The following is a 72,089-nucleotide window of genomic DNA, read 5'->3' on the forward strand; positions in this document are numbered from 1 at the left end:
ACTCCGTGTTCTTTCTTCAAGGGCTTTATATTTGGGCTTTTCTAAATCAGATATATATTTGTACCTGAAGACTCATTTGCAGGGTAGCGGCTTCCTTCCAATTGGTAGTTCGACCAACTCTCATGTATTGTTTTGATGAATCAAGTTCATCTCGGATTGCATGGCTTGTAGCAATGTGTCGGCATGTGACGCGGCAATGGCTTCTTCGTAGGAGCTTGGTTCGCCAACGTCCATGTAGTTTATGTAGTCGAGGCCCGGTGAATAGAATTCTATCGGCCTTCTGACTCATGCGGATCTCCTGGGTAATGATTTTGTCACTTCAATTGCTTCAGTCGGCTCAGTTGGTCGATCTATATTTCTTGAAGCACTTCAGGAATCCTTCGGGATGACTCGCCCTTGTAATGGGATTTTGGCGATGTCGAATCATCCTCCCCTGTTTTGGGATTGATTGACAGGGTAGCCTTTCCCTTGGTCATTTTGACTTTGGCATTGTTGGCTCCTATCAATCTCGTAGTCGAATCAATTTTGATTAGTGGACCACTTGTCGATACGGAGTTGACAGGTGTGTTGTCGGCTCAATCAATTTCGACTGTTTGTCGAATCTCTGATTCGGTCCTGTGGGTCGGTCTTTCTATGATGTCTCTATCGACTTTGAAGGATACCTTTTTACCAACTATTTTCTACTGGTTCCTCTCAGAGAGCATAGAGTGTTCATTGAAGACTACGTTACTACTCCGGATCAATTTCCGATTCTCTGGGTCCCGTAGTCGGTAGCCAAAGTCCCCATCGGTTCCATAAGCGAGAAATATGCATTTAGTTGCATGGGGCACCAACTCGATCCTTTTTTCCCTAGGGACCAAAGCATAGACATCACATCCGAATATACAAACCCTATCATAGGCTAGTTGTTTGCCTGACCATAGTGCTTGTGGCACTTCGAGTCTGATTGCTTTCGACGGTGATAGATTTATTAAATAAACTGATGTCTACAATGCCTCGGCCCAAAACTCCAGCTTCAGTCCGGCTTGTTGGAGCATTGTCGTCACCCCATTCTACATGGGTTTGTATGGAACGGTCTTTTGATGCCTGATCCATGTGTCGGACAAGTACTGTTTGAAGGCTCGTGAGGTGTATTCACCTCTATTGTCGCATTGGAGTGTCTTTACTTTGTATCCTGATCGTTTCTCCAATTCAGTTGTCCACCGAGTGAAGACCTCGAGCACTTCGTCTTTTGACCTAATAGGAAAGGCCCAGACCTTCCGTGCATAATCATCTACAAATGTGATGCAGTACCGGGAGTCACCTAGTGATCGCTCAAGCATAGGCCCACATATATATGTGTGAAGAGCTCTAGGGGTTGTCATACCGTCTCATAGTGGAGAGAGTGCAAACTACAGGTCTGTTTCCCGTATTGACAATGCTCGCAATTTTGGAATGTAGCCAACCTCCATCAATTGATCGAGTCTGTCTTGAGACATATGGCCGAGTCGGCCATGCCATAGGTTTGGGTTGGTCTTTTTGGCTACGTTCATGGCCCCTTCTATATTAATCACCATTATTGGATACAAGTTATTGTACTTGTGTCCGTTTCCGGTCTTTAGATTTCCTCGGCTGATCATCCATGTCGACTCACTCAGAGTCGTTCAATTGATCAAGTCTGTCTTGAGACATATGGCCGAGTCGGCCATGCCATAGGTTTGGGTTGGTCTTTTTGGCTACGTTCATGGCCCCTTCTATATTAATCACCATTATTGGATACAGGTTATTGTACTTGTGTCCGTTTCCGGTCTTTAGATTTCCTTGGCTGATCATCCATGTCGACTCACTTAGAGTCGTTCTTTACCCATCTTCGGCTAGCATGCCGATGGCGACCAGACCCATTTTTAGTGCGGGTACATGCCGAACTTGGTGCAGGGTTATCATATTGCCATTTGACAATTAGATTAGTACTTCGCCAATTCCTACAATTCTGCACTCCTGCCCATTTCCTAGTAGTACTGTGCCACTGACTTCGGCCGAATAGTTCGAAAACCATTCGATGTTCGGGGTCACGTGGAATTTGGCACCGGAATACAACAACCATGTATGTGCATCTTGCGCACTATAGAGGATTTCTCCGATCATCGAGTCTACTAAAGAAAGGATTTCTCCCAATCGGGTGTCGACAACATTGATTTGGTTGTCGACTGGAGAGTGGTTTGAGTTGGATCATCCTCGATTCCGCTTGCATCGCAGAACACTCTCTTTCCTCTTGATCGACCAGTATTCGGAAATGTTGTGACCGGCTTTTTTGCAATGAGTGTAAAATTTTCCTGATAACCTCGTTCTCGACTTCGACCACTGTTAGTCTCCCCTCGTTCTCGATCGACTATGATTTTGACCGGTTCTATCAAATTATTCTCTCGATTGACTATGTCTATCGGTCGACTCGGTCGAGTGATGGGCGATGGTAATTCCCATCAATGTTTGCCAAATGTCCTCTGTGAGGACTTGGCCGACTATTTCCTCTAGATTCAAATTTGGTCGGCTATTGGCAAATGTCGTGCAGAATACCACCCAACTCGCCGACAAGCTCGATAGGTGGGCCAGGGCTTTTACTTCTTCTTCGAAGTTAATCCCTTGGGAGGATAGTTCAGACAACACTCGACTGAAGGTGTTGATGTGGGAGGTGGTTGGCTCGGTTTCTCTCATCTTCATGTTGTACAATTGTTTGATCAATATCAATTTTGAAGATGAGTACTTCATTTCGTACACAACTTGAAGCTTCTCCCATAATGAGAATGTTGTCGTCTCCTTGGCCATTCTGAAGTAGACGTTTTTGGCTAGATGCATTCGGATGGTGGAGCACGTGATTTCGTCTATGGATCTCCACTCTACTGCTATCATAGAAGCAGGTTTTTCACTATGTTGAATGGCTTCGACCTATCTTCTTATGGTCAACACATCCTACATCATCTCCTTCCACAGGGCAACGGTTTTTCCATAGAACTTTCGGATTTCAACTCCTATACCGAATTTGAAGCCATGTTCTTTTTCAAAGTGAGATTTTTATTGACCTTGTCTTTTCTTTCAACTTGCTCTGTTGTTTTGTTCCCGTTGAACAAGTCACTCTGATACCAGTTTTATGGCGTCCAATATGTATGCGGAAGTATGTGAGGACCTGTCGATTATGTATACAACAAACAACACAGAGAGTATGACAGAAGAAAGAATGGAAAGGTAGACACACTTCAAGCTCTAATGGAGGCTCTCGTTATTCTGTAACTCTTACACTCTCAGAAACTCAAGATACAAGAAAGGATTAACGTTACAGTGTTAGGATAGAGCTTATATACTAAGCCCTAACTATTTGGGTGTGTTCACACTAAGATACAAGGTGGAAGGAGTCGGCCTTTTATGCCAATAAGCAACATGCCGATCAGTCGGAAAACAAACAAGTTCAATTTCACTGGAATGGACTTGGTTGCAGACAAAATGATAGTGCATCTTAATATGCTTGGTCCAGGCGTGGAAGATGGGGTTCTTCGCAAGTTCGATGTTGCAGATCCTTCAATAGTTTTTTCAGCCATACAGCTTCGCACGTCACAATAGCTGCTCCTCGATGCTCAACCTTTGTGCTCGACTGTCGGTTGTTTCTTGCTGCTCCAAGCGATTGCGGCACTTCCAAGTGAAAATGCGAAGCCTGATGTAGACCTGCGATTGCTGGCATTTCTGGGCCAATCGGCATTCGTGTAGTCGACCAACTGTTCGGCAATACTGGTCCGATATAGCAAACCCTTGTCCTTAGTCCCGCTAACATACCTAAGTATTCGTTGCACACATTGAAGTATTCATAGACATATGCCACACCATGGTGGAATGTAGGGATTGAACCCAAGACCTCCTGGTCTCCATTGGGCAACCCTACCAATTAAGCTACATCAATCTATGCATCCTTGCATTAAAATCCAACTTCAATGGTAAATTGAACATTTGAAGTTCCTAGCTTTCTTACATGCATTCTCTTTTCCTAGCTTGGATACATGCATTCTCTATTCCTAGCTTGCATACATGCATTCTCTATTCCTAGCTAGCATACATACCTCTACCTTCTTGTATAAATACTCAAGTGCACCTTGATTCTAATCAAGGTGAACAACATAGTGTGGTCGATTCTGGAGAAGATACGCCCGGTTCGGAGTTGATCGAGGAGCGCTGGAATTAAGGGCAAGGGATAACAATTACGCACCATAAACAAAATCCACACATAGGCGTATTGAGCCATCCTTGTTCTTGACAAATAAAATTGGGGCCCTGGCCAGTGCTTTGGAGGGTTGAATGAAGCCCTTCGCGAGGTTGTCAGCCAGATATGTGCGGAGAGCCTCAAGTTTGGGTTCCGATAGCCCAAAGATCGGGCCAAATGGTGGATGCTCGTCAAATCGGACTTCAATTGGGCAATCATAGAGGCGATGTGTCGGTAACCGATCTGCATTTCGCTTCTCGAATATATCCAAAAAGTTGCTATATCGTGCAGTCAAACTGTTCACAGGAATGGAGATGTCCCACGACAAAATGGCTAGTGTTGCGACCAAGCCAAAATTGGCTGCAATGGAATCAAGAGAATTTAGTGACCCAGCCGGAATCGGCCGCACCAGAAAAGTGATGGAGTGATTGCACCAATCCACTATCGGATTGTGGGTCTCCAACCAAGATAGCCCCAAAACAATCGAATGTCCGGGGGGTTGCAATGAGGTAGAAGGTTAGTACCTCATGGTGGGGCCCGACTTGAAGTACCAACGATGGGGGTTCCGAAAGGTTCAAGAGAGGAGTCTTGACATCGTTTCGGAGACCGCCATGAAAATGGTCACATAAGTCTTGGTCATCCCAACTAACATTGCAGGCAATCTGGTGGAACTCTAAAGCGTAGACAAAGGCTGGACGTGAGCCTTGTTTGAAGGAATAGAGCTTCGTGAGTATTGTTCGTCATCGGTATGTCTCGCTGAACGTAGCTTCAAGCTCAGCAAGGAAAATGGTGAAGTTTTCTAAGAGAGGGGATGAGGTCTCGACCAAGGGTGCAAACCACGTTTGCGCCGGCCCGAAGAAAAGGGTGCCGACGAGGCCGACCCAACAAAAGTCATTAGCATACCGTTGGGGCTGTAAACAGTAGATAAGCCGAATTTGATTGATGAAGCTATGAAGATACGCCCTCGTGTCGTTGAATTTGTCGAGTAGGCTAATGGTTGGTTCAAGTACATATGGATGGGAAGAGGAAGTGGTTTGGGCTAGGTGCCGACGGCGGTTGTGGCTCGGAGGGTGGTGGGTTTCTTAATGTGACAGACCCGTAATGATTACCGAAGGATTTCATTTTCGAGTTGAAGTTGTTGCAAAGCTGCCATTACTTGGTTTAGGTTGTCGACGGAGTCGCACATGGTAGTAAGAAGAGAAAGGTGAACAAATTGTCACAGACGAGTATAATAGAGTAGAACCAAGATGAAACTAAGAACTAGGAGAGAGGAAAAGAACAAGAACTTGACTTATGATTCCATAACTGATGTTGTTCACCTTTATTAGAATCAAGGTGCACCTCAGTATTTATACAAGAAGGTAGAGGTATGTATGCAAGCTAGGAATAGAGAATGCATGTAAGCAAGATAGGAATAGAAAATGCATGCAAGCTAGGAACTTCCAATGTTCAATCTACCATACATGAAGTTGTATTTTAATGCATGGATGCATAGATGGATGTAGCTTAGTTGGTAGGGTTGCCCAATGGAGACTACGAGGTCTTGGGTTAAATCCCTACCTTCCACCATGGTGTGGCATCTATGATAAGTAAAGTACTCTCAAGTCACAAGCTAAATCTTGACTGAAGCATCTTGGAGGAAATCGTTTGCAAACGATTCGGTCAGTGACGCCTACATAGTACAAAGTTTGACCGACTGATCTAACAGCCGAGGGAGAAGTTCTTCGCGACCGCCGACAAATCAGTGAAGCCGGAGCAAGTCCCTGGATAATCGAACCGGCAACTATTGCAAGAAACCCGGACATATCAAGACCGATTGTTGCACCCCCTCAAAGACAAAAAAAATGACAAGGCTCAGAGAGCTTATCACAAGGGCAACTGACAAGAGGAGGTTAACTATGTTGGCTCATCAGTCGACGGACGACCTAAACATTTTGTTCATAGAACACTCAGTCGAATCAGAAGTTCTCCTTACAACTGAAGAATCAAGCACATGGCTCCTAGATTTGGGTGCGTCCTACCATGTGACCTTACACAAATCCCATTTCGGCAATATTCGGCCTAACATTCCGACTCAATCCAAGTCGGAAACTCACAACACTACGCCATAATTGGAATCAGCACTACATAGCTCAACCTTCTAGGTGGTTCTACATTAGTACTACACAATGTCTGACATGTACCTGAGCTCTCAAGACCATTGATTTCAGTCGGAAAACTTGACGAAGATAGCATCTGTGCCAGCTTCTCATCAAGAGGGTGGACACTGCATAGGGGGAACCTCCTACTTGCTCGAGGTCCAAAAGTACACCTTGTACCTACTATATGTCAAACTCAAAGAAGGTGAATTGTTTCTGGTCAATATTTCCGGATCATCCCTATGGCACGGCCGACTTGGACATCTCAGCAAGGCTGGCATCACGCATTTTTCCAAAGCCGGATACATCCCCAAACTCTCCTTCTCGAATCACCAATTTTGTGAGCATTGCCAGTAAGGCAAACAAGTCATTGCCTTACAGTCAACTAGAGGGCCGAGAGAGACAAGTTTTCTTGAGTTGGTTCATTCAGGCATCTGGGGCTCAATTCCACCTTAGTCTCTCGGGGGCACCTCCTACTTCATCACATTTATTGACTATTTGACTCGGAAGGTGTGGGCCTATTTGGCCATAACCAAAGATCGAGCATGGTCGAAAATCAAACAGGTCCAAACCTGAAATGTCTTCGAACTGATAACGGGGGAGAATTCACCAAATTTTTCTGATAGTGCGGTGTCGAGGTTTTCCTCGCGGATGCGCGGAATGAGGCGGGGCCTCGGGGGTCTTGTACCGAAGAGCAGGAGAGAAAAGAGAAGGGAGGGGACCCACTACGTGCAAGCGTAGATTCACAGGGACACGGCCCTTCGACACAAAGACGCGAGTGGGACACCGACGCAGAGAGACACGAATGTACGTATATATATATTAACAAAGACAAACAACAAGAAACACGAGTTCGGTTACAATCGAACAGGCCGGCGAACAGATGCCGATGCCTGTTCGTAAACGCTCAGAAAGAAAGGAGCAAGTTGGAGGTGCTGCCGGAAGCACTCGGGCATTCCTCAGAGCAGCGCGAGCCTCCCGAAACCTACATAGAAAGAAGCTACGGAGCTTTGGAAGAGAGAGAAGTCTTCGGCCGACAATCCGACAGCAGTTCGTCCTCTCTATCCGCGATCCGCTCTCTCCTCCTCGTCTACCTCCTTTTATAGGCAAGAAAGGAGCCGTTTCCCATTAACTTCCTACCTACCGAATCTACCTACCTAGGATCTTCTATGTACCTAAACCTCTCTTATGTACAACATAAGGCGTATGTGCATGAAGAGCCGGTTCCTACGCTCCAGTGCACCGATTCTGCTCGTGGACGGTTTTCTCCACGACATCCGCCCCCACCTAACCACGCATCCACCGGCATGCGCCAAATTAAGTTGGGACGGAGAAAACCGATCCAGTCTTCATTCCCCGCCCGTCAGTTCTTCCTCGGTTTCGGATCGTTCGTTGTCGCGGTCCAGGTTAACCGGATCCGGCTCGTCGTCGTGACGCTTTTTGAACGATTTGATCCGCTTCCCAGCTACCGGTATCGCCATTCTCGTGCCGTCGAGTTCCGCCAGATGGTACGTCCCGTTGTCGTTGGCGCTTTGTACCACGTAAGGCCCGAACCACCTTCTTGCGAACTTCCGTGTTGCTCGGTGATGGTTGTCGAGGTTGCTGTCATAGACTAGCACCCAGTCGCCTTCCTCGATCTTCTTTGGTCGTAGCCAGTGCGTTCGGTCGAACTGGGCTTTGTTCCTCGTCCTTGCCACCCGAAGCTTTTCCGTAGCCTGCTCTACGTCCTCTGGTCTTCGCTCGAGCTGCCGTATGCGCGCCGCCAACAGTTCCTCCCAACTCATCTCGTCTCTCCAGTCCACGGTTGCCCATGAGGAGATCATACGTTCCATCGGCATGATCGGCTTCTGCCCAAACATGAGCTCTGCCAGCATGAATCCGATTACCGAACTGTGCGTAGTTCGGTCTGCCCACAACGCGTAAGGCAGCAGTCGCGGCCAGTTCCCGACCTGACCTCCGCATGCCCGAACTAACGCCTTGATGATCGGTCCGTGTCCGCGTTCCACCTTCCCATTCACCTCCGGATTGTACACAGTGGTAAGCGAGATCTTGACTCCTAGCCGGTTGAACAGCTCCTCGGCCTCTTCGGCGTCCAACTCCCCGCGATCAGCCACGATCTTCCCGACGCACCCGTACCGGCATATCACGTCCTCGATCAGGAACCGAAATACGGCCGCGGTCGTTTTGTTCTGAAGGGCTCGGTCTTCCACCTGGTTCGTCAGATCTTCCCGAGCCAGGACCAGATACCGCATCTGTCCTATTCCCATCGGCATCGTCACCAGATCTACCATCCATTTGAAGTGGATGGTCGAAGGGTACGTAGGGTGAAGCTCGTCCCGATGTCGGACTATGGAGTGCATCTGACAGCTCTCGCAAGTTGTCACGAACCGATGCACGTCCCGGTACAGTCCCGGCCACCAGTACTTCCCCTTTATCTTCTCGAACGTGGCCCACGTTCCACGGTGTCCAGCCCAAGGGTTGTCGTGGTAGGCCGTCAGCAGCTCCTCCTGTTCTTCCTTCATCGCCACCACCCGGAGCGGGACGCCGTTCCTCTTCTTCGGGTGCTTCCATAAGTATCCGTCCCGGAGAAAGAATCGGTATGCTTTCTTCCGGATCCGGTTGGTCTCATCCCTCGTCCATGACGCATCTGGTGTCATTGTCCTCAAGAAACCACCGATCTGTAGCCACTCGCCGTCGTACTTGCTCTCGTCGAAGCCGTTAAGTGCCAGAGGGCTCGTCCCATCGGTCGTTACATACGATGCCTCGAAGAAGTCCACGCCGACTTCTTCGTCCTCCGAAACCATGCCGCCCTCGTCATCAAACCTTGCCCTCGAAAGCATGTCGGCCATGGCGTTGTCCTTTCCGGAAATGTGTCGTATTTCCGGGTCCAGGGACTTGATGTACGCTATCCACCTGAGCATCGCCAGGTCCGGTGTCGCGCATCCGGAAACCATGCCAAGAATTGGCAGGCAATCCGTCTCGATAATCACTTCTGTCCCGATCAGGTAGTCTTTGTCGGCCTTTACTGCCGAAACGATACCCCAGAGTTCGCGTTTAACCTGGGCGTACCCTCATTGTCGCTCACTGAGGACCTTCGCGCCGAATTGGATCGGGAACCGGGAGCCGTCCTCGTCTTCTTGGTTGACGACCCATCCGATCCCGGTCTGGCTCGTATCCACCGTTATGTATACCGGGGTACCCTTCTCGTAGACAGCCTTCCGGAGCGCCGGTGCTGCCGCAAGAGCTTCCTTCAGCTTCCGGACCGACTCTGTGTGCTCGTCTCGCCACTCGAATTTTCGCCCCTTTTTCAGCAACCCGTATAGCGGCTCCGCAACGTGGGCGTAATGCGGAATCCATATGTGGTAGAATGCGCATGCCCCCAAGAACCTCCGAACTTCTGTAACCGAGCTACAGTCGGTCTTCATCGCGGAGATGGCTTCTACTTTTGCCGGAGACGGCTTCCGGCCATATGGTCCACATAGGTGTCCGACCACCAAGATTTCTGATTGCCCGAAGGCCGATTTCTCCCCGGAGAAGGTGAGCCTCACATCCTCTAGTCTTTGTAGCACCTTCTCGCAGTCGTCGATGTGTGTTGCCACGAATCGCCGGCATCCGTCCGGCCCGAGTGTCTCGTCCTTCTCTTCCACCGGGCACCCCTTGATCGGGATGTCGTCCAGAAATGGCATGGTGATGTCCGGGATGCAATCCCTCAGTACCTTGTTCATTGCATTCACCATGTGGGCCACCGAGTTGGTCCCTCCTTGTGGCAGGGTACACATTCGCACTAGGCCGAGGGGAGTTCGCATCGTCGTAATGTCTCTGCTCTCCACGGCTAGCTGGAACTGGTCGTACCCCGAGTACAAATCACCGACCGAGTAAATCGACCTTCCGGCGAAGGCCTCCGCGAACTCGTCTATGGTCGGTCCGATTCCTGCGTTCCGAATGGTCACTCTGTTGACCGGCTGCAGGTCTTGAATGAAGCGTAATGTTCCGTTTTTCTTTGGTACGGTAAACCATCGGTTCGAGTATGGGGCACTCGACGGTTCGAGAATGCCCATATCGACTTTCTGCCTCAATAGCTCCATCAACTTCGGGATGTGAGCTCTCGGTACTGGAATCGGCTTGAGATTCCACGGCACATGCGGTACCGTGAATATCACCATCGGCTCCACGATTGTCGGGTCTACGCACCCAATCTCTTCCGGTGAGAATGCGAAGGCTTTCCCGTGCCTTCCGAGCATTCTCCGAAACCAGTCTTCCTCCGTCGGCAGTAGGAACCCGCCCCCACCGATTTTGAGCTCCCGGAGCGTCCCGTCAGTGAAGGTGTGTCCTATGCAGACCGGATCTCGTAAACTGGGGTTCGACGCAACCCCTCTGATTCGGGACTCGCTGCCCTCCGGTAAGGGTGCCGCGACTGGCCTTACCTTCCGGTCCACAGTCTTGTACTTCGTGCTAACTCGGGCCGTCCGATCCGACCCGAACCCCTGACTGAAGTTCGCAATGACTTCGTACATTTCTTCGGAACATACCGGTATCGTCCGGTCTTCGTTAAGGTCTTCTCCGGCTAACTTCCTCAGCATCCCCAAGGTGTCGTCGAAGGAGACCGCCTCCACGGCTCTGCTGATTTCCTCGTCCGGGCCGAGAACTCCACACACTCGAAGTCGCTCTTCCGCCCTTGCCTTCTCTCGGCCAACGATGCCGACTATCATACACCCTCCGTCGTTGGAGAAGCAAAATTTTCTACCTATCGTACAAGGTTTCTTCGGTTTCGGTTCTATCGTACAGCTGTGGGGTCTTTCCTGAGTGTCCGGACTGTCTCGACCCCACGCCTTGGCAGCCCTCTCTAAAAATCCTCCCGGTTCTCGCCACCGAGGGATTCGCGGTTTCGCTCGTGGTTCGGCCGCACCGTCAGAAATTGGACCGAATGGTGACCGTCCTGGCTTTTGACCCTCGCGTAGGCCGAACCGTTGTCCAACACCTTGGTCTCCATTCGCGCCGCTATGATGTATGGTTCCCCTAATATGACCAGGTGCGAGGACGTCTCCTGCACGAAGAAGTGCTGGTCAATCTCGACGTCGCCGATCTTGACTCGCACATTCAGGCAGGCCCCGTGCAGTTCCTCGGTGGCGCGCGTCGCCGCCCGTATCTTCCACCCGTGCTTGGTGTTGATCGGCCATTTTCCCTTCTTATAGAAGTCCATGGACATCAGGTTTATTTCCGAACCGTGGTCCACCAGTGCCACCACCGGTTCCTGAACATCTCCGATCTTTACCGGGGTCTCCGTGGTCGCTCGGGCCCAGTGTGGCCTCGAATAGTGGCTCTCCGCCCACTCATCTTCCAGTGCCAAGTCGTCGATGTGCGTCGTCCGCACCTCCACCGGTCTTTCCGGTTCCGTCTCCGTCGACAGCCTCTTCCGTTTCACCAAGTCCACAATGGAGTCGTGGAACTCCTTCTTGGCGATCCCTAGCACCTCCCGTAATGACAACTCCACTTTGCTGTCGAGGATCCGTTCTTCTAGGACCTTTCGTAGGTCCGTGGTCCTTTCTATTTCCGTCCCCAGTCGGTATCCGCCCTTCCTGGGGTTATGTTGCGCGCTGGACACACCGGCTTCATTCCGTCGTTGCCCGAATCGGGTCTCGTATCGTTGTGAGGGCCCGGCCGCTCCGGCTTTCCCCACTCGTTTGTCTCCTACCAGAGCCTCGTAGTTCCGACAGGCGACTTCTACGAAGCCCATCTTCTCCTCGACCGGATCGCTCCACCCGGTTATTTCCCAGACCCGTCTCTCAGCGCGGTCAGTTTCATCTTTCCTTAGCCGTGCGCCGGCGAGGCCTTCCAGCATTGCCGACCAGAATCTGTCTTTGCTCTCCTTTCGGGCCTCGCTGCCCCCGACCCGAATGCCAGCCGACGCCGAGTAGTGGATGGCCTCCACGTATCGGGCCGCCGCCTCTTCCATCAGTCTCTTCATACCTCCTCGCCCGTCGTTTCGGTTTAGGGCCCTTCTGGTGTCACCGGCGTGCACCCGGCCTTCCCACAGGTACACCAACCGGTTCCTCAACGCTTCTACGAAATCGCCGCAGTCCTTCCGAATGTGGCCGACCTCGTCGCACCACATGCACCTGTTCCCTGCTGCCGGCCATCGGTCACGAGCCGGTTCGCCGCCTTCCCTTTGAGTCTGGGCGATCTGGAGATCCTTTATCGCCTGCGTCAACTCCTCCAGCGTTGCTCCTCCGGACGAGCTGTTGACCATGCCGGTCGAAGCCAAACCGGTTTCGAGCCACTCCCGGGTCTCTTCCCTTCGCCCTTGCGGTGCCGGTTCAAGCCTCCTTGCTGTGACAGAGCCCGCACCGGCCGCCCCGTTGTCAGCCTATTCTTGCCGTTTGTCGAAACGGCCACAGACTCTCTTAACCGCAGCCCAGTTGGTCGTCAGCCCGTCTTCGGTTTCCAGCAAGGAGCCGACTTGATCCCGGTCCCGCTCGTCCACCGACTTGACGAACAGTAGGACCCGGCTCGTATCCAGAATGGTTCGGTCAAGCGCCGAGAGGCGCGCAAAGCGTTCTTCAAACTCCCGGAGGAGTGCCGACACGTTTCTTCCCTTGCCGGGGGACTCCACCCATTCCATGAAGTCCCGTTTCGAAAGCCGGAGCACGTCGTCCAGCCCGTATTTTTCTAGGAGTCGGCCTTCGAACTCCTCCCAGGTACGGCTCTCCGCCCGCACCTCGAGCACCTCCGCATGGATGCTCGGCATCGCCACTCGAGGAAACCCGGCAAGACGCCTCTCTTCCGGAATGTCCCGCATCAGCATTTCTGCCCCGTAGGACGCCAAATACTTCGTGGCATCCTTTCTGCTGAACCGGCCAATCATACCGACGACCACCTCAATGGCTCTGTCGAGGGCGCCGGTGCCCTCGCGTGTGCTCAATATCCGATCCACGGCCGAAGCCATGGCCTCCGCAAGATCCGACCCCTTCATCTTCTGCTCTTCTGCCACCTCCTTCACGTCGGGTTCACCAAGATGTCGAGGTTTTCCTCGCGGATGTGCGGAATGAGGCGGGGCCTCGGGGGTCTTGTACCGAAGAGCAGGAGAGAAAAGAGAAGGGAGGGGACCCACTACGTGCGAGCGTAGATTCACAGGGACACGGCCCTTCGACACAAAGACGCGAGTGGGACACCGACGCAGAGAGACACGAATGTACGTATATATATATTAACAAAGACAAACAACAAGAAACACGAGTTCGGTTACAATCGAACAGGCCGGCGAACAGATGCCGATGCCTGTTCGTAAACGCTCAGAAAGAAAGGAGCAAGTTGGAGGTGCTGCCGGAAGCACTCGGGCATTCCTCAGAGCAGCGCGAGCCTCCCGAAACCTGCACAGAAAGAAGCTACGGAGCTTTGGAAGAGAGAGAAGCCTTCGGTCGACAATCCGACAACACTTCGTCCTCTCTATCCGTGATCCGCTCTCTCCTCCTCGTCTCCCTCCTTTTATAGGCAAGAAAGGAGCCGTTGCCCATTAACTTCCTACCTACCGAATCTACCTACCTAGGATCTTCTATGTACCTAATCCTCTCTTATGTACAACATAAGGCGTACGTGCATGAAGAGCCGATTCCTACGCTCCGGTGCACCGATTCCGCTCATGGACGGTTTTCTCCACGACAGCGGGATCAGGTGTGAATATATGGCACCTCATAGTCTGTAGCAAAATGGATTTGCCTAACAGAACAATCAGACAATTCAGAACCAAATAGTGTTTATGTTCCAACACTCTGGACTAGCGGATGGCTTCTACGCAGAGGCCCTACTTATGACAGTACACATAATCAATATGTCTCTAAGTCAACCTCTAGGACTTCGAATACCTTAGGAATTATGGATTGGCAATAAGCCGAATCACAACAAGCTGAGGATTTTTGGATGTGAGGTAGACGCCCTCATATCGAAAGACAATTGTCAGAACCTCGAATCGAGGTCTAAGAAATGCATTGTTCTTAGCTATGGACTACACAGCGAAATCCAATACCGACTCTGAGGCCCCAAGCACAGACAAATCATCCAAAGTTCGGACGTAATGTTGAATGAGTCAGCCATGCATAAGATGGCCAAAAGGCCTATTAAATTTTGAAGGGTAACTTTCTCAGAAGTGTCATTCCTTCATGACGGCCCAGCCCATAACATGAGTTTGGTTTCACGGGTAGTTGAATCCTCTAGTACCGAATGGGCTCTAGCCGATTTGACATAGCTGAACGTTTCGGCTCCGGACTATCTGACCCAGACGCCCAATTAGGCTAGCCTAGTCATACCAAAGACTATCATAGAGACTGTTGTAACCTCCGCAACGGTACTCTCCTGGAATCTTCTTCACAGACGCAGGCAAGCCAACATCATACAAAGAACCACCGGCATCAGCTAATTCGACCACATGGCATCTGGCGATGGAGTCAGAAATGAACTCCATTCGGCAAAACAAGGCTTGGGACCTAGTCGAATTGCCGAAAACTCGATGTGCTCTTCCGTGCAAGTGGGTCTACAAATTAAAAGAGACGTATGATTCAACCAACCCAAAATGCAAGTCCAGATTAGTAGCGAAAGGGTTTTGACAAGAATATGGCATTGACTTCGACGAAATGTTTTCATATAAAAAACAACCCTACGCTCTATGTGGTGGGAATTTGGTCCCTCTGGATGGGATCCGGATGAGAACCGAATGAGCCAGGTCAGACGAGCCGAAGGAAGGAACCGGACTAGGGATGTTCATGGCACCCCAGACGTCGGATGATCAATACATCCTGCATCATCTCCTTCCATGGAGCAATGTTCTTGCCATAGAACTTTTGAATTTCCACTCCCATGCCGAATGTTGAAGCCATGTTCTATAGGAAGTGAGATTTGCTAACCTAGTCCTTTCCTTCAGTCAGTTTTTCTCTTCTCATATTGATGTTGTTGTTATTGCCAGATTGCATGTCGCCCTGATACCAAATGTTGAATATAGAAGTTGATGTTGTGGAAAGTTGAAGACATGTCAATGAGTCTAGCAAACAACATAGATAGCAAGCAAGATAGAGTTATGCACTATGACAAGATTCACAAAGATGAAAACAAACTATTGCACAGAGGAAGAGAAATGTTTAAGCTGAGAAAGATTGTGTTACATTAGCCATCGATTTATCTTTACAAGGTCAGTTACCCACTTATATAGTTAGGTTAACTGTGTGTTCACACTAGAGATACAAGGTAAGCGAAGTGGGACTTTTATCCCAAGAAGTTCTAGGGGTTGTCGTACCATCTCATAATGAAGAGAGTGCAAACTTCAGTTTTGTTTCTCGTAATGACAATGCTCGTAGAAGTCCGTCTTCGACTGGAATTTCAAGATATAGCCAATCGTCATTAGCCTGCAAAGTCCGTCTTGGGACATATGGCTGAGTCTGCCATGCCATAAGTTCAATTCTGACGAATTGGCTACACTCACGGCCCCTTCCAGATTGATCTCCATCAACAAGTACAAGTTGTTGTACTTGTATCCGCAACCTATTTTCATATTCCCTCGTGTAATTGTCCATGACGACTCGCTTAGAGTCGTCTTATACTCAACTTCCGCTAGCATGCGATGGAGACCATACCCCTCTTGAGCTCGGGTATGTGTCAGACTCGATGCAAGGTGATCGAATTGTCATTCGGCAATTGAATGGGAACCTCTCCGATCCCTGCAGTTACACACTCCTACCCATTGTCCAATCGGACTGTGTCGTTGGCTCCCTCTAAATTGTTCGAAAACCATTCGATATTGGGGGTTACATGAAAGGTGTCGCCGGAGTCCAACAACCACGTTCATTTATCATGCACACTATATAGGACTTCTCCGATCGTAGAGTCCTCCAGAGAGAGGATTTCTCCCGATCAGGACTCAGTTTCTAGAGGTAGAACGGTTCGAATCGAAGTGTATTGTGTTTGATTGAATCGCCGACCATTCTCCTTTCTTTTTATTGACCAGCTATCGGAAACATTGTAATCAGTTTTTCTGTGATGGGTGCACAAAACAGTTGATAAACTATTCCTTGACTTCGACCGTTGTCAATTTTCCCTCCGTCTTGGCCGGTTAGGACTTCAGCCAGCTCTCGCAGTTGACTCGGTCGAGTGATGGGCTTTTGCCAAATCGTCAATAGTGAGACCCATTGATTTCGCCAAATATCCTCAATGAGAACTTGTCTGATCGTTGCTTCCAGATTCGATTTTGGACAACTATTGGCGAATGTCATGCATAATACCTCCCAACTCGTCGATAGGCTCAAAATAAGGGCAAGGAATTTAAATTCTTCTTCAAACTTAATCCCTTGGGAAGAGAGCTCAAACAACACCCAACTGAAGGTGTTGATGTGGGAGGTCGCCCAATCTGTCTCTCTCATCTTCATATTGAACAACTTTCGAATCAATATGAGCTTCAAAAAGGACTTCTTCTCATAAACGGCCTAAAGTTTCTCCTACAAAGAGAATGTTGTTGTCTCCTTTGCCATGTTGAAATAGACATTTTCGTCCAGATGCATTCGAATGGTTGACCTAGTTATCTCGTCCAGGGAGTGTCATTCGTCTGTTGTCATCGAAGCCAACTTGTTGTTGTGTCGTTTCGCATCGATTTGATGCCGGATGATTAGTACATCTTCCATCATCTCCTTCCATAGTGCAAAGTTCTTTCCATCAAACTTCTGGATTTCCACGTTTCTGTTGGATGTAGAAGCCATCTTCTAGAAGTGAGGTTTTGCTAACCTGGTCTTTCCTTTCACTCGGTTCTTACTTCTTTTTCAATTTTCTGCAGTTCATTGCCACCAGACAGCAAGGTCACTCTGATACCAAATGTAGACTATATACGCGGAAGAAAATATGAGGACCTGCAAGGTGATGTCAAGCAAACAACATGTACTAGACAGAGAAGTAGAATAACCACAATGTGAAGGGAAGTAAGAAGCAAGAGAACTCAGATGACACTCTAATGGAAACTTGTTATTCTCTTATATAACTCTTTCTCACTCTTTACAATGTTACGTTTAGGCTTATATATGTAGAAGCCCTAACTTGAGAACGTGTCCACACTTAAGGATACAATTTGGAAGGAGTCGGCCTTTTATGCCAACATAGATTTGCCTAAGGTAAAAAAGAGAATTGTTTTTGGATACCACGATGCACCATTAGTAGGGCATCCTAGAATACATTGCACAATTGTTCTCATCTCAATTCAATTCTATTGGCCTAAGATGTGTCTTGACATACCTAACTATGTGACCAAATATCATCAATGTCAGGATAACAAAGTCGCGCGATTTAAAGCCGCTGGACTTTTACATCCTTTGGACATTCCCAACAATAAATGGGAAACTATATCCATGGATTTTATTGTTAGCCTTCCTCGCATCCAAAAAGGTCATGATGCCATTAGGGTTGTAGTTGATAAACTAACTAAAATGGTTAGATTTATTGCTATTACAACCATGGTAATAGCTCCTGAATTGGCTTACCGATTCGTTGATGAGTTATTATGTTTTTATGGGTTACTCGATGGATATTGTGCATGATTGAGATCCAAAGTTTACTTGCTTTGGACGCAAGTATTTAAGAAGTTAGAAACTACATTGAGCATGAGCTCCACAGATCATCCTTAATCCGATGGAAAAGAAAAACAAGTAAAGCAAATCGTTGAGGACATGCTCTGAGCATACGTTCTTGCAAAGTGAACAAAATGGGAACATTATCTCTCAAATTTGGAGTTTTCTTATAACAGCTCCAAAAGCATACATCAGCGGGATACAGTCCTTTTGTGTTTATGTATGGCATTTAGCCATGTGTCATGATTGATGTTAATATACATCATGATGAGTTGCAAAGTACACCAAATTTTCTAAGGGATATGCAAGATATGTTGCATATTGCATGCGATAATGTAAAAACGGCTCAAGATAGAGTGTGTTTTTATGCTAACCATAATAGGCAACCTCATGTATTCCACCCTGAATAGAAGGTATTCCTGCGTGTACCTCACAATTCTAAGACATTGTGTACGGGTAAGTGTGCTAAGTCAACCCCATGGTTTTGTGGACCTTTCTCAATCCTCAAACGCATTGGTTCAACAACATATGGTCTTGCTCTTCCCGATGGTGTCGAAATCCATCCAGTTTTTCATGTAAGTCTTCTAAAAGAACTTCTTGGTTCTAGCGATAATATAGTTACAACTAAAACTTTGGTTACTTCTAAATCACATGTACTAGAGAAAATTCTCAATGTTAAAACAAAACATTTGCGTTCTAAAACAATTCGAAAATTTAAAATTGAATGGATTGATAAGTCTATAAAAGATACTGAAAACAAGAAAACACCCTTAAAACTAGCTTCCCTAACTTTTCATTGCAAGAGTGCAATGTTTTAAAGAAGGGGGAGTATGTTACGAGTGTAACCATAATTTATCTTGTGGTAGTTTGTATCGTAGTATTCTACACACGAGCATAAAAGTGTAACGGTTAACCAAGAGTGTAAAGGGAGGATTACTTTTAATCCTAGGAATTGAGATGACCCATAAGGGTCAAGTATGAACTTGCTTGGGGGCCTTAGGTCTAGCTATAAATATGAGGCCTAGCTACCCTCATTAGACACATCATTTGACTACATCGCGACTATGATCTTGTAGTGAACATACTCTCATAGTGAGCGTGCCAATACCAGGTACCACTCGATCAATAGAAGTGGTATGGGATGCAGATCAAGGCTAGAGATGATCTCAATCCCTTCGCTCGGGGGGTGGTTAGGTGGATCAACACCCTTCCTTCTCTCTGTTTTTCTTTATTATCTATCATTTATTTCCTTAATTTCATGCTTACATTAGACATAATCTAACATATAAGGTAATTCACGAAGTATGTTGACTTGTTAAACAAGCATTGAGAAGCAAGCTCAACATGGGCCAGATCGGCTGAACAAGCCGAGAGCCAGATCCACGAACCAAATCTGAGAACCGGATCCACAAGAGCCGGTAGGCTGTTAGAGGCCTACGATCCTAGCCTAGTAGATAGAAATATTTTTAGGAGTTAGTGTTAATCACTCGATTATGAGCATTGAAGTACTTGTCAGTACTTCCGACCGTCCTTTATGGACTTGTATAAAAGTGCTCACTAAGCACATTTGTATGGACAGAGTATTATTTTGAAATTGAGTTTTTTGTGTTTTGCTCTCCTTATCTCTCCCACGTGCTCTCTCTCTCTCACACCATTGTTCTCTGTGTTTATCATTCTCTGTTTCTATCCGGCTAAGCCGGTAGTGTCTGTGTAGCTTCCGCATGCTATTCTTTTCAAAAAAAAAGAAAAAAGAAATGTAAACATTTCTTCAATAGTATTAAGAACAAAGCGCCCAAAGGCTACTTGAACCTAGCTACCAAGGAGGTTACAACTTTTCCTATACAATGTTGTAAAATACAAGGATGTTTACATTTGTTGATATTCAAGAAAGAGTCCATGGAAGTCGATATTGCCATTGAGGCTCTTGAGTTGACATTGTAAACAGGGGCACCTTTTCCATAAGTGAAGAAGCTTTTTCCTTTTCTTGTTCACAGTATCTAAGGAACCCTGCATATTGTCATACTGGCCACGGACTACTGCCAACAAGTTCTCTCATATCTCAAACATCACATTTGAGAGATGAACATCTACCCCATCATAAAGTCGGTTACATCGATATTTCCATAATGCTCATAATGTTATTGTGGTCATAGTTTTCCAAATTTGGACAGATCGCACCTACTTGCGAGGTTGTTGGAAGGGACTAACTAATATCAATCTTCTATTATGTATTGTCATTGCCTCATGAACATCGTTTGCCTCATACAACATCAAGCCAGAATGTAATACTCCCCACATCGTTGATCCCCATGAGAATAGGCAACCTACATTGATTGTTAGGAATAAAGACATGACTTTCTTCCATACTTGTTGAGCAAAAGAACAAGACCATAGGACATGCTTGGTAGTCTCCTGAGGTTCATGGCAAAAGCCACATTGCCGCAAATTGGGTGCTACATTCCCTTTCAATGAATGACCAACGAGTAGTGCCATATGCACTAATAACCATCGAAAGAGAATAAATTTAGTTGGCCCCTTGAATGACCATATCCATTTCCAATAGGTTCTCAAATGCAAAGTGGAAACACCCCAATTGGTCCAATGTTTCTGAGCTGCCGATATCATTACATTCTGAGAGAGCAGTAATGATCTTCCAAGTTTTACTAAGTACTGAAAGAAGGGGACCTTTACGATCTTTTCCCCCAAGGAGTATGACCAAAACCAACCCCCCAGATCCCATGTCAGGATCTTTTGTGTATAGCCACAGGATATCACACATATAAGCAACTGATGGATAAGGATCAAGGATCCATTTCTTTCCAGTTTTAGCAACCACTCTAACTGGTGCACTTCGCAAGTCCTGTAAATAACTGCAATCAAAGGTATAAGATTGCAATCTATTGTTGTCTAGGACCTCAAAATAAGAAATGCACCGATTAGGTGAAACGTCTTTAACAGCCATCAATGTATCATTTGTGAAGCATCCAAACCATAGATGTTCCTGGCTAGGTTGGAAGGTTGTAAAAAATGAAGAATATGTTATTGATAAGGTGGTTGTCATTATCTTGGCACCATGAACTAATTGTAGATGTGCAAGTCAATCTTCTTGCGGCATTTGTTGAAAATGAGTCCAAGTTCTTACAGATGCAACTGGCCCATTATCCAATTTGCCCCAAGCAAGGTGAGTACGCAGGCCCAATACTTTTCCTGCATTATCCCGAAATAGAGAATTGGCAAGCGTAGGCTGATTAAGTAATGCATCCCAAGTAGAAGGTTTGTCCTATAGCAAAAATGATTTAATCGCATCCCACGCTCTTATGATTCCTAGCAAAAATCTATTGGATGCAAGATTCCTCCTTGGCGTTTTCATGTCATTCAAGAACAACCACTTTAGAGAGGGTGACCATGCTCCTCCTGTCTTAGGAGTTAACTGCATTAACTGATTTAAAAACATTCCTTTCCAAGCTTCTAATCCTGGCAACAAACCTCTGATAACAAACTTCATCAAGAGCGCTCTTGATTGCATCAAAGGATCTATCAAACCCAACCCTCCATTGATTTTAGGTTGAATCAACACATTCCAAGCAACTTTGGCTACTATAGGAGAGCCATGTTTTCCCCCCCAAAGGAAATTCCAGATCAAGCTTTGCACTTTTGCTATTGCTGATCTAGAAAATAGCCACATAGATGCTATAACCCACATTGATGCCACTAGTATTGTGTTTGCTACTACAACCCGACCCGCAAAAGACAATTGTTGGGCATCCCAATACAGTCATTTACATTTTAATGATAATAGCATCAGAGATAGCATTGCTTCTGGCCTTAAATTTATTCCAAGCATACATCCCAAATATCGAATTGGTTCACCACGATGAAGCCATCGGAAAGCGGGACCTAGATACCACTCAAGATGAGTTTCTACACCCACCCAAAGGCCAACTGACTTATTCCAGTTAAGTGATGCACCTATAGCATCTAAGAAAACCTGGAAAGCATTTTGTACTCGACCAAGATTACAAATCTCCCCGTCAACATAGAGGGTTATATCATTTGCAAACTCAACATCCACTATAGTGGACTGTGTAATAGGTAATACTATGCCTTTGATACTAACAGTTGACGATCTTAGGTAGGAGGACAAGGCTTCCCCAAACAAGATAAAAAGAAATGGGGCAAGTGGGCATCCTTGCCTAACAGACCTAGAGATAGGAAATAGCGTCTCGTATTCTCTAGCAAACAAAACTGAACTAGAAGCATGCCTGTAAAGGGATGAAACACCTTTTATCCATGCGGCAGGAAAACCTAATCTTGACAGCATTGCCTCAAGAAAGTTTCAATCCACTTTATCATATGTCTTCTCAAAGTTAAGCAATAATACTGCAAGTTGTTGTTTATGTTGCTGAGCTAATGCAACCATTTCCCAGAACAAAAAGATATTATAAAAAATACTTCTATCTTGCAGAAAACCAGATTGTGTGTCATGAATAATAGACGGCAATACAGGTCATAGTCTAACTACCATAGTTTTCGCCACAATCTTATACACAACATTAAGCAATGTTATTGGCCGCCACTTGGAGACTTCATCACATTGAGCATCCGATTTAGGAATCATATATATGATTCCTTCTATCCATTCCGCCAGCATATTACTCGTTGAGAATATTAAATTAACTGCTCTCGTAAGGAGAGGACCAAGAAAATCCCAATAATGCAAATAGAAACCAATTCATATTCCATCTTTTCCCAGACAAACATCCTTAGCTAAGGATTTAGCCACAACACAGCCCTCTTGAGATGTAAACGGTTGTAATAACCAAGAGGCCATTACATCTGTAACCTTCTATTCAATAGTTGCAAGAACAACTTGTTTCTTGTTAAAATTGTCTGTCGTAAAAGATTCTGCAGAAAATAAGTTATGATAATAATCTGAGACTATACTTCACATCTTAGAGACATCTGACATATAGGATCCATCAAGCCGCTTCAAAGAAGTAATAGAAGGAGGTCTAGTTTTTCGTTTAAACTAATTGAAGAATTCCTTATTGACCCGATCTTGCCTTTGCGACCAGCGAGCAACATTACGATAGTAAAAGAACATTGAGCGTGCTTCCTATTTTTCCTTTAGACTGTTTTTTACTTGCTGCAAATCACAACTTAATATAGATGAAGTTGGATACCTTTCCAACAATTGTTGTAATGTTGCAAGAGCACGATGCAAGTTAGCAATCTCTGAATTGCAGTGATAAACAGATGATGAAACTATTTTTGTGAATAGAATCTTTGTATCGAGTATGGCATGAACCATATTGCTAAGCAAACAATCATCCGAGAAATTGTAATTTGACCATATCTGAGTGATTGACATCCGGTGATTATCATTAGATAACAATGCAGGAGGGATACGCAATTGCCTTGAGTATCGCCTCTTAGTAAATGTAACATGTAACTTCAAAGGGTCGTGATCAGAGATAGTTGATCTCGGAATAATTCCTATGGATCTGCCTGTTTCCCAAAAAACCCCTACTAGCATAAAATCTATCTTGAGACAAATTTGTAACAACCAAACTTCCATCTGATCTAGAAAACTGAAAGGATCCTTGTATATGTGAAAATGAGTGCACCTTCCATAAATCTAACAAACCATAGGTAAAACAAAAGTAGTCCCAACACTTAGCTTCCCATTCTAAAATTGTCGTAGTTATACCTCCCATTCTATCAGCAGCATCCTCGATCATATTAAAGTCGTCTCCCACCAATCAACAATCCACTAAACTCGCATAATCAAAAAGAGATAGCCATAACTTTGCCCTTTCTGCCACAGAATTAGGGGCATAAAGATTCATAAGGCCAACCTTTTGGGATCTTATTTTTACAATAAGGAATTGTGCCCGTTTATTCACAATAGTAGTAGCTGACACAATGATAGACTGCAAATGTTGTTTAATAGCAATGCATAATCCAGCCTGTCGGCTAGTGGGGCCAAAGGCAGGAATCCAGAATTGAGTCCACCGTCCTGGTAAAATAGATCCATACTTCCGAATCCTATCCATGCATAAGTGATGCTCTTGTAAAAAAAGAATATCAATAGTGCCTACATTAGCAGTACCTAAATCCACACGTAAGAGTCCTTTAAATCTGCGAAAAGCCTGACCATCCAGGCCTTGCACATTCCAGGAAAGAAGATGTAAGGTGTCCATCTTACACAGATTGTATTGGTGTCCTTTTCTCAAGGAGAGCATCTTGACGGCCTTTTTGGGCACCCTCCTGAGCTCTTGCTTGTCTTTTTAAAAGCAGATAGTTCCCGGCATACTTATGCACCCTATGATCCTTAACTTGCTTTTTAGGGGTTTGAAGTGTCAAGGTATCTTGTGAAACTGTGAATTGAAATCCAGCACAAGGGAGTTTATCTACTCCTTGAGCCATTTCAACACCCATAATATTTGATTGATTAGAAATAGGTTTTCCTATGAGCTTATCAAAGGGAAACGAATTAACAGAGACATCGATTTGTTGGTTTGCTTCTATTCCCATAACACTTGGAGGCATTTCCACATCTGTAATATCTTGAGCAGAAACGACTTTTCCTTTTAATTTTTCAAAAGAAACCAAATAAACAGTTGGTGTCAACTGTTGATTCTCAACAATTTTCAAGGGTGGTTGGCCTACTACTAACCTCCGAAAAGACTTAGGCAACTGAGTGGAAAGTAAGTCTGTCTTTTGTGAGGAAAAACCCGAATTAAATCTCTATTGGGAAAGATGGGTTGATGGCTAATCCGAAGTATTCACTTCATGTGATCGATCCTCTTCTACATGGAGAGTGGAATACCTATTCTATAAGGGGGGGAATTCCTCTCAACACTTGAGGTCGGATCGTGGTGTCAGTGTCCACCAGTCCTTCCCTCTAGCTCCTCTTGACGTCCTCCCGCCTCCCTTGTGCTTCCCAACCCATCCGGTTCCGCACACCTCGACCTTCTCGGTCGACTTGTCTGCTCATAAGGCCCATTTCAGCTCCTTTGTTGTTGTGACTTCGGCGCTTCTCGACCCGCCAGCTCCTCCATGTCGTTGGCGACTTCTGCTGCCTCCATGTCCGCTTGGCCTTGAGTTTATTCGGCTCCTCTGAATTGAACATCTCTTCCGAATCGGGTGCCTCCAACTCGTTCCAATGCTTGTCCGAATTGGTTGTCTCCAATTCGTCCTGAATCTTCAGGCCCTTTACCACATCAGACCATGTTCGGGTATCAGACTATGTCCGAGTCTTGGCCTTCTTCTTCTGGTCGGCTCTGTCCTTCTTGAGTTTGCCGTTGTTGCCGTTTGTTCCGACTCTTTCAGGTGTGCCGACTTCTTCAATCCACTCGGCTCCGTTTTTCTTCTTGTCTCCCCCTGTTTTGGTTGTTTCCTTCTCTCTGACTGATTATTCGGTGCCTTTGCCTGTCTTCCCGGTTTCGGTTTCGGTTTCGGTTTCCTCCTTTCTCCCCCTCAAGTGCGGCACGTCTAGATGCTGAATACCAAGCATCTCTGAGAAGTGTTGCAATTTGTCGGTTCCAAGTGCCTTGATGAAGAAGTCGGCAACTTGCCAATCCGTCCGAACATACCGAAGTTCGACTTCATCGTTAAGGACCCGTTCGCACACAAAGTGATAATGCACTTCTATGTGCTTTGTGTGAACATGAAACACGAGATTCTTGGTGAGATGCATCTTGCTCATGTTGTCGCAGTAGATTGGGATTGGAGTTGGTACTTCGATCCGGAGGTCTTGTAGCAACCGCCGAAGCCATATGGCTTCACAGATGGCAACGGTAGCACCCCGATACTCAGCCTTAGTGCTCGATAGAGCCACTGTCGGCTGCTTTTTGCTACTCCACGCAACAACCGCGCTACCCAGAGAAAATATATAACCGGAAGTGGACTGACGATCTGACACATCATCGGCCCAGTCGGCATTTGTATACCCGACGAGCTTTTTAGTGATACCCTGACGGTATAACAGTCCCTAGTCTTTAGTGCCGCTAACATACCTGAGTATTTGGTGCGCACACTAAAGGTGCTCCACGGCCGGCTTCTGCATAAACTGACTTATCATCCCGACCGGATAGCTGATGTCGAGTCGGGTGATAGTAAGATAGATGAGGCTTCCGACAATTTGTTGGAACCATTTCTCATTGCAGGCCGGTCTGGAGTCGAGACGAAGCTTCAGGTTCCGGTCCAGGGGTGTGGACATTGGTCGGCAACCGGTCATGCCGAACTTGTACAACATATTTAACACATAGTGTCGCTATGAAAACAATATGTCGTCAGGGGTATGGATCACCTCAATCTCGAGGAAATAATGAAGGTCCCCCAAGTCCTTCATCTCGAATGCATTCAATAGTTGGGACTTCACTCGACCGATTTCAGCGAATCCGGGTTCGGTGATGACTAGATCATCCACATATAGCAAGATACAGACCGGACCTCCTGGACCTTTCCGGATGAACAACGACGAGTCGGACTTTGAGCAACCCTCAAATCTAGCCTGATACGGGACTATATTTGTATTGGGTACATGCTTGTTTGTGTCTTTATTAAATTTAGGGCAATTTTTTGCCAAATGACCAAATCCAAAACATTGAAAACATTGATTTGGCAAACCCCTATACAATATGGATTGTGCTATTTAGTTGGCCTCTGCGAATCATGGAGAGAAAAGAAGCCAGCGACATGGTAGATCAACACATACAACCTAAACCCATGACAATGATAGAGCATCAACACCAATTAATTAGATATGGCATGAAATATCCCTTACCATTGATAATTATGGAATGAAGATGAATGATTGAATATGATCATGTATGGATTGTGATTGGTATGGTTAGAATTATGCCTACCTAGATGGATGGAAAATATTGTTTAGCGTGGTCAAATTTATGGTTACAATGCTTAATCATTGATAACATGTCCACATGATGTTAGTGAATGAGATCTCGTTGTTAATGCCATAACAATTTGGTTCTCAATAATGGAGACATCTTATTCATGTTACAGTATAAATGTTATTTTTAGTGACTAGCTGAAATTTTGATCACTTTCCAATGAACATTTGAAGCTAAGATGAATGGCTATGTCTTGGGCATAATGTCATGACCAATTTGGTGAACCATCACATGAATTATTATAGCTAATATTGTCATGCATATTGTAATGACTGCATGAATGAGTTTATCAAACTAAGTCATCTTCTATAATCAATTGGCTTTACCTAGGATATGATCTACAAGGACAAATTTTGTTGAAGTTGATAATCAAGCCAAATCAGAGCATTGTGGACTTGTGAAAATTATTGACCTTTTACGTTTAATATGATTTTATGGAGCCAGTTACTTTTCTTAGATAACTTAAACCAAAGAAAAAATAGCAAAGCCTCTTATGAAGTCATATTGGCATTGGTTTCATTCAAACCAAAATGAAATTTTAAGCCATGTTTTAATGGTTTACCAATTCGAATATAAGTAAATGATTTGCGCTTCTTTCAAATATCATCAAATGGTTTGGTTTTAAACTAGGGTTTATCAGTTTACTAGCTCGTTAATAGGTTCTCTTTTTAATATCTTTTTGTTTACCCAATGGCTACGTGGTTTAATTAATGTTTTCTTTGGTTTAATGGTTTGATTAATTTAGCTTGAATGTTTTTTAATTCAATGATTGTTTTGGTTAATTGTTTAATTAATTTGATTTAAACAATTTGGTTGAAAAGGCCACAAAACTGAATTGAACAATTTATGCATAACAAAAACCAAACCAAGCCATTTAAACTAAATTGTTTAGACCCACCAAGACTAAACTGAAACTAAGACAGAAACCAGGACCCATACCTAAGTCATATTTCCAAACCAGTTTTCTAAAGTTGTTGATATAAAACAATGGGGGGTTTGCTAAAGCACATAGCAGAGCAAATCATCATATCCCTTGGTATCATGTATGATGCATCCTTGCACAAACAAACCAAGGTTAATTGCTCCATATTAGGGTGCTTCTCTTCTAATATCTCCCTAATCATCATCAATTCGCTAAATGTCAATCCAAGTTATTGTCAATGCAATAATTTTAGGGCTAATGCTCATAATTCTCAATACAAAGATTTTAATGTCCGTTTGCACTCAGTTACAAGATTGCAGTATATGTTTTTAGTGTTTAATGACAAGAGCCATTCCTCTAAAAACATTTGTAGCTCTCTAATTAATTAACATAGAAAAGTAAAGAAAAAATCAAGTACACTCTCTAATCAATGTTTTGTGTAATCAATGCTTCAATGACATTTCCAAGCACTAATTTCTCTTGTAGATTATTAGGTTTGTAAATATTCCTTTTTTCTAGGGGATCTAGTCATACCTAGGAAGTCCATGCCACATTTGAAGGAGACTCTTTCACATGCCTTTGTGTGATACCAAAGTTATAGTTGGCTATGATGTGCTCGTTTTACAATTTTTCTCTTATTTATTTCCATTTTGTCACTTGATGATTATGGCTTTTTGCATATTCTTATACATTTCAATTGCATGGTAGTTTGTGTTATTTGACATCTATGCAGTGTTGTGATTACCAATTTGAAATGACTTTTAGGCTCAGACAAATACTCTTGGGACATGTTAAAAGTGAAAAGCAATCTCATGTGATCTCCGATCTCCCCAAACAATCGGAGTGTCAAAAAGCCTTCTCAAAATTCATTCCAAGGAGTGATTCCCAAACCAAAAGTATTCTCAAGTGATCTTTCTACTGCCAAAAAGAAGGCCATAAGACCGATCATAAAACCTAATCCTAATACAGAAAGTACCTTAGAAATGGAAGCATCTTACATAAATAAAATCACCTCATCCGGATGGTGGAAGGCTTTTTACCCAAATTAGAAGTTTACATAAGTAAAAACTGCGGCAAACTAAATATATATCGAAGTGTTATACATGATCTCGCATCAGTATAAACATATAAATACACACACATGTATGTATATACATACATATATGTGTATATATACATGTATATGTATATTATGATAAACCAGTTATCAGAGTTTGAAATAATTGTGATTATAAAAATGGTTGTTCAACACAATTAACACAAGTATTTTGAGATAGAAATTACAATATAAGAAGGATATGAATAATCGAGTTGGGAAGTCCAAGTACCTTTCTAGCCAGCAGGGGCACATACATAGTTACAATTTGAGCCATGTCTCCTTCATCAGTTTTAAGTCGTGTCTCTCTTTAAACAACATCCTTAGCGAACGCTCATTCGCCATCTCCTGCTCGATGAAGAACTCATATGTTAAAGGTTTCCAAGTAAAAAACTGTTTCTTCATGTACAATGATTCCATCGATTTCTTCACGTGTTAATGCCCAAAATTGCACATCTGGATGAATGGCATATTATAGTCCACATACTTTGTCCATTGGTCTCTGTACTGATTCAATGCAATATCCAGCCATGGCTTCATATGTCCATTGTAATGAATCACAGCAGCTTTTTTTATCTTCTCCATACTAAGGTTGGGGTTGGAACCAAGCCCAAGAGCATGCCATGATTTGTCCAAGGTTTTAGTGTTCTCATAAAAGGTAATAAGACCTGGTGGAAGAGTTGCAATCCTCCAAAGTGTTTGATCCTTGTTCTGAAGACAAGCATTCCAAGAAAGAAAAATATGGAAAACATCAAATAAAGGCACATTTCTTAATAGCTATATTAACCTTTTACTTGATCAACTGCGCTAACTCACTACTCGAAAACCAGCTCATATATTTCACAGTGGGTGGACGCCCAAGTGCCTAACTGGAAAAAATCTTTCGTTGTGGATTAGGCTTGCATGGGATTTTAACTCATGCAATACTTTCCTCATATGTCCCCTCAAATAACTTTTGTTATAAATGATCTCCTTTATGTATCATTTTTTTGAGGAAACTATTGGTGTTTATGATCTCAACCTAAAGTTACGAAGGTTTTATAATGAACAAATCCATCACTCGAAACTTTTAACCCCAACCCAACGTTAACATTGCAAAGCACATTAGTAACCTTTACAACTACACTATCATATTTAGGGTAGCCTAGTGAGCTACATGCAATAATTGTGGGGAAGAGCATGGTCTTATATAATAGGTAAGGTACGTGGTTTAACATTGTGTTTTACCATGTAATGTCTCGTTACTTATGAAAACAGGAATTGGAGACAGTTACCGAGAAAGATTGGGAAAAAAACAGGAATTGCTCTCACCTGAGTCTGCCAGTAGTGATACTTCTCTGTACATTTCTCCTTTCTCCACGCGTCAAGGTCAAATAAATTCATACCATATGCCCATGCACACGCATTAGGATCTAGTTTCTTCTTGATCAGTGGATGAGAAAAATTCATGTAATGGCTGTATCGATTGAACGATGCAGAACAGATCTCTACTGCAGCATGTACTTTTCCCTCCATGTTCATCTTGAAAAGAGATGTGAGATCCTTCTGTACAACTACATCATCATCCAAAAACAGTATTCTTCGTAGTCTTGGAAACATTTCGGGGAGATAAAACCGTAAATGTTTTAGCATCAATCGATATTTAAGGTTTCTATACTGCTCATCTGCATCAAGCTGCTGTAAAAGGGGCACATAAGATGATTTGAAGAATGTATAATCATCCATGGATGTTATCTCTATGTGGGAAACATTATTGGGTGGATTCATTTTAAACCAAACTTTCATAGCCCACATGTTCATCTTGTTTGTTATGATATGGAAAACATGCTTTTCAGGGTTTTGAGAGTTAAGTATAGCTGATTTAACCACTACTGATGATGCCAAGACATTGTCAGAAAGGATCGCATAGTGGTATAGTGATGCGTCACTAAATTCAGGTACTGATGCTGCATGTTCATCTTCAAGGTACTTCGGTTCATTAGTGATCCTCTCTTCAAGAAGACGCATAGAAAGACAATGTAAACTTTTAGGAGTGGACCTTGCAGCAATCAAGTTAGAAAGATCTCCATATTTTTTAGCTCTTGTCAGCTGATCCTCTACACCAAATATGGTATCCTTGAGCTTTTGAATTTTCATTTGGTTGTCAAAAAGCTCCTTTGAATCAGCCATGAGCTGCCGGGTTACCTTGAGGTGATCTTTGAGCTCTTTTTCAAATATTTTGAGTGTTTCTTCATCCACAGTTGCAGAATTATCTTGCAATGCTCGAATCTGTGGCTGAGACATCAAAGCATTGATTGCATTTGCATGTGCAGTGAAATTACTTAGTTGTTTATCCATTTCAATCTTCTCTTTGCGTGCATAGATGGCATATGCATTAGCTAAGGCTATCTGCTCCCTAGCCAGTTTGAACAGCGTCTCTATTTTAGACCTTTCTGGACCTTCATCCGACTTCAGAGCCCGAATCGTGCGAGCAACATAGGTATGGAGATGAGATGGGCTAGCCTGTGTTTTCTCAATACCAGCCTGCAAAACAAAATATTGTTATGAGCATTTACTTGTCTACATCATAACCCTAACTTTGCGACTCTCTTATAGATAGATATAGATATAGATTGGAGATTGGAGATTAGAGATATATGTTCTGCTGATCTAATCATCATTCTAAGGCTAACCACAATCCCAGCTACTTATGACAATAAATGGTGGGCACAGTAATTTCATACAGATACAATAAACTTAGGATGCTCTTTTAGGTCCTTCCCTTGGTTTCTGAATTTGGAGAGATATACAGCGTTGAACTTCAACCATACAGGGTCAATTTGAAAGGAACCCCAATTTTAATTACCATAGCAAAGCATGTCAGATCAAAATCCGAATCAACGATAAGCAACTTTGAGATTTCTCAATGTGCCATGTATGGTTGGAGGCCCAGAAACCAAGAAATAACCTAAAAGAGCATCCCATCCTTAAAGAAAAAACAAATCTGAATGTGTCAGATCAAAATAAAGTGTCAGCATCTTTGGGATTTCTGATCATGCCATGTATGGTTGAAGGCCACAGAAACCCAGGAAACAACCTAAAATGGCATCCCAAGCTCGCAAAGGTATGGACAGCGTGAAGTCTTAATTGAAAAGAAAAAAAAATGAAAAATGAAAAATTTTGCAATCTATCATTATCAATTAGCAAATGCACTACTTCATGGGGTTCTGTGCATCCTTTTATTTACTATAGCATCCTTGTTTTATCCTGACTGCATCCCTTAAAGTATTCCAATCTCAGAGCTAGAGGGGGATATAGAGAGTGAAGAAGGTCAATAACTATATGGAACTCAGCATTTTAATGCAGTGAAAACTAGGATAGGAGGAGTATGAGGAGAGATCTTGACACAGTCACATGAACAAATGTAAAATCTAGTTGGAGACAGAGAGACAGAGAGAGAGAGAGAGAGAAAGGATAACTTTTCCCAACATGGAAGGAAATGAAGAGATCTGATTTCGACTAGAAAGCTGGAGCAGATCAAGAATCTGCTTGATATATGCATAATACATATAATAGGAACCTCCAATCGAGCAAACTAAGATATATAAATTGACCTGAAATATTCTATAGAACTTTGTCACAAAAACGAGAATGTGAAGCCAAATATAGATTGAATTGAGAACTCTTCAGGATAGAGATCAAACCATCTTTGGAACTGTTTATGAAAACAAAGATTGTGATGCATAGAGAGGATCTAATAGGAAAATGTACGGATCAAAAGACCATCTCGGGATGGAGGGTATCCACCTATGGAACTGTTTAACAAAATCATGATCATGAAGCCATGATATACAATATACATATACATCACCAGTAGCTTAACTTTTTTCTTGTTTCTGAATATGTATGCATGATAATTTTCAGATGTCATGCCTACATTGCCAAAGTCTTTGCTTTGAGATATAATGGCTGTTACGAAGCTTCAGATATCTAGATTCCAAAAGCAACGGAAAAATAGAATCCAGGTTTCAAAAACAAAATAAGCACATAAAAGTTTCTCTAGCAATAGCAAGAGATTTCCCTTTGTAAAAATCGAACTGATGTTCCATACTCCTAGATATTGTTCATCAAAACGTCTCTTATTCAATAACCTAGGCATAATCGAGATTCAACCTAACAGGATATAAAGTCAATTGAAACACACAATTGAGACTGCAAATCATATTGAGCTTCATCAAACTAATTTATGCATCCTAGAAACAATCATCAAAACAAAGCTCCAAACACTGGTTTTCAACGAATGACTCTAAACAAGATTCTCCATCTCTATCAAAGATACAACTACAAGACTATATACACATTGAGATCAATTTACAGAATCAAGCCTAACACGTTCCAATAAAGCATTTCGAGCTCATCATCAGATTGATTCATAGATCCAGATAGTATAAAAAATCATCTACACAAAGCTTGAGATACTGATACTCTGGTTGAGCTCTGACATGTTTTTTTGCTGAATACCTCCTTCGTGGAGGCATTACAGCTAGATCAAACATATAAATCATATCAATATTCATCGTAGTGATATCAACAAGACTGATTTTCAACAAAAATTTTGGAATTGACACATTATATGCTTCTAGCAGTTGAAATGCACATAGGAGAATGAGGAGATCTCGCTTGAAACACTTGATGGTTACATTCGAAAATGGTAGAGGAATCGTTAAGAGAGATCTCACGTCAAAGACATTTTCAATATCAATCCTTTAGACACAGCTCGAAAAAAAACAAAAAACTACTGTTTTAGCACTGGAAAATTTGACACGTTTGCCTGATTTTATAACATGAACTGAAATTCCATAACCATATCATTAGAATCCGTCAGCACTACTGAATCGAAATCACAAATCTGAAAGGGAAAAAATCAGTTGAAGGAAGATCAACTCACGTGATGAAGGACAGGATCAGAGCCATGGTAGATCACCAATGCATATCCTGTGACGAAGACCAACAGGATCAGCATTGTCGGTGCAAAGAGACGATGATGAACAGAAGAAGAAGATGAAGCTCTGCGGGTCGCCATGTGGTGCCGCAGAAGGGAGGTGATATGCAGGATCAGATCGATATTATTTGTTCGGATTCGAACCCGATCCTGGATGACGAAAGGAAGGAAACAGAAGGAGCCAGGCTTAAAATTCGTTTGAATGGTTTAGAAAGTGGTGAAGATGAGGCTATGTATGTAGAAAAAGCAGAAGAAGGCCTCTATGAGCTCCAGCAGTGTTGGCTGGCTATGTCTGCTTCACCATTACAGCAAACGAAGAGTGAAGAGGAAGAAGAAGAAGCAGCAGAAGCAGAAGCAGCAGAGACACCGACACCTACAGCCTAGCCTCTCTGCATTTTACTCTCTCTCTCTCTGGCTCGGCTCGGCTCGGTTCGGTTCGAGAGTGTCAAACCGATTCAACCCACCCACACAAAAACCACGATTATATCGAACCACAAATGCAAGTTTAAACTATCACATTATCATCCCTTGTAAAGCCAAAGGTTATAAACCTCGCAATTTTTATTAAAGGGAACTTCTAGAACCTTCGGTCATTAAGGAAGTTGCGGATGTTGCAATCAATCAATTAATTAGGCATAGACAACAGTTATATTCAAATAGCTTCAGAATTTAATAGTTGGACAACCGAGACTCAGGTCTTCTGGTGTTCACGTCCAAAATATCTTGATTTATAACAAAGCATCAATACATAATTACAACATAAGATCATAATCACTTAATCCCTTAATAAAACAATAGCCACATTCATGTTCTTACAATAGATCAGTACCCCATACATCCCATGTTAGCATGTAATATGTTATGATTGACAAGATGGTGTTATGCCCAGCGATGGGTTGGTTCAGTTTCTTTGCCTTGAAACCAAACCGAACTAAACCAAACCATTTATATAAAATAAAAACCAAAACATACCATTTATGAACTTTCAAGCCATTAAACCAAACCATGTAAGAAAACGTAAACCAAACTATTTGAACTATAACCGTTTAGGGATAAGTTGATACCAAACTAAGCCATCTAATAAAAAGTTTAAACCGAAACTACATTTAAGGCAAACAAAATAAAAAATTAAATAAATAAAAATACACTAAATTAAATCATAATTTATGTTTAATTAATTAATTAATTAATTAAGCATTATTAAAGCCATTAAATTAAATAAACATGTGAATTAAATCAATAAAAAACATTAATTAAACCATTAAATTACATAAACATTTAAGGGTTAAAAAAAAGTTATCCCAAAAACTTATAAAACTTTAAACCAATAAACCCCAGTTTCAAAACCAAACTGAACTAAAACCGAACCGTTTATTAATAATTAAAACCAAACAGCACCATTTAATTATTTTGAAACTTATATAAACCTTTAAACCATGGCCTAACGGTTCGGTTCGGTTTGAGCCGAAACCGGGCCCATTGCTAGTTATGCCCAAACCTTAAAGTTTTGGTGTGAATCCACAAAAGCCGTTATTCTCCTCTTACTTGTGTCACAAATTTCGAACCCTCGTGCAAGCTCACTTGAGATGAACTTTGAATCACAACATTTCTTTCTCAATACAAGGCACAATTGTAAGGAACAATAGATAGCATTCATCAAGGTCTGTCTTTGTTCCCTGCATTTTCAGCCTTCACATGAGTTTTGGGAGGGTTTGATAGTTGTCCATTCAAATCTATACATGTCCAAGCAGGCAAGAGATTTAAACTCAAATCCTATGAACTAAGAGCCACATATTTTACCAATGCACCAGATATTCACCTAATGATATCACAAATTTCTTGATGTGCATGCAACCATGTGATGGAGCAAGCACTTAGACCCACATGTCCCAACAATGTAACCACACTATTATTATATATATTCTACAATGTGCACATGTGCACATACAAGATCATATTGACCTTTAGCTTTGTAAATATTCAATAATTGTGTGTTAAAGCCTTACTTAACACAAGAGGGCCATACAAAATGGAAGCACTTCATTTCACATGGTATTCCTTCATCCATTCTTTATAAATATATATCCCTTTTTAGGGATATATACTTAACACAAGAGGGTCTCACTTTTGAGAAGAGAGTTGGGAGGATATTTTATCTCTTCAAAGGTGACAAAAATGCTAGAGTTGACATTTGAAGTTATGTCGCCCATGGCACTTCCCAACCCACCACGTGATGTTATTTAAGCATTTCTCTATTTATCTCTTACTTATCTCTCACACTTTTTGGCATTTTAGTTAGTTTTTAGGTTGCCTTAATCTACTACTTTAATCGTGTTGTGTTATTGATGAGTATCAAGCAACAACTTGTTGATAGGTTAATTTAGACAAGAGTTTCAAGTCCACGTGTTTCATGTTATTCAATGGATAAGTGCACTTCTCATTTTCCACCAAGGGAAGCAGAAAAGGCTTGTGTAGTACGATTCCTCCGTCACCACCCGTCAAATGATGAGGGTGAGAGTGAGTTGATTATTTGGTACTTCGGGCAAGTTTCCCGAATACAATTAGTGGCATCCCGAATACAATTAGTTGCCACGATCGATCATCGCTCAATGTTGGGATAGGCTAGGCCAAGCATTATCACGCTTTTCTTGCCTCTCTATACTACTCCTACATAACTTTTAGGTACAACCGCTCTATTACTTCATACATATCTCTTAATTCACTCGATGCCATCGTGGAATGTAAGGGTTGAACCCATGACCTCCTAGTCTCCATTGGGATACTACATTACTAACCCGAATTACATTCATTTTGGTGTTGTTTTCAATCTCTCTATTTTTCTTTGGTTTTATATTAGCTTTACCCTAGTGGGTAACTTATTACATTAGTAACTCATACGTCTTGGGTTCGAAACCAAATTTCTGACCTCTCTATTATTAAAGTGGGGCATTTTGGGCTCTTTGAGTCTCTGCTTCCTTCTCTTCTCTCTCGAGAGCCCTCCCTGCGCTCCTTTCCCGCTTTACCTGTCGCTATCATGTACTGCAGCAGCAGCGAAGAAGAAGAAGAAGAAGAAGAAGAAGTTGAAGGTGAAGGAGAAGGAGGCGATGGCGTCCAACACACCCTCCCCCGCAAAGGAAGGTCGTCTGCTTCCCTCTCAGGGAAGGCGAAATCCAGAGGCGGAAGCGGTGGCCTTGTCCCTTCCAAATCCACCGTCTATGTCAGTAATCTCGACTTCTCCCTCACCAATTCAGATCTGTTTCAAATCTTCAGCACCTTTGGAAAACTCGGGAAGGTCACGGTTGTGAAAGATAGGCACACCCGACAGAGCAAAGGTGTGGCCTTTGTTCTTTTCACCTCACAAGAAGATGCAAAGAAGGCTGTGGAAGCCATGGATGGTAAGATCCTTAACAAAAGGACCTTGAAGGCTTCCATAGCTGTGGATAATGGGCGTGCCAGGGAGTTCATCAAGAAGAGAGTTTACAAAGATAAGAGTAGATGCTACGAATGTGGTGAGGCAGAACATTTGTCTTATGAGTGCCCTAAGAATGTCTTAGGAAGAAGAGAAAGACCTATTCCCAAGAAGAGGGGTCATGGTGGTCAAGTGCAAAGGCGTGGTGGCGTAGGTCAAAGTCGTGATGCAGATAATAGTATCGGCATTTCTGATGATGAAACTCAGTTTGAAGATGATGGATGGGCTTCTGTCGTGGCTACTCAAAATTCTCGCCCCCACCATGACCAAGAATCTGAGAAATTTCAAGACGCAAAGCCGAAAAAGGGATCGAAAAAAAGATCAGGATATTTCAGTGATGAAAGTGGCGATGATGATTGAAACAGGACGATCCTACCCTAGCTTTCGAGATCAAAACACACACAAAGGCAAGAAGAAGAGAGCAGGAAATTTCAGTGACCAAGGTGGTGATGATGATGAAGCACAGCGAAAAGCTGCGGGGAAGATCGTATAGGCTTTTCCTGGTAACATATGTGTTGTTAGACAATTAAATATTCCCTAATGACATAACATGGGCTAAAACACTAGAGTTTTCTGTTTCCCTAATGACATAACATAGACTAAAACACTAGGGTTTTTTTGTTGAGAAGATCATAACATAGACACCTGCCTGTCTTGGATTTGGTAGAGGCTTGAGAAGATCACATGAAATGTTTCACATCACAGAGAAGGCCGAAAACCCGTGGAATTTTTGTAATGAGTTATGGATTCGCCAATTGAATTTCAAATCTCCGACAGGTTTCATAGTGAACACCAGATCATCCTCGATGAGAGTCTCTAAACTTGAACACCAGGGCTCCTCATGTATTAGAATTTTAGTGTGTATGTCAGTTGTATTTATTGTATGATCAATTGAGAGATACCTCTTATTTACAATTGTTGCTATGATATGGTTATGCCCTGCATATTGTCTTCAAAATGTAGTTAACTAGTGCTAGGAAGCCCCTTCCTGTAAAGTAATTATCTTTTGCCAGGTGCACTTGCTCTACAAGTTATGCCGATGATAAACACGTTTTTGTATTCTTTTGGTGAACTGTTTTGCGCATGCTTATTACTGCAAGCCCTAATAGTGCTTTTGAACACATGATATGAAACTGTTTGTGTAACATGTGTACAACTCACATAAATATACCATGGAATAAGGTACCATGTTATGTATTGCAAGGTACGTTCGGAGAAACTTTTCTGGGATGTCGAGTACAATACTAACTGGCTCAAGAAAATGCTGGTACATTCAAGAAAATGCTCGTGGACCATAAGATGACAGATAAAGTAACATCCTATTTTACACATAGTGCATCTCTAGTTGGGGATGACACAAAGCATGCACATCTTTGTAAATTTGTAACACTGGATAACAAACAATTGACAATAGTTCATAGTAAACGCAATTGATTTGGGGGAATTGGATGCATGTAAAACCAGACCTAATCTTATAGGAATGTGAGGCTTCAGGTCACTTTTAGCCTTCATATAACGTCAATCAAGGGATACACAAATTAGGGTTAGAGCTTGTAATAAACAAGGGTTACAATAGACTAGGCAATAAAAAAGATTATGTGCACAAGCCATGCTTGTTTGTATCGTGACCCCATCACCCTTTCATAAATCAAGGGCATTACACACCTCACAAAGCTAAATTTTACAAAGGCCAAATGGTTCACAAAGGTACAAGGGAAATCAAATATGCAAAACACCACCAAATTGTTGGGAAACGGGTCCTTCCGGATGGGAAGAGAATGAACCGAACCGGATGGAGTCAATGAGTGTTTTGATCAAGGCCGATAGACCTCGGCAGAAATTGAAAATTGAAACCGAAATCGGTAGACCATATATGTAAATAGTCTAAATGTGCCCCTTATGGGTTATGTATCTAAATAGCTAGGAAATTGTATGAGTATAAATACAACTAGGGCAAACCTTATAGTTCTTGAATCATTATTGTTGTATAGTTACGACGTAGTTGTCTAATAACTGAGAGTAAGAGAGAGAGAGAAAGAAAGAAAGAAAGTTATATTAACGTCTTCTAAGGCCAAAATTGGCCCATGAGACAGTTGGTTTACAACAAGAATGGGTATTTATCCAATCCTCAAAACTAAAATAAAAGTAAAGTAAAAATAGCTTAAGCTAAAAGAGTTCTAGTCGTGTACAAAACATACTATACTTGATAAAAAAGTGAGTAACTCTACAACTGTCTGTCTGACGAAGGAGAGGTTGAGGTTGTTGCCTCGAGCTTCTCATTGTACTCCTCCCTCATAGTGATTCTGTTTTGGAGTTTGGGGCTCCAAGTGATTTTTTCCCTTTTGGGTTTTTCCACATTAAATATCTATGTCTCTTTGAGTTTCCGTTGTCTGTTTTTCTTTGTCTTTTATCTTAGCACTATCATTGTCGATATTTGTACCCGCATACGAACGTGACAACCGGCCAACCGATTGTGGCTGGTTAAGATCCTCACACAAATGTTGTACCAAGACTTTGGCAGTCGTAACTATGCATCCTATCAAACTACGCAATTCGCTTTCTCAAGCACCTACATCACCTCCATTGAATTATATGAACAAGGGACCCACTCCATCATAAGCCACTGGCCACAACAAACAACTCATGTACTAGGCATGACATGAGACATCCCGATAAAATTCAAGGAAACTAACCTTGGAAATGAAGGAAATGACAAACCAATGTTCATTGTTATAAGCCTCCAACAAATAGATGAAGCGGCCTTAATAAGCTCTTGCAAGAATTCAAAGATGTCTTCTCATGGGGTAATGAAGACATGGAAGGGATACCTCCAGAGGTAGTATCTTATATCATATCCACGAGGACAGATGCAAGGCCGGTACTGCAATGACCTTGATTGATGAATCCGCACTGCATACAAGTCAAAACTGAAGTTGAGAAGATGTTGTTGGCCAACGTAATATACTTAATCGAATGAACTACATGGGTCTCACCGATTGTCCTTGTCCCCAAAAAGAATGGCAAAATCCGAATATGTGTGCATTACCATCAAGTTAATGAAGCAACCATACATTGAACACCTACTAGAAAGGGTAGCTAGGAAAGGCACATAACTTTATTGACGAATTTTCTAGATCAATTTTGTACTATTTTTGGTATTTTTTTTGCTCTGATTATTATTATTATTTTGATTTATGTATTCATTCATTTATTTATATTTTATTTTAAGTCTCTAGCGATGGACGATGACGGATGAAGACACCTTTCGTGCCCTTGTTTACTTTTGGTAGTCTTGCAAGGGGGGCACAAAGGGTAATTAAAAAGAAATAGATAAGTTTTAGTTATAATTATATTTGTGGTTTGGGGGGGGGGGGGGGGGGCATGAAGCGAAATTTAAAAAAAGTTAGTTATGTTTTATAGGGGCACGAAAGTAATTGGGAAAAATCAGATAAATTTTGTAGGGGCACAAAAGGTAATTAGAAAACTAGATAAATTTTATAGGGGCACGAAAGATAATTAGAAAAATTATATAAGTTTATAGGGGCACAAAAGATAACTAGGAAAAACCAGATAAATTTTATAGGGGCAAGGAAGGTAATTAGATAAGTTTTATAGGGTTGCATTAAACTTGAAAGATTTAGGTAATAAAATAGAAAACTTTGTTAAACAAGATGGTTAGCAAGCTAACATCTTGGTGAGTTGGGTGGGTTACAAAAGCAAAACTAAAGAACAAAGATTTTTCTAAAGAACAAAGAATAGAAAATACTAGTAAGAATTAAACACAATCAATAAAAAATAGAAAAAAATGATATTTTCACCTTCTTGGTTTATTCCATCATTAGCAATGGTTGCTTTGGGAGCTTATGAAAAGCTCATCAATAGTTTCAAGTGTCGATCTTATCCTCGACAACGATGCCAAATAGACATGTGGTTTCTGTGGGCATGAAATTGAAGTTTGTTTGAATAATGGAGTTCTTCCCCCCATCAATATAGTTGGGCCAAGAATCCATACTGGCCTTGACCGTATTGGTAGCGAACCCAACAAGAGGGGTTTTAGGGTTTAGGGTCAATATCTCTAAAACAAACATTATGCTTGTGAAGAGACAAAATAAGGATAAACCGTGCATTATGTACAATAATGAGCCACTTGAAACTGTGGAAAGCTTTGACTTTCCTTGACCTTGAAGCTCCTTCAAGTCATAGATGCAATGAATGTGCTATTCACCACGTATGGGCAAGAAAGAGGGCATATTATGTATTTGAAAACACATGCAATCATTGAGAAATTAAGTGATGGGTCCTCAAGAAATACCCTTTCGACACTTTGGTGTGACACTCGCGCATCTCTACGAGGTGGAAGCAAGGGGTAGTGGCATCCCTAAGTTCACTTCAAAAGAGTTTGAAAATGTCCAAAATCATTTCCTTATAAAGTTTCTCTAAATTGAGAAATAAATGTCATGCACCCTCCTACTTCTTGAGATGGGATTACTTCTTATTAAGATTATAGTCACGAAAAGGGTTGTTGAATATATGCTTAAGGTTCAGAAAGGTTCCTCACATTGACTTCCTAGGATCATATGGGAAGCAAGAAAAAATATCTAAAAGACACATCAAAGAAAACTTTTGTGTTTTGGTTAGAGGCAACATATGGACAAATGGTTTGGAAGACGGGGTGTGGTACACTTCCTTCATGATGCATCAGTAGATTCCTCTACGAATGAGGCATTTTTTCAATGCTATTGTATCATGACATAGGAAAAATGTGGATGCTCATGCTCCATACATTATACTACATATGTTGCACCTAACTCCAAAGCCATATTTTTCCCTAAACAAGGAAATCGCACATGAACATATGTTAGAGCACATCACATTGTCTATCATCCAAACCATTGCTTCTATGAAATTTAGCTCACACACTCTAAAATATGAGAAAGGGTGTTGAGACACAAGTTTTCAGAGCAATTGACTATGCACACTTTGCCTAAACAAGTTTGGGAGTCTAAGTATCAAACTTCAATACAATGATCTCCCTTTGATCACATTCAAGTATGTTTCCCAAACATCTTCCTACAAACCCAATCCTTGCACGAATTTCTATCACGGTTGTGGTGTGCACTCTTGATTTAGACATTCATTAGTAAAGTTCTTGAACCTCAACAATGGCTACTCAGTTTCACATATCCTACGTAAAAATATTATATTTGCTACTGACACTGCAAACTACATGCAAGGGAAGGGGACTTGGAAAATCTAAAGCAGCTAGAAAGTGGATTAGCCGTGTTTTGCAAGAGATCGAACACTATGATCAATTGGCACAAATCCTATGCAATATGGCTTTCTCTTGAAGCACATCCTGCATGGCACCCACATCGCACTTTCAAGTGGATCAATTAGGGAGCAAGCACCAAATATTTGGGTTTCTAAATTGGATTCAACATTCCTCTAGAGACAATGATTGCACCAGTTATTCACTCCATTCAACAAAAGTCGATACATTGGAGCTCGAAAAAACTCTTGTTAGCAAGTCACATCATAGTGGTAAATCGGGTATTACTTGCAACAACATGGTACAACCTATCATGTTGGACGATCTCCAAGAAAAGTATACATCATATTCAGCGACTGGTGCACAACTACATCTGGTATAGTAAGGAAGATCATGTAGCTCAAGCCAAGGTGGCGTGGCCTATACTCACATCACCTAAGTTGAGAGGAAGGTTGGGGCTGATTGATCCCGTCTCACAATCCAAAGCCCTACTCACCAAATTTGTGGCGCAAGGACTCCAACCAGGGGATGGCTGCTGGAAAATGCTACTACGATTACACTTTGCTTACTTTAAGCCACGAAAAAGGGGCCAATTGGACCCCCAAACGGGATGGATTCTAAACATGAATCTCAAACCAAGTTTCTCATGCCAATTGCAAGATAGATTCAGTGTATCCATGTGAAAAGCGTAGTGTCACTGACATAAAACGAGGACTCAAATGTGATCAGCCTTAATCTGAACCTGCCTAGCTCAGTCAACACATCGTGCGGAACCCATGTATTAGAGATGAATTTGATCAACTAATTGTATCACGTAAGGGTTGTCATGGGGATGCATTGCAAAAGGTCTAGGAAAGAGTATAGAATGTTGGAGACGGTTTATGTCATTGCCAATCCAAGATCAAGCCAACATACTCCATGGAATTAGGGGTGGATGGACTATGAGATCTGAAATTATTAACGCTCTATTGCTCAGGGAAGCTGCTAATCAAAGGATGACAATAGAGAAGTGGATAGGCTACAAGGAGGCGGGCTCTTTGCTCCCAAGAGGTAGGAAAACAATGGATAGAATCGAAGGCCATGAATTGCAAGACAATGAGACACCAACATTGAATATGGCAATTCGAGTACTCACATATACTGGTCATAAATGGATTATAAATCCCGATCCGATCAAAGTACAACTAGAATAGCATTGTATATATACTCAGAAAAACACATGGCTACGTAAGGTCAGTTGGGACCCTCTACAATGGGTGTGGCGCGATCCTTATGCGGGTCAAGGAAGAAAAGGCATCCCTTTCTTCCAATTCATGACTAGATCTGGTCGCCACATTCTAGCCGCTCAAACTGCCTGAGAGTCGGTTGTTGCAAAGGTATGCCACACATATCATGTTCCTTACACAATTATCACTGATTTATGGCAAAAAATCTAGAAACAACAACATGTTAGGAGAATTACCACGTTCCAATGGTTATTAACACATATGTCACTACCAGTTGGAGTGTGGCAACATGGGAACCTTAGCTCTCCTAATTGTGTGGAGTGCCCAAATGCAATAGAATCGATCTGACACACTCTATGGGATTGCCTAGAGACCCATTGAATATGATAGGGGGGTTGGCCGCCTGTTGCAGTTATGCCAGGTGCAAGGCACAATCAAGTGGGGAAATGTATATTGGTTATCATGGCAGGCCCCAGTTGATAGGTACGAACATCAGGAAGAGGGGATGACTTTGGTGATAAAAGCACAAGAGGTTCTTTTTTCCACCATCGGCAATATTCTATTAATGCCACATCTCAAGGTCTGTTGGAATTGGACAACCCAATAACTCTTTGGATTCTATGGAAACATCGGTGTAGACTGGTCTTCTCCAACCTAATATTGCATCTAGTAATGTTAATGCAAGAGATATGGAGTGAAGTTGTAGCCACTCTAAAGGGTTAATACAATGGCCTCACGAGTGGATCTGATGGAGTTGAAAGACAACGACTAGCCTTCATCCAACAATGGTCGTCCTCTCCCTTTCATGAGTCAGTGGGCATCCACATAAGACGGAACTATCGCATCCCTACAGGGATTTGTATATAACACTCTCATCTGTAAAATTTTATACCTAATGGAAGGAATATTTTTTGCGATTTTTTTTATTTATATTTTTTGTCTTATAGGTCACATTTGACCTTTGAAGACAATAATAAAATCATTCTATCTATCTAGTTACCTATCGATCTATATGTCTATCTCCCTCACATAACGTGCACACAAACACACACACGCACATATTTCTCTCTCATTAAAACAAATAGGTTCAAATTTATTAAAGTTGAGCTATAATTTCTCTTTTACTTGTTAATGATCATGTTACTTGTTGAAACCCATGATGGAACTCTGATGCAAAAACGGTTGAATCTTCATCTTTTTTTTTTTTTTTTTTTTGTTTCCAAAAAAAAATTCTTTTTTCTTATATTCATCGTCAAGAAAGATAAAATAATAGAAATCAACTTTTACTCTTTATGTTTTCCATAACATATCCATCACACCGTGTATTCACCAATCCCTACCCACATGCCTTCTTTCCATTGTCGAGCCATACATGCATTTGCTATCTCATTCATGGCAAATCTTGTCATGTAATGCCTACACTCCATCCACCCTTACACTCATATGCTATCGCAAAATATGTTACATAATTCCTCATTCACACAAAGTATTCTTGGTATTGAATATGCAAAAGGGACATCATGGCCAATTATTTTTCTTGAAATTCTTATTTATACTAATGTAATGTTGAGAGAAATATTGAGAATGAAAATAAGATTTGAACATTGGTGCATATATTACATACATACATATATAAGAGAGAGAGACAGAGAGAGTTCCTTTACCTCTTCAAACTCAAGAGCAACCATGGGTTGATTGGTGTTTATGGGGCCACACACCATTTTTACGAGTGACTATTAGTCTCTTGTATCATGCTCCCTTGAGTCTCTTCGATGTCTATCATCTAAGGGTGAACAAAAATTGAAGTTACATAACTTTGATGATGGATGGTGGCAGATCTTGAAACATAGGTAGCATTCCAAAATGTCACTTGTTGCAAAGGTTTTCATTTGGAGAGTATTGTTTGGAGATTTGCCTTTGAGATTAGCTCTATGGAATATAGTATTTATCATCTCCTACAATCTGATTGCTTGTTAGTTTTGGAGTTGCATTTCTCAAAAGTGGGAAGTTTTGTCACGTTGTTATTTGATTCCAATTGTGTCATAATTCGGATATGCACAATGCTTTTGTGTTTGATGGTAGGCAAAGAGTCAAACCATATCTATGAAAGTTGAGGTGAGTACTAATATGACAATTTTTTTTATTGGCGCAAGTAGAAATTCTTTTGTCGATGGAATGTTCGTCTTGCCTATAAGTGATTCAACATGTCCCACTACCCTTGTAGTGGTGACCTACTAAATTTGGGTACCATTGTAATGTTTTCACACATGTTTATTAATTGTGTGTTTTCTAAAAAATGTGTCAATGAGAGAGAGAAAGAGAATAAATGTATAAATACTTTTTAAGAGGCGTGAATGGGCCACGGGATCAAGGTAGAGATTATATCTTAAAACATTGTCTCATTTTTTAGAACACCTAAACAAAACAAAACAAATAAAATTAGGTTAGTAAAATACTTAAGGTACTAGATATGTAACCTTTTGTAACATAACACGTGGAAATATGCAAAAAGGTGACTATTTATTGAAAGAATGCATGACATGAATTCTTGGTATCAATGTTTACAATTAGAGATATTCACCCATTGTATGATAATCAAAGAATACAAATGTTTAAGGATGTACTCTTTTTATTCAATAAGTGTCATTGATACATTAGCACTTTATGTTTCTTCAACTTTTTATATTTAACCATTGTTTTTGCGATCCATTAAAACGCTTTGAATTTAGTTTCACAAGTCTAGCATTGATTGGATGGACCTATCTTATCACTTTCATCGTGCTTATTTGGGAATTCAATAACCTCGATTTTACACACTTCTTACAATTCGGCAAACAAGATATAAGTTTAAAATCTTCGTATTACATCAAGGAATGTTCTATATGTAAATTCCACGAGGGAGATTCAAAATAGAAGCTTGAATCTTTGAACTCTGAATACTTAATTTTTATTATTTCTCACAATGTGCAAAAACAATCTTCATTTAGAGAATGTTATATGATATAAAAGATATAAAACCTTTGCTAAGATACACGTGTATGAGAAAAATCCGGGAAGTGTTTGTTGACTCAGACCTATATATCATTTTCATTTAAGCAGAACATGAGGAGCATTTTAAATAGATAGAGAAGTCCATATTTATAATAATATCCAACCATTGTATACACTTGAGCATTCTCAGAAATTTCCTTCTAAATATCATATTGCTTCCTTTTTCTTGTCAAGGATGCGAACAGATCACAAGAAGTAGATTTTTTGCTATTGGAAGATAGGGAGTTGTCATTGATTTGTATGGTAAGTAAACAAGTTGTCTTTTGATAATGACTCCAATGATATGACTTACAACAAAGATGTACTTACTTTTAGAGTTGTGGTAGGAATAGCGTGGACCACAAAGGTGAAAAAGTAGATGGCTTGTGGAGCAGGGCACGACACTGTGATAGTTGGAATCTTTCATGTGGTCGTAGCCCTCAATTGGCCTTTTTCTGCTTACCTACTTAATCCCTAAACATGTACAAGCATCAACATTCATGGAATTGTTTCATTTGAGCATACAATCCATGCTTGTGTATGTGTTGAAGTCGGTAAATGAAAGGTAAACGACTACATTATTTCAAATTGTTTGGTCGCTATTGAAACTTCTTAGTCTTATTTGACTTGCTTGAAAGATCTATTAAATATGTTACATGCAAAACATGTTCTTGTAGTCAAACTATTGAATTTTTAATATCTCCAACAACAAAGTGTCTTTCTTATGTATACCATGAAGACTTTTAATGCTACTTAGCTGACCTATAATACTCTGCAAAATGTATTCAAGCTATGTTTGCTCTATGAATATTTAGAGATTTCTCAACTAACGATAATTTTGGACACGGACAAGTGAGATGTTTATGCAAATCATGGTTACTTTAGATCTATTGTTTTTTTTGTAGAAAAGTTACAAAATGTGTTAGCTTAAGGTTAAGGTGTATATTTGATTAACATATTCATTATAGCTACAAATACCTCTCAGTGAGTTCTTATGTTCTTCAAATCACGATTCATAACATAAGATAACTCCCCAAGACATATTTTGAAGATCACGTTAAGCTCACTACAAAATATGAATGTTTCAATTCCATTTCTCCATTTTACACTAGATGACATAGGAAAGAAAAGACTAGTAGAGAGAGAGAGAGAAAGATATATTAACGTCTTCTAAGGCCAAAACTGGCCCATGAGACAAATGGTTTACAACAAAAAATGGAATATTTACCCATTCATCGAAAGTAAAAAATAAAAATAAAAATAGAGTTTTACGCTAAATAGTGCTAGTAAAATAAAATAACAAACATGTGCTACAATGAAAATAATGTTATACTAAGCCTAATTTCATTTCCATCCAAGTCTCTCGAAGAGAAGAGGGAGGTCAAAGGGTTTCGATGTGGATGTGGCCCGTATCGCCAATGTAAAAGGTACCCCCCAACCATAGTTTCTAGTCGACATAGCTCACGTTCCCTTATCTTCTTAATCCTTTCTACTCCATGTCGACTTGTTTTGAAGCCCAACATCCGAGGGCGTTTGGTTGTTCTTTGCGTTTTGGCTTCCTCAAGAGAGAGGCCGAGCGGCGTAAGTGTATCCACATTCATCGTCTCCCCTTGTTCCTGAAAAATTACACTAGTTACAAGTTGATGAATAGTAAAAGGGTTATGGTTAATACTTTGTAATTACCATAACCCCTATGTTGTTTTAGCTCTAAGATATACCTACCTAGTCTCTTTACATCCGGGTTATCTAATAGTTTGGAGAGGGTCCTAATATGTCTTGGTATTCCACTCGTATCTCGGCATAAGTTGGGCACTTGCATGTGAAGTGATACTCATCCTCTATCTCTATGTGGCACAACCTACATAGCCTTTCCTCCCTAGGGACTCTATTAGCCCGACCATTCTCAATCTCAAGTTGGTGAGATGATATCCTAAGTTGTCCAATGGCCACCCTTAGTGCATTCGATAATAATGTATCTAGATATCTTGGTCGTGTAATAAAACCTAACTAAGAGAAGTGCAAGAAGTGTTCCTTATAGTACAACATTTTAGATGGGATTGGCTCTCGTGGAGTGATCCATTTATATCGAGTGTAAATTTGCCATATTTCTTGGCGTATCACTTTATGACAATATGCATGAGATATTAGAGTTTGGTCAGTCCCATGGTTGTACTTAAGGGGGGGTAGGTTATTAATGTCTATGCCGTTTGCAAGTAACCAACTCACCACAGTGCTATACCAAGAGCTAGTGTCTCCAGACGCATGTCGGGATCGAGATGCCTCAAAGGCTCGACGGGATATCCTATCTTGTGGTTGGCTATGTATTTGATGAATAAAAACTACCACTTGAAACAGTGCCTCTACTAACATCGGGGGCAAACTGAACTCTGCTCTAATAATGTCATGTGGTACTGTTGATTTGCTTCGGAGTTGACGTGATAACATCGTCACCAAAGGTCTCCCTAATTGCGTCCACATGAAAGATGGTAGACCTGGGGCCCATACTACTGATGCATACATGAGTGAAGGGGTTACTAATGAGTCGAAGAGCCATCCCTTAGTCTGTGGCTCTTGAAAGTATGCCTGGTGGCATTGTCTCTCTAAGTGTGAGAGGGATGCATACCCTCTTGTTCGCCTATCTTTGGCTGCCTGGGTCATCGAGAATTTACCTAAGTGAGCACTAAAAGTGACTCCCAAGTATACAGATGATCCAACTACCTCAACTAGTTTATGAGAGAGGATTAGGTGACATTTACTCCTAACTCAGGACGATGTATGAAAGATAAGGACTTTAGTTTTTGCTAGATTCACTACCAGTCCTCGTTGCCTACAAAAGCATCTTAATGCCATCTGCGTAGAGTAAGAGACTAACTTGTGTATCCCCAATAGCTATTCCCTTGCCTCCCTTACGAGCAATAAAATCAATGATCTCATCAATGTAGATCCAAAAAAGAGTCGATGATAGGGGGCAACCATATTTTACACCAATGGTGCTAGTGAAACAATCAGATAGGCCACCTGGGCATCTTACGTACATAGAGACTTGCTCATATAGGGCATAAATGGCCCAGATCATGTCATTTGGTATCTCCAAGCTCTTAAGTCTATCAAACAACTTCTCCCTAGGAACTGTGTCAAAGGCTTTGCAGAAGTCCACAAATAAAAAATATAGTTTCTTCTTATGAGCCATCGTTTGGTCAATTAAGCACCTAAGTGTGAAGATATGGTCAATAGTGGAGAAGGCTCATCTAAAGTCAGCCTGCTCAGGTGCTCGAAGACTTAATGTTTCCATATAATTGCTGAGTTCTGCTTCCATTACCACACCATATAGTTTGATGAGAGCGTATGACCTATCATAATGGTCCTATATGTATTTGGGTCCATTGGGTCCCCTCCTTTATGTATAGGGGCCATTGTGTTCATGGTCCATTGTGGTGGAAAACCGTTGGCGAGGGCGCGGTTGAAGATTAGAGTGAGAAAGGGGGCTAGGCACTCTCGAGCATATATGATGTGCTTGGCTCGCAATCCTCTGTGGTCCATGGATTTCCTATGTTGTAAATTTTTTATGACCTTCGTGACCCTAGAGATGGTGAAAAGTGTCCCCATGTTAGGTCGGGGTGTGGAAGGCATTGGGATGGGTGGTTGGTTCGAGACATGGTAGAGTCTCTCGATATATGTGTGCCAAATATTGGGATCCTCAATGGGTGTTTGTGGTCGCAGTTCCCGTAGTCTCTTCCATGCAAGGCCGCAATCCCTACTCATGGGCATATGGTAGAGTTCCCAATATTGGGATGCTTCCCAAGCTTATCTTTTACGACGTGTCATCTTGCGCATCTCTTTTCGAGCCTGTACTGAGGAAATAGTACCCCTAAGTCGCGACACTTTAAGTTGTCTATACAACTCTCTACAATCCTCATCATACCACTTGTTATGTGGCATAGACCCTATTCTACTATGATTGGAGTGTTTTGTGTATGGGAAGCTACTAATTGCTGCTGAGTGAAGGGTGTGTGCAAGTTTTGTAGTGAGGTTCTCTAAAGGCAAGGAAGAATCAAAAGAGGAGAGATGGTCTTGAACATGTCAAGAGTAGATGTTAGCGAGCTCATGCGTGAAATGTATTATGGTGTGATGGTTTGGGGTGGCGTGGGGGGTGTCACATTTTAGCCCAAAGTATAGGAAGTTATGGTATGGACCAATGGGGCATGGGGCCACCCGGAAGGAGTTAACCATGTGGGTAGCTTCATGGCATCCTATTAGGTAATCAACGATGCTCCCCCCTCCATGTGGGAAACATATGAGTGCCTCCGAGCCCGGCCACTTGGCTAAGCCATTATATATGATCATCTGGTGTCAGCTTCCAAGTTCAAGTAGATAATGGCCAAATCTTGTGGCGTCCGCACCTTGATCCTTTGATGTAAGCGTTATGTCTAATTCTAAAGGGTCGACATTCACCATTTCGAGGTTTCTATCCATCTGAAATATTGTGCATTGTCGGGATTGGGTTCTCGCATTGAAATCTCCTACAAGGAAGACTTCCCCTTGAGAAGAATATCAGATTATGTCATCCGATAAAGGTTCGTATGGAGAAGGCCCAAGCGGCGTTCCTTCATCAACTATACTCGCCTCTCCAACCATATTATACTGGGATCCTTTCGGGGGGAAGTAACACACGACGATAAATATCGCCTGATCCTTGCTAGTGAGGACTTTCACCCACATAAAACGGGCTTCTGGGTCTTTCTTTAGTATTTCTATCCTATTATGTATCTCTCTTCGAAATAGTATTGCAACCCCTCCAGACCCTCTAGTAGTATGTCGACGTGAGGTTTGTCTAAGGACAGATTCCCAACGAAAACCATCAACTCGTGGCAGTCCTCGATTTGGGCTCTGATGTGTTTCTACTAAAAAAAAGTATGTTAGATAGCTTCAAAATCTCCTCTAGACGGCCAGGGTGTGTCCAAAGTGCACCGTTACAGTTCCATAAAGTCATCCCAAGTTTATTGTTTGTCACATGGGCCACACATCGTCAATTGGCGGCACGATCATTTATTATCACACGTTCGTCTCGGTAAAAAGCATGATGCCCCTCTTTACAAGCTTGTATGACTCGCAGCATACAAGTTTTACGATGCTCAATTTGCATCTTGGTCAGATCTTCATCGAGGTAGATAGGGTCCCCACCCAATCCTCGAAGAATTGGTCTCTTTTAAAAAAATGCGATTCTAGATTCTGAGTCCTTAAACTCAAGGACCAAAACTCTTTTCCTAGTGGTGTCACGTCCTACCCTCCAAGTTTTAGTGTTTGGTAGGGCTTCGTACCCCAACATTTTCCCTAATGTTTGTGTATCTTCGTCAGGAGATGCCCCTTCCTTGAGCCCAGTAACTCGTACATTTAGCCGTCGAGCTTGACGCATTTTTTCCTCCTCAAGGGTAGTGTTTACAATATTTTCCTCCTTTAGTTCCTTTTTAATATTACGTTTTACTAAATCAACCCACCCAGTTTTTGCTAATTCCATATCGCTTTTAACCTCTTCGTTAACCTTTTTGATCTTATCCTTAATATCCTATAGGGAAGATATTTCACCATCTTCCCTAGATGTCTCAAGGTCCTTAACTTGTTTCTGAAGGTTCGTGTTGTCTACTTTAAGTTTCGTTATTTCAGAAATAAGCACTTCTTTTTCTTCCTTATCTTTTTGCTTTTCAGCTTCAATCTCTTTTGCCCATTTTTCTATTTTAACTAAACGGTTAAGGACATCTAAAAATTCTTCCTTACTTATACTTTCTTCATGTGTTTCCTTATGGTTTTCGTTTAGAAGTCATGTTGTAAATCAAAAGATAAAATAAAGAAAAGACAAAGAGGATAGAAAAAACTTAGCCAAGCATCGATGACTTGCGTGCTAGGTTCGAGTGTAGAAGCACATGTATGCTCTCTCGTTTACTCAGCTGATGATGTCGTCAAAAATGTAGGTGATAGTGGTAGCGGACAACGACGACAGCGGCAACGACTACACACGACAACAATAGCGGCAGACAACGATGACAACGGCAACGACTACACACGACAACGATGGTGGCGATGACAACGGCCAAGAACTGACGACAACGGTAGACAACGGCTGCAGACGGCGGTGACAATGACAGAAAGAGTCGTCACAAGCACACACAACAACAACAACAACAGAAAGAGAGAGAGAGAGAGAGAGAGAGAGAGAGAGAGAGAGAGAGAGATGACATATGCTAAAATTAGAATGATACAAATAAGATCATCATAGTCCATGTGGATGAGATAGATAGGTAGATAGATGGATATTCTTAACATCCATGGAAGACTGATTGCGATCTATGTGACAAAGAGACAAGTGTTGCTTTCAGAATGTATTTGTTTTGCACAATGTCAAACAAATATAGTGGGCATTGATTTATCGTTTGTCTAGTCACAAGGGCTATTTGGAAATTTACAATTTATAGTTTGGGCTTCGCTGAGTGGAGTGTTGAAATTCCCTTTTCAATGGGTGTTTGGTAATGTGGAATTACAAACACCTTCTTCACATTTTCAGATTGCCTTTAAGTTTTTGATGATGCCCCTTCTACTGGACATCCGGGTGCGCAAAGAACATTGTCTTTGATTAAAGCTAGGTTTTTCTAGCCAAAAATGAAACCTGAAGTAGAGTCTTATATTATACGTTGTCCACAATGTCATGTCATTAAGGCCGATCGATAGAAAAAAGCTAGCTTATTGCAACCTCTCAATATTCCAGCTGAAAAGTGACAAAGTATATCCATGGATTTCATAGTTGGATTACCTCGTTCTGTTGAGGGAAATAATGCCATTTGGTTGGTTGTTGATCACCTTACCAAGCTAGCAAGATTCATTCCAACAAAATCCACAATTCCTGCAAAGAAATTGGCTATTAAGTTTACTAAACATCTTTATAGCTTATATAGTCTACCGATGGAGATTGTAAGTGATCGAGACTCCAAGTTTACAAGTACATTTTGGTCAGAAGTTATGTAGAAACTGCAAACAACCTTGAGTCTCAGTTCTTTTGATCATCCTCACTAAGATGGGCTGACTGAGAGAGTGAATCAGATATTAGAGGATATGTTGAGAGGATATGTAGCGCAAAAACCCTCATTATGGGAGAGTTACCTTCCTATGGTGGAATTTGCCTACAATAGTGCTAAGCATACATCAACAAAATATAGTCCATTCATGTTGATGTATAGTTATATGCCACGTCCTCCTATTGATGTTTCATTTGATTCACATACTTTGGATAGTACAAAGGATTTTCTCTCTGATATGCTTGAAGCACGTAAATTAGTAGAAGAAAATCTTAGGATGGCATAGGATAGAAATGTCTTTTATGCGAATCATGATAGAAACCCAAGGGAATTTCACGTAGGACAACAGGTTTTTCTACACGTTCCTAAGGACTCAGAAACATTGAGAACAGGACCGTGTGCAAAATAAGCCCCATGATATTGTGGACCATATAAAGTTTTAAAACGTATAGTCTCAATGTTTATCATTTGGATTTGCCTTCCAATGTTATGGTTCATCCCGTATTCCACGTAAGTCAATTAAAGGAGGCGACTGATTATGATGATAATGTTATATCACTGTCCAATTTATCGACATTGGAGGATGATCGTTTTGCTCCACATGAACCTGAGAAAATCCTCGACCATAGGTCTAGAAACTTAAGGTCAAAGGTTGTTCATCGCTATAAGGTTAAGTGGAAGGATAGGTTGGAAGAAGACAACACGTGGGAAACTGAAGAGACATTTACGCAAACATTGTCCTAACTTCCCATTGCAAGAGTGCAATTAAATGGAGGGGGGGAGTATGTTATTTCCATTGGTTTAGTCGTGCTTATTTGGGGGCTATCATACTATGATATCTGAGTCATTGGCTTTATTGGATTGACCTAATGTGTGTCATTGCGTACCCCACACATGATTGGTCAGGTAGATTTCATTACATGGCCTAGGTCCTACAAATAGGGGATACTCTCCTTTTTCAAGGGGAGCCCCTTGAGTAGTTCCAACAAAGCTCTCTTTGATGTGGACTAGTCATCTACCAAGGTCCTGACGTGGAGATCCTAGCTAGTATGGGACAGATCAGGATTCCTCGTCTGTGACGTCAACTCTGGCAGGGGGGGGGCGGATGGGTGGTAATGTGTATTTTTAGTATGATTGTGTCACTTAGGTCTTTATTTTTGGATTAATGATCTTGGTTATTACACGATCCGACTCGTTCTTGTCCATGTCGTACTCTGGCATATTCTTCTTCCCCTTCTCTTTACATGTGAACCATCTCCTTGGTTCCTTGCACGGGGTGAGCATGACCGAGTCTTCACTACTCACCAACTCGTCATGCGGTTGACCGCCAACCAATCCAAATTCAGTCCACTGATCCGGAGGGAAGTGGGAATATCCAGTAGTTCCGATTCCTCAACGCTTCCCTCTATTTCGGAATCAGTTACCTCATCCGCAACAATTAGCTTGGGTTCAGGTGGTGCGAAGTAACAAGATGTTGATTCGTCGAAGATGACATTGCGGCTAACTCGGACTTGCTTCAACCGAGGGTTGTAGAACTTGTACTCCTTCTGCTCATTGGAGTAGCCAACCAAGTTACACTTCTCGACCTTGGCATCTATCTTCTTCTGCTTCTCATATGCCACATGCACATATGCAATGTTGCCAAATACCCGAATGTGCGTCAAATTCGGCTTCCGCTCAAAATACAAATCTTCGGCAACACCTTCGTCCCTGAGGTAGATATTCGATTCTATATGTAGACGGCTATCCGAATTGCGTTGGCCCAATAAATCCGGGGCATGCTCTTCTCGTCCAACATTGCCATCGCCGCTTCTACTAATGTCTGGTTCCAACGTTCGGCCACACCGTTCTGCTCCGGTGCGTATCTACAAGAGAATTCACGTTAGATTCCCTTGGTCTGTAGATAACTTGTGAATTGGCTGGAAAAATACTCTTTTCCACCATCCGATCTTAGACACTTGATCTTCCTTCCGGTTTCACATTCTACATGATTCTTTAAGTCCCGGAAGCACAAGAAGACTTTGCTCTTCTTCTCGATCAAATAGATCCAAGTGTGTCGATTGAAATCATCGATGAAGGAGACAAAATATCGACTCCTACCAATACTCACATTTTGTGCCGGTCCCGATACATCTGAATGGATAAGATCGAGCCGATTCTGGCTACGATTCTTCTCATTGGGCAAGCTTCACAAATTTGGCCTTTCCGGCCATTGAATTTCGGTAGTTCGGAAACCAAATATTGCGAATGCATCTCCTTAAGCTTCTAGAAGTTGATGGGGTCGATCCGCTTATACCATAGGTTGATATCCGACTCGACCTTCTGCCCTTTCGTGAATATAGCGGTGCCAACATCATTGGTTTCGAGGATGAACATTCTTCCATATTAGAGCCCTTGCACGATGATCCGGCCTTCCTCCTCAATGAAGCATCTGTGATGAGTGAACCGAACATGCATTCCTTGATCCACGATTTGGCCTACCGACACCAATTTCTTGGTGATCTTCGGAACATGCAGGACGTTCCTCATAATTCCTCTTTGGCTGACATGGCTCAGAGGGACATCTCCAATATGCTCAATGGGATGTGGGGTATTGTCTCCGGTTTCGACCACCCCCGGCTTCTCAAGAAAGGATTGGAAGCTTCAGAGTCTACATACCACACCTCTTCCGAGTTCGAGTGGATACTCCCATCTGGTTGGCTTCGTGCTTCATTACGAGGGCCGGTCTCGATCGAGCTCCCTCCGAGCCTTCAACATAGTGCGTGTTGGATATGGTGTTCTGAATGTACATGGAAGTATTTGAGGACCCGTAGGTTATGTGCACAACAAACAACATAGATAGTATGAAAGAGGAAACAGTAGATAGACAAGCTCAAAGCTTTAATGAAAGTTGTCGTTATTTTTGTTCTCTCTCTCTCTACAGACTCAAGATACAAGAATGATCAAGCAGGACATATTACAAGGTTAGGTTAGGGCTTATATACTCAAGCCCTAACTATTGGACGTGTTCACACTAGTAAGGATACAAAGTAGGAGTACGCCTTTTATGCCAACAAACTCCTCCAGATATGATGGTACCGCACCTCAATATGCTTTGTCTTTGCCTGATAGACAAGATTATTGAAGAGGTGTATTGCGTTCTATGAGTCGCAGTAGATGGTCGGCACTGGATGGTCAATTCAACTTGTCGTTGAGAAGTCGGCTGACAGTCGGTGCAACCAGATTGCTTCCCATCACTGCCTCAGATGCTGCTATGTACTCGGCCTCTGTGGTAGACAGAGCCGTGCACTCTTACAACTTCGAGCTCCATGATATGGCGTTACCGCCATAGGTGAAAACATAGCCTAATGTTGACTTCTGATTGACAATGTCCGAATTCCTGACTTAATCAGAATCAGTGTAGCCTTTGACTTTGGTCGAGTTTGTTGATCTGAAAGTCAGTTGTGCGTCTTCGGTCCCCCTTAGGTACCTGAAGATGTACTTGAAGGGACTCCCAATGGTTTTGTCCTGGGTTTGACATGTATTGGCTTACGACCCATACGACATATGCAAGGTCGGGTCGGGTTGCCATGATACTTCCTACGGTTGATGCGTAGGGTATCTTTCCATTAAGCTCTTTCTCCTTGTTCGTCGAAGGAGAGTTTTGTCTGATAGTCGGATCGACGTTAGAAGTAGTGTTGGTGCTGGCTTGGCATTTTCCACGTTGAAGCATCTTAGCACCTTTCAGATGTGTCGAACTGGGAGAGTCGAAGAGTCTTTGGCTTCCGATTTCTCTCTATCCTCATGCCCAATATATGTCGGGCTTGTCCAAGTTCCTTCATTGCAAACTTGTCGTGAAGACTCCGCTTTAGCTTTCCTATTTCAACTTGATTTCTCCCTATAATCAGCATATTGTCAACGTATAGGATCAAAGAGATCCAGGACTCGTCGGCCAGTTGTCGAGTATATAGGCATGGGTCGGAGTAGGATCGGTTACAACATGCCTCTTGGAGCATTGTCGTCACCCTCTCTTGGATCGTTTTCTTGATCCATTCGGTCACTCCATTCTGGGTGGGTGTGTAAGGATCACTCTTTTGATGTTTGATCCCTTTGTTAGACAGGTACAGTTTGAAGGCTCGGGAGGTGTATACTCCTCCTTTGTCAGATCAGAGTGTCTTCACTTTGTATCCGGACCGGTTCTCCACTTCAGATATCCACCGAGTGAAGACCTCGAGCACTTCGTTTTTGGACCTAATCAAATAGGCCCAGACTTTCCATGTACAATCATCTACAAATGTGATGAAGTACTGGGAACCTCCTAATGATCTCTCGGGCATAGGCCCACATATATTTGTGTGCATGGCTCTAGGGGTTGTTGTACCATCTTGTAATGGAGAGAGTGCGGACTTCGGGTTTGTTTCCCGTATCGAAAATGCTCGTAGAAGTCCGTCTTTGCTTGGAGTTTAGGAATGTAACCAACCACCATCAGTCGATCGAGTCTGGCTTGAGAGATATGGCCGAGTCGGCCATGCCATAAGTTCGGGTCGGTCTTTTCGGCTACATTCATGACCCATTTTGGATTGATCGCCATCATTGGATACAAGTTGTTGTACTTGTGTCCGCTTCCAATTTTCAGGTTTCCATGACTAATCATCCATGTTGAGTTGCTAAGAGTCGTTTTGTATCCATCTTCGGCTAACATGCCGATAGAGACCAGACTCCTTTTCATTGCAGGTACATGTCGGACTTGGTGCAGGACTATCGTGTTGCCATTTGATAGTTGAATTGGTACTTCGCCAATTCCTGCGATTCTGCACTCTTGCCCATTGCCTAGTCGAACCGTGCCGCTAGCTTCGGCTGAATAGTTCAAAAACCATTCGATGTTAGGGGTCACGTGGAATGTGGCACCAAAATCCAGTAACCACATATGTGTGTCTTACGCATTGTAGAGGACTTCTTTGATCATCGAGTCCTCTAAGGAGAGGATCTCTCCCAATCGGGTGTTAGCAACATTGACTTGGTTTTCGACTGGAGAGTGGTTCAAGTCGGATTTTCCTCATTCCGCTCGGATCACTGACCACTCTCTTTCCTCTTGATCGACTAGCAGTCGAAAACATTGTGACAAGCTTTTCTGCAATGGATGCAGAATTTGCCTGATTGGCCTGTTCTCGACTTCGACCGTTGTCGGTCTCCCCTCGTTTTCGATTGACTATGGTGTCGACCGGTTCTATTGGCTTGTTCTTTCGATTGACTCTATCGGTCGATCGACTCAGTCGAGTGGTGGGATTTTGCCTATTCGTCGATGGTGAGTCCCATTTATTTTCGCGGAATATCCTCTGTGAGGACTTGGTCGATTGTCTCATCTAGATTTAGGATTGGATGACTATTGCCGAATGTCGTGCAGAATACCTCCCAACTCATCAGCAAGCTCGATAGGAGGGCAAGGGCTTTCCCTTCTTCTTCAAAGTTGATCCCTTGTGAGGAGAGTTCAGACAACACCCGGTTGAAGGTATTGATGTGGGAGGTGGTTGGATCGGTCTCTCTCATCTTATTGTTGAATAGTTGTTTGATCAATATTAGTTTCGATGATGAGGATGAGGACTTCTTCTCGTATACAGCTTGTAGCTTCTTCCACAGTGAGAACGTTGTCGTCTCTTTTGCCATGCTGAAGTAGACGTTTTTGGCTAGGTGCATCCGAATGGTGGAGCAAGTGATTTCATCTATTGATCTCCACTCTTCGGGTGACATTGAAATAGGCTTTTCTCTATGCCGGATGACTTCGACCTGTCTTCGAATGATCAACACATCCTACATCATCTCCTTCCATAGGGCTACATTTTTGCCATCGAACTTTCGGATCTCAACTCTTGTACCGGATGTTGAAGCCATGTTCTTTATGGAATTGTGATTCATTAACCTGGTCTTTTCTCTTTTAGCTTTTTTGTTGTTTGTTCCCACCTAACAATAGGTCGGCTTTGATACCACTTGTTGGATATAGTGTTCTGAATGTACGTGAAAGTATGTGAGGACCTGTAGGTTATGTGCAAAGCAAACAACACAAATAGTATGACAAAGGAAATGGTAGATAGACAAGCTCGAAGGTTTAATGGAAGCTCTCGTTGTTTCTGTTCTCTCTCTCTCGACAAGACTCAAGATACAAGGATGATCAAGCAACACTTATTACAATGTTAGGTTACGACATATATACTCAAGCCCTAACTATTGGATGTGTTCACACTAGTAAGGATACAAAGTAGGAGTCGGCCTTTTATGCCAACAGTGCGATCGGTGACACGTATCTGCGTCTCTCTGGCTCGATCCGACTTTGTCTGAATAAGCCCTTTTCTTCTAGTGCTCGCTTTCTCTATGGCACTTCTAGCCACTGTACCAACATTCCATGTCAGCCTATCCTTGCCGGTTTCCGGCGCTGCTTTTACTTCTCCTGTTTCTGGAGGGTCCAGAATTTTTGTCGGCATTTCGATTATGCCTTCAGTTTTGCTCCTGTCGGCCGCCTCCATTGCGTGCCTGTTTGATAACAGGTCCCTCCGAATGGGAAGTGGAGCTCGAATCGAGGAAAAGGGGAGATTTGATTCCCATGGAGTCGATGAGTAGTTTGGCCGAGCCTGATAGTCGGAGACTGAAATCAGAAATCAGAAATCGAAATCGAAAACTGAAAATCAAAGGATCAATTTTTTGAAAGATTCAGGATACTATATTTGTAAATAGTCTAAATGTGCCCCTTGTGGGCTATGTATGTAAATAGCCAGAAAGTTGTATAAGTATAAATACAACTAGGGCAAACTTTATTGGGAGTTGAATCATTATTGTTGTAATAAGTTATACAATGGGTAGTTGCCTCTGTATCTATGAGAGAGTGAGAGTTAGCGAGTAACTCCACGGCCGTCAGTTTGATGAAGGAGACCTTAAGGTTGTTGTCGTGGAGCTTGTCATTGTACTCCTCCTATCATAGTGATCTGTTTGGAGTATGTGGACTCCACATGGTTTTTCCCAATTTGAGTTTTCCATGTTAAATCTTGTGTCTCTGTACTTGTGTTTTCAGCCTTCTTGTTTTTTTGTCTGTGCATTATCTTTCTTGATCTTTGCACCCAAATGTTTGGTAGTGAAGCCAGTTGTGGGTTGTCACGATCCTAATAGTGCTGACCCACCTCATCCGCCACGGCCACGAGACCTCTCTTCCTCCGTGTACAAACATCTTGTTGTTGGCGTGCGTACTCGTCGACGCACCCGCGTGGTTCCCCTCTACAAGGAGCATCAATTGTAAGTCGAAAAACGAAGGCGTATTGTCCCTTGTACATACCACCATCCGCAATGCTCTGAACTTCGACACCAAGCCCCCAAGGTAAACCTGCACCATTTCATCCTCCTTGATGGTCATGTTGTCGTGCCTTTCGGTGTTGGATCGTTACGTGAGTCGGGTGGGAACCATTGGGGTTTTGGACTAGGAGGAGGAATAATTTGAGACGAGTTTAGTTATGAATATGAATCAATTATAAGAAAGAGATATAAAAACCTCGTGAATCCCACGAGTATAATGTATTTTATTAGAACAATATTAAGATAAGAATATGAATTTGGATTGAAAGAGAGAGATATAGAAACCTCGTGAATCCCACGAATATAATTTATTAATTGGTGTTTTTTTAGAAATATATCCAATTTCCAAAGTTTTCACACTCCCCTATTACATTGTGCTCCCCATCCTTATATAGTGATGAGAGAGTCTTAGCAATCCATGCTTTTTCTCTAACTATAAACTCCATGCTTTCTCTATCTATAGACTATATGCTTTCTCTAACATGCTTTTCTAATCTCATGCGTTTTTTATTGACTATAGTGTTTATGCACGCTAGATGTGCATGTGTAGTTTTTTTTCTATCATGCGTTTTTCTTCTAAGTAAAGTTTTTTTTTCCTAGAAAATATGTGGGATATCATTTTAACACTATGATGTGTTAGTATAATGGTAAGGCTTTACATTATTGACATGGAGGTACAAGGTTCGAATATTGCCCTATGTATGTAATATATATTTTAATATTTTCTTCTATTTCTTCATGTTCATTGAATCTAGTACTCTATACGTTTTTCATGTAGTGTAAGAAATACACTACGACACTCGCACCCTCCAAACCCGCACATCCTTAGGTATGTGCCAAAGTTGTTGGAGCTTGTTATTCTCCTTCATTCGTAGTACCCTCAGTCTCTTCCCCTATGTCAATTATAATTCTAGCCCATTTTCATTGCTTTCCGAACGTCCGTAACTTTTGTCTGATTGCTCCTTTGTATTGGTGTTGTCGAAACTAACATAGGGTTCGTCGTCACTTCGCTTCTTGAAAATCTTCACTTGTTTCCTCGCTACAGGTACCTGTATTACTGTCCCATCCAACTCACATAATTGGTATGTTCCATTGTCTAATACCTTCTGAACTTCGTATGGTCTGAACCACCTTTTAGCAAATTTTCGTATTGAACTATGATGATGGTCCAAACTACTGTCGTAGACTATCACCCAATCCCCTTCTTCAATCTTTCATGGTCGTAGACGATGCTTTGTGTCGAATCATCTTTTGTTCCGAAATCGTGCTTCTTGTTGTCGACGTATCGCTTTCGTTACGTCTTCCGGTCTTCCTTGTAGTTTTCATATCCGGATCGCTAGTAGTTCTTCCCGACTCATCTCTTCCTTCCATGGTAGTACTGTCCATGTTGCATCTGCGGTTTCCGTAGGCATTATTGGTGGTTGTCCGGTCATAAGTTCTGTTATCATATAACCGGTCACGGAACTATGTGTTGTGCAATCCGCCCATATCTGCCCATAGTGCATATGGAAGTATCTGTGGCCAATTCTTCACTCTTCCGTCACATACTTTCGGAAGTGCTTTCACGATTGGACCATGTCCTCGTTCGATCTTCCCATTTGCTTCTGGATTGTATGTAGTGGTAGTGTCAACCGAACTCCATGTTGAGCGAAGAATTCCCTAGCTTTATCGGAATCAAGTTCTCCCCGGTCCGCAATTACTTGTCCTACGCACCCATACCTCCAGAACACTTCTTCCAAGAGAGATTGGCATACTACGGAACATGATTTTCTTCGTAACCCCCGACCCTCTACTTGGTTCGTCAGATCCTCCCAAGCTAGCACCAAGTACTTCTTTTGTCCGATCCCTATTGGCATGGCCACGATGTGAGAATGTCGGATGTAATTCATCTCGGTATCAAACGCCAGAGTAGATTTGGCATTTCTCGCAGCTTCCCGTAAACTCCGCTACATCTTTGTACATATTCTTCCACCAATATTTTTTCTTGATCTTCGCAAATGTTGCCCATGTTCCCCGATGTCCAGCCCAATCAGATTCGTGAAATTCGGATATTATTTGTTTCTGTTGTTCCTTTTTGCCGACTACCTGTAGTGGTATGCCATCCAGTCTTTTCGGCTCCCTCCAGATTAATCCATTGTCTAAGAAGAACTTGCTGACTTGCCATTTCTTTCGTCGAATCTCGACTCTATTGTCTTTATGGCCTGATGATTCCTTGATTTCTTGTAGCACCTTCCCGATCAGTAAGCTTTCTCCTTCGTACTCGTCTTCCCGGAACTCCCGAATTACGTTCACCCGGGATATATGCCTCGAAGTAAAGTAATTTTTGGAAAGTTCTTCATTATTCGTTTCGGCTACTTCGTCTCCGAAACGTGCTCTTGATAACATATTTGCTACCATGTTGTCTTGATTGGCGACGGTCTTCGACCGTAGGGCCCACATAGATGTCTGACTACCAATATCTCTTCTTGTCCGAATGCCGATTTCTCTCCGAAGAGTGTTAGGTGCACATCTTCTAACTTCCATAGCACTTTCTCGCAATCGCGAATATGGTCAACTACGAACTTTCGACATCTGCGATCATCCATAGTCCCATCCTTTTCTTCCACCAGACATCCGTTGATTGGGATGTCATCCAGGAACGACATCATTATCTGTGGAATGCAGTCTCGGAGCACCTTGTTCATTGCATTCATCATATGTGTGACCGAGTTTGTTGCTCCTTGTGGTAGCGCGCACATCTGAACTAATCCAATCGGTGTTCGCATCGTAGTGATGTCCCGGCTATCCATAGCCAATTGGAATTGGTCATACCCGAAGTATAGGTCTCCGATAGAGTGTATCGCACGTCTAGCAAATGCTTCTGCAAATTCATTCACTATCGGACCAACTCCGGAGTTTCGGATCGTGACCTTGTTCACTGGTTGCAAGTCTTGAATGAATCAGAGTGACCCATTCTTTTTTGGAACCGAAAACCATCGATTTGAGTACGGAGTGTTTGATGGCTCTAGAATCCCTATTGTCACCTTTTCTTTGAGAAATTCAATGATTTTCGGAATATGTGCCTGTGGCACCGGAATTGGCTTCAAGTTCCACGGCACATGATCAATCGTGAAGATCACCATTGGCTCCACTATCTTTGGATCAACACACCCTATCTCTTTTGGTGTGAATGCGAATGCTTTTCCATGTTATTCCAACATCTCACGAAATCGTTCTTCTTCATTCTTTAAGAGGAACCTACCTCCACCAATCCGGAGTTTCTTTCGGGTCTCATCAGTAAATGTATGTCCAATATCCATGGACTTCCGAAGTGACGGATCTTCTGAGACTTTTTTCATCTTTTGTTCACTATTGGCGGGTAATGGTCCCGCATATGGTTTCACCTTCCTTTCCATGGTCTTATATTTCATACATACCATTGCTTCTTCTTTGCGGAGCACATCCGGCTCCATTTCCACAATGATCTTGTACATCTCGACTGATTCCACCGGAACTACCCGGTCTTCATGGTGATTCTCTTCTTTAATCTCTTCAAGCCTTTGTAGTGTGTATCCGTAGAACACTTCTTCGATTACTCCAATGATTTCTTCGTCTTCTTTCATGATTGATGCAGACCGTAACTCATCTTGCACCTTTCGGAATTCTTTCTTCATTACTCCAATTACGGCCGTATATGTAGATGCCCCATCCGAACCGATTCGTACTTGTTTTGCTCCGAGAGTTTTGTTCCTGTGTGGGGTATCAAGGCTTCTCAGACTATCACTTCCCCTTCCCCACTCCGCAACAGTCTACTTTAAAAATCCATTTTTATTTGGGACAAGAGCTCTCTCTTGTTCCTTTCGTGATTCGATGGCACAATTAGGAATTGGACGGTTTTCCCTCCGCTTTGGCTCTGAATTCGTGCAAAAGCCGTGCCGCTATCGAGCACCTTTGTCTCCATCCGTGAAGCCGTGATAAAGGATTTCCCAAGGATCACGGAATGTGAGACCTCATTTTGCACGAAGAAATTTTGGTCAATCTCCACATCTCCGATCTTCACCGTCACATCGGGACAAGTTGCAAATAGATCTTCCGTGGCTTTTGTGACTGCTCGGATCTTCCATCCATGGCTGGTGTTTATAGGCCACTTCCCCTTCCGGTAGAACTCCTTGGACATCAAATTGATCTTTGACCCATGATCAATCAATGCCAGTACAGGCTCTTTGATGTTTCTGATTCGGACCGGAGTCCCTATAGTTGCTCATGCCCAGTGTGGCTTTGTGTAGTGAGAGTTCGGAATTTCATCCTCCATTTCCATATCGTTCATTAGAATCATATTTGCATTTACCTTTGAAGTATTAGAATCTTCCGTATCTTGCCTCTTTCTCTTCACAAGATCCACGAGGAGATCGTGGAACTCTTTCTTTGCTATTCCAAGCAATTCCCGGAGAGAAAATTCCACGTGACTATCAAGGATTCTCTCTTTGAACACCTTCTTCAGGTCCTTCTGTGGTTTGATGTACGAGGTGTTTGAATGTCGGAATCGTTTTTCCTTTTCCTTATCCTTCCGAATTCCAGCTCTCCGGTGTCTTCGATGGTCCACCTGCATCATCCGTGTGTCGTCTTTTTTCATCTACATACACATCATGTAATTGGCATAGGGCGTATACACCATTCTTCTCTACGGGGCTCTGCCATCCTGTAGCTTCCCAGATGCCTTCTGCAGTGCTCCGGATTTTATCAGAGTTGGTTTTCTCGGAGATTTCTAGCACTTCTGGCCAGAAAGATGCCTTCATTTTAGATATCTCACCCACACGTATTCCTGTGATTGTCACATAATTGATTTTTACCTCTATCTCCTCCTCTAGGACCTTCTTCATGCCGCCTTTTCGGAAGTTCGGCCAGAGTGGCTTCCGAGTATCCATCGAATGGATCTGATTTCCTTCATAGTAGATAAGATCCCGCTGTAGAGCCTCCTTGAGCTCATCGCATTCCTTCCGATCATGTTTGGCACTATTGCACCATATGCACTGTCGGTCCGTATACCTAGAACTTGTGGGACGGTCTTCCGATTTCTTCACCATGGCAATCTTGTGGAACAGGTGCATGTGGTGCGACGAGGTCGGCCACATTCGGAAGGACTGCGGATATTTCGCAGAGGCGTTGAGGAACCGAGTGGTGTACCTGTGGGAAGGGCGGGTGCACGCCGGCGACACCAGGAGGGCCCTGAACCGGAATGACGGGCGAGGAGGTATGAAGAGACTGATGGAAGAGGCCGCGGCCCGACACGTAGAAGCCATCCACTACTCGGCGTCGGCCGGAATTCGGGTCGGGGGCAGCGAGGCCCAAAAGGAGGGCAAAGATGGATTCTGGTCGGCAATGCTGGAAGGTCTTGCGGGCGCACGGTTGAGACGGGTCCGGGAAATAACCGGGTGGAGCGATCCGGTCGAGGAGAAGACGGGCTTCGTAGAAGCCACCTGCCAGAACTATGAGGCTCTGGTAGAAGACAAACGAGTGGGGAAAGCCGTAGCGGCCGGGCCTTCACAACGGTACGAGACCCGATTCGGGCAACGACGGAACGATGCCGGCGGATCCAGCTCGCAAGATAACCCCAGGAAGGGCGGATACCGACTGGGGACGGAGATAGAAAGGACTACGGACCTACGAAAGGTCCTAGAAGAACGGATCCTCGACAACAAAGTGGAGCTGTCATTGCGAGAGGTGTTAGGGATCGCCAAGAAGGAGTTCCACGACTCCATTGTAGTCTTGGTGAAACGGAAGAGGCTGTCGACGGAGACGGATCCGGAAAGACCGGTAGAGGTGCGGACGACGCACATCGACGACTCAGTGCTGACAGATGAGTGGGCGGAGAGCCACTATTCGAGGCCACACTGGGCCCGAGCGACCACGGAGACCCCGGTAAAGATCGGAGATGTTCAGGAACCGGTGGTGGCGTTGGTGGACCACGGTTCGGAAATAAACCTGATGTCCATGGACTTCTATAAGAAGGGGAAGTGGCCGATCAACACCAAGCACGGATGGAAGTTACGGGCGGCAACGCGCGCCACCGAGGAACTCCATGGGGCCTGCCCGAACGTGCGAGTCAAGATCGGCGACGTCGAGATTGACCAACACTTCTTCGTACAGGAGACGTCCTCGCACCCGGTCATATTAGGTGAACCATACATCACTGCGGCGCGAATGGAGACCAAGGTGCTGGACAACGGTTCGGCCTACGCGAGGGTCAAAAGCCAGGACGGGCGCCATTCGGTCCAATTTCTGACGGTGCAGCCAAACCACGAGCGGAACCGCGAATCCCTCGGTGGCGAGAACCGGGAGGATTTTTAGAGAGGGCTGCCAAGGCGTGGGGCCGAGACAGTCCGTACACTCGGGAAAGACCCCACAGTTGTACGATAGAACCGAAACCGAAGAAACCTTGTACGATAGGTAGAAAATTCTGCTTCTCCGGCAACGGAGGGTGTATGATAGTCGGCATCGTTGGCCGAGCAAGGGCAAGGGCGGAGGAGCGACTTCGAGTGTGCGGAGTTCTCGGACCGGACGAGGAAATCAGCGGGGCCGTGGAGGCGGTCTCCTTCGACGACACCTTGGGGATGCTGAGGAAGGTAGCCGGAGAAGACCTTAATGAAGACCGGACGATACCGGTATGTTCCGAAGAGATGTACGGAGTCATCACGGACTTCAGTCAGGGGCTCGGGTCGGATCGGACAGCCCGAGTTAGCACGAAGTACAAGACTGTGGACCGGAAGGTAAGGCCAGTCGCGGCACCCTTGCCGGAGGGCAGCGAGTCCCGAATCAGAGGGGTTGCGTCGGACCCCAGTTTACGAGATCCGGCTTGCATAGGACACACCTTCACCGACGGGACGCTCCAGGAGCTCAAGATCGGTGGGGGCGGGTTCCTACTGCCGGCGGAGGAAGACCGGTTTTGGAGAATGCTCGGAAGGCACGGGAAAGCCTTCGCATTCTCACCGACGGACCCGACGATCGTGGAGCCGATTGTGATATTCACGGTACCGCATGTGCCGTGGAATCTCAAGCCGATTCCAGTACCGAGAGCTCACATCCCGAAGTTGATGGAGCTATTGAGGCAGAAAGTAGATATGGGCATTCTCGAACCGTCGAGTGCCCCATACTCGAACCGATGGTTTACCATACCAAAGAAAAACGGAACGATGCGCTTCATTCAAGACCTGCAGCCGGTCAACAGAGTGACCATTCGGAACGCAGGAATCGGACCGACCATAGACGAGTTCGCGGAGGCCTTCTCCGGAAGGTCGATTTACTCGGTCGGTGATCTGTACTCAGGGTACGACCAGTTCTAGCTAGTTGTGGAGAGTAGAGACATTACGACGATGCGAACTCCCCTCGGCCTAGTGCGAATGTGTACCCTGCCACAAGGAGGGACTAACTCGGTGGCCCACATGGTGAATGCAATGAACAAGGTACTGAGAGATTGCATCCCGGACATCACCATGCCGTTTCTGGACGACATCCCGACAAAGGGGTGCCCGGTGGAAGAGAAGGACGAGACAGTCGGGCCGGACGGATGTCGGCGATTCGTGGCAACACACATCGACGACTGCGAAAAGGTGCTACAAAGGCTAGAGGATGCGAGGCTCACCTTCTCCGGGGAGAAATCGGCCTTCGGGCAATCGGAAATCCTGGTGGTCGAACAACTATGTGGACCCTATGGCCGGAAGCCGTCTCCAGCAAAGGTAGAAGCCATCTCCGCGATGAAGACCGACTGTAGCTCGGTTACAGAAGTTCGGAGGTTCCTGGGGGCATGCACATTCTACCACATATGGATCCCGCATTACGCCCACGTTGCGGAGCCGCTATACGGGTTGCTGAAGAAAGGGCGAAAATTCGAATGGCGAGACGAGCACACGGAGTCGGTCCGGAAGCTGAAGGAAGCTCTTGCGGCAGCACCGACGCTCCGGAAGGCTGTCTACGGGAAGGGTACCCCGGTGTACATAACGGTGGATACGAGTCCGACCGGGATCGGATGGGTCGTCAACCAAGAAGACGGGGACGGCATTCGGTTCTCGATCCGATTCGGCGCGAAGGTCCTCAGTGAACGACAGCGAGGGTATGCCTAGGTTAAACGCGAACTCTGGGGTATCGTTTCGGCAGTAAAGGCCGACAAAGACTACCTGATCGGGGCAGAAGTGATTATCGAGACGGATTGCCTGCCGATTCTCGGCATGGTTTCCGATTGCGCGACACCGGACCTGGCGATGCTCAAGTGGATAGCGTACATCAAGTCCCTGGACCCGGAAATACGGCACATTTCCGGAAAGGACAACAACATGGCCGACATGCTTTCGAGGGCGAGGTTTGATGACGAGGGCAGCATGGTTTCGGAGGACGAAGAAGTCGGCGTTGACTTCTTCGAGGCAGCGTACGTGACGACCGATGGGACGAGCACTCCGGCACTTAACGACTTTGACGAGAGCAAGTACGACGGCGAGTGGCTCCAGATCGGTGGGTTTTTGAGGACGATGACGCCGGATGCGTCATGGACGAAGGACGAGGCCAACCGGATCCGTAAGAAAGCTTACCAATTCTTTCTCCAGGACAGATACTTATGGAAGCACCCAAAGAAGAGGAACGACATCCCGCTCCGGGTGGTGGCGATGAAGGAAGAACAGGAGGAGCTGCTGACGGCCTACCACGACAGCCCTTGGGCTGGACACCGTGGAACGTGGGCCACGTTCGAGAAGATAAAGGGGAAGTACTGGTGGCCGGGACTGTACCGGGACGTGCATCGGTTCGTGACAACTTGCGAGAGCTGTCAGATGCACTCCGTAGTCCGACATTAGGGCGAGCTTCACCCTACGTACCCTCCGACCATCCACTTCAAATGGATGGTAGATCTGGTGACGATGCCGATGGGAGTAGGATAGATGCGGTATCTGGTCCTGGCTCGGGAAGATCTGACCAACCAGGTAGAAGGCCGAGCCCTTCAGAACAAAACGACCACGGCCGTATGTCGGTTCCTGATTGATGACGTGATATGCCGGTACGGGTGCGTCGGGAAGATCGTGGCTGATCGCGGGGAGTTGGACGCCGAAGAGGCCGAGGAGCTGTTCGACCGGCTAGGAGTCAAGCTCTCGCTTACCACTGCGTACTATCCGGAGGCGAATAGAAAGGTGGAGCGCGGACACAGACCGATCGTCAAGGCGTTAGTTCGGGCATGCGGAGGTCAAGTCGGGAACTGGCCGCGGCTGCTGCCTTACGCATTGTGGGCTGACCGAACTACGCACAGTTCGGTAACCGGATTCATGCCGGCAGAGCTCATGTTTGGGTAGAAGCCGATCATGCTGATGGAACGTACGATCTCCTCATGGGCAACCGTGGACTGGAGAGACGAGATGAGCCGGGAGGAACTGCAAGCGGCGCGTATACGACAGCTCGAGCGAAGACCGAGGGACGTGGAGCAGGCTGCGGAAAAGCTTCGGGAAGCAAGGATGAGGAACAAAGCCCGGTTCGACTGAACGCACCGGCTCCGACCGAAGAAGATCGAGGAAGGCGATTGGGTGCTAGTCTACGACAGCAGCCTTGACAACCAGCACCGAGCGACACGGAAGTTCGCAACAAGGTGGTTCGGGCCTTACGTGGTACAAAGCGCCAACGACAACGGGACATACCATCTGGCGGAACTCGACGGCACAAGAATGGCGAGACCGGTAGCTGGGAAGCGGATCAAAGCGTTTAAGAAGCGTCACGACGACGAGCCGGATCCGGTTAACCTGGACTGCGACGACGAACGATCCGAAACCGAAGAAGAACCGATGGGCGGAGAATGAAGGCTGGACCGGTTTTCTCCGTCCCAACACAATTTGGCGCATGCCGGTGGATGCGCGGTTAGGTGGGGGCGGATGTCGTGAAGAAAACCGTCCACAAGCGGAATCGGTGCACCGGAGCGTAGGAACCGGCTCTTCGTGCACATGCGCCTTATGTTGTACATAGGATCTCCTAGGCCGGTAGATTCGGTAGGTAGGAAAACGGCTCCTTCCTTGGCTATAAAAGGAGGGATACGAGGATGGGCAGAGGATCGCGGAGAGTCGAGGACAAAGTGCTGTCGGTTTGCGTGTGAAGGCTTCTCTCTCTCTCTCTGGTTCGCAAACTCCATAGCTTCCTTCTGTGCAGGTTTCGGGAGGCTCGCGCTGCTCTGAGGAATGCCCGAGTGCTTCCGGCAGCACCTCCAACTTGCTCCTGTCTTTCTGTGCATTTACGAACAGGCATCGGCATCTGTTCGACGGCCTGTTCGGTTGTAACCGACTCCGTGTTTTGTTGTCTTCGTGTTCTTGTTGTTTGCCTTTGTTAATACATACATACATTCGTGCCTTTCTGTGTCGCTGTCTCACTTGCGTCTTTGCATCGAAGGGCCGTGTCCCTGTGGATCTACGCTCGCACGTAGAGGGTTTCTTCCCCTTCCTCTCTTGCTCATTGGTACAGGACCCCCGAGGTTCCGCCTCATTCCACGCATCCGCGAGGAAAACTTCGACAACGTATTGAAGTTCGACTTCACCGGAAAGGACACGCTCACGGACGAAATGGTAGTGCACCTCAATGTGCTTGGTCCATCCATGGAAAACGGGGTTCTTCGCGAGTTGGATGCTGTTGAGGTTGTCGTAGTAGATCGTCATCGGATCTGACACCTCCACTTGTAGATCCTTAAGTAGTCGCTTCAACCATATGGCTTCGCATGTCGCGATAGCCGCTCCTCGGTACTCAGCTTCAGTGCTCGACAGTGCAACTGTCGGCTGCTTCTTACTGCTCCACGCGATCGCGGCACTCCCGAGGGAGAACGCGTATCCGGACGTGGATCGGCGATCGGCGGCGTTGC

General features: G+C 43.7%; 2 protein-coding genes across 2 annotated transcripts; one reads left to right on the top strand and one right to left on the bottom strand.

Moving 5' to 3' along the window:
* Window positions 1-29,032: 29,032 nt before the first annotated feature.
* LOC147855424 (putative galacturonosyltransferase 9) lies at window positions 29,033-34,140 on the bottom strand. The gene is made up of 3 exons (XM_087330356.1): window positions 33,815-34,140; window positions 30,199-31,410; window positions 29,033-29,598 (listed from the first exon to the last, which is right to left on the bottom strand). The coding sequence occupies exons 1-3, from the start codon at window positions 33,947-33,949 to the stop codon at window positions 29,323-29,325; spliced, it is 1,623 nt and encodes a 540-aa protein (XP_087186482.1). The 5' UTR covers window positions 33,950-34,140; the 3' UTR covers window positions 29,033-29,322.
* Window positions 34,141-36,880: 2,740 nt separating this feature from the next.
* U11/U12-31K (RNA recognition motif and CCHC-type zinc finger domains containing protein) lies at window positions 36,881-38,252 on the top strand. Its single transcript, XM_087330777.1, has one exon. It carries the CDS (start codon window positions 36,903-36,905, stop codon window positions 37,695-37,697), a length of 795 nt encoding a protein of 264 aa, XP_087186903.1. The 5' UTR covers window positions 36,881-36,902; the 3' UTR covers window positions 37,698-38,252.
* The last annotated feature ends 33,837 nt before the right edge of the window (window positions 38,253-72,089 follow it).

Source organism: Azolla caroliniana, unplaced genomic scaffold, assembly GCF_043228905.1.
Source record: "Azolla caroliniana isolate FFs.n. ecotype wild unplaced genomic scaffold, voAzoCaro1.0.p SCAF_14, whole genome shotgun sequence".
Taxonomy (NCBI): Eukaryota; Viridiplantae; Streptophyta; class Polypodiopsida; order Salviniales; family Salviniaceae; genus Azolla; species Azolla caroliniana.

Bases quoted from the DNA above. Each gene is read 5' to 3' on its own strand.
- LOC147855424 (XM_087330356.1), bottom strand. From the start codon at position 33,949: ATGGCGACCCGCAGAGCTTCATCTTCTTCTTCTGTTCATCATCGTCTC. The intron at 31,411-33,814 runs GTGAGTTGATCT...TTTGTTTTGCAG, and splicing joins CTGATCCTGTCCTTCATCAC to GCTGGTATTGAGAAAACACA. The intron at 29,599-30,198 runs GTGAGAGCAATT...GCTTGTCTTCAG, and splicing joins ATCACTACTGGCAGACTCAG to AACAAGGATCAAACACTTTG.
- U11/U12-31K (XM_087330777.1), top strand. From the start codon at position 36,903: ATGTACTGCAGCAGCAGCGAAGAAGAAGAAGAAGAAGAAGAAGAAGTT.